Source organism: Solanum lycopersicum, chromosome 7 (assembly GCF_036512215.1).
Source record: "Solanum lycopersicum chromosome 7, SLM_r2.1".
Lineage (NCBI taxonomy): Eukaryota > Viridiplantae > Streptophyta > Magnoliopsida > Solanales > Solanaceae > Solanum > Solanum lycopersicum.
In genome coordinates this window covers 68,352,006-68,405,889 of record NC_090806.1, presented here as the reverse complement: position 1 = coordinate 68,405,889, position 53,884 = coordinate 68,352,006, and the positions used below count along the sequence as shown (strand labels likewise).

Sequence of the window (53,884 nt, the reverse complement as noted above, 5' to 3'; positions counted from 1 at the left end):
TAACAAAAGAGTTTTAATTGAATGCATGTCAGCTATGTGTCAATTTATATATTTCTTTTTTAATTATAACCTCCTCGTAATTTTCAAATATATAAAAATAAGAGTTGAAAACACTTTTAAACTTGATGTGAATTATTGATTTTATTTCCGAATTATTGACAATCTTAAAAATAATTTTTTACTTAACTAACTTAACTTAAACACACCATTGATTTTATAAGAATTTTATAAACACTGTCAAACTGTAGAAAAAATATAAAAATTTCATTAACACCTTCAATTAGAAGCAAAATCTTGCCGAAGAGGTCCCTTGCTCCTAGAGACTTCTATATAGTAGTACAGTAAAGTAATTTCAAATATATAAAAGATTGAAAAATATAAAACAAAGAAAAACAAATTAAAATAGAAAAAGTATAAAAGTTTCATAATATGCTCGACCAGAAACAAATATATCAATGAAAAGGTGCCTACTCCTAGAGTCCTCTATATAGTACTTAATAAATAAGATAAAACAAATTTAAAGCAAAGAAAGTATAAAAATTTCATAAATACCCTCGATTAGAATCAAACACGTCAAAAATAGCTATTATAGATGAATAAATTAAAATTAAGAAAGTAATACCCTCGACTAGAAGCAGATACGTCGATAAAAATACGAAACGTCGTTAAAAAAGGTCGACGCATGCACGGCATTTCCAATCTTTACTTGAAACTTAAAATTTGCTCACAAATTTAGCGTACAAAATCGCTATAAGATATTCTCATACATCTAATTTTATAAATTTTATATAAAATCCATATTGATTCCAATTTATTTTTAAATTATTTAAAAATGTTATTAACCTCCAAACAATTTGAACAAACATGCTCTAAGTCAACTTTAATGTACAAGGACGGTGGAGTCGAGAATGTAGTTCATGTCCGAAGATGTGTTCACGGAGGAAATATAGGCAGGAATCTAGGTTTCTTGAAAAACATATTAGTGTTCTACGTATCCGTTTCAATTTATGCGACACACACATATATACTATTTTAGTCCATTAAGAAACTGAAATACTCTTAATTTTAAAAACGTTAACTTTACACTTTTCGTTTATCAAAACTTTTATAATCACATAAATATTATGATATGTTAAGTGTACAAGTTTCAAAAGTTATATAGCTAGACTAGTTTTCCCGTAACGTGTCATTATAACCAAAACATGAAACGTATAACTTTATAAATTACCAATAACATATTCCGTCAAATCTCAGAAGTGGGGTCTGAGAAAATAGAATGTATCATTATAACCAAAACGCGGAACGTATAACTTTATAAACCAATAATAACAACATGTTATATCAAATCTCAAAAGTGAGGTCTGAGAAGAATAGAATATACTCAGACGTTGAGTACTGTGTTATAAGGCAACTTGTAAATGTATAAAGAAAGATACTTCAACACTCTCTTAAGTCATGTGATTTTGCTTCCAAATCTGCAAGAGAAATTGTCAACTTCCTTTATTATAAAGGATTGCAAGTCCCAAAGCATTGACTAAAGATTACAAATTACTTTTTTAACTACAACTAAGATTGAATGAATAAGAAGCTATAAAATTAGTAGTAGTATTTTACTGGCAAATTGCAGAAAATATAATATGAACTAAAAGATGAATTGAAAAGAATCTCCTTGGATTAACTCTATAAGAGGCCAAGGGAGAAGACAAACTAGGACATATTGAGCTTCATACAGCTTGCGCGGAGAAAATGAGTAACCTAAAAAACAAGTTGTTTTTCGCTATTGTGATACTCTTCCTAGCTGGTCTAACAGAGGTCAATGGAGGAGAGCTAATAACCTGCACCAACCGGAAAAGCAAATGCTTTCTGAAACCATTGTATTGCCCTGCGGAATGCCCATCAAAATCTCCAAGTAACTCGAAGGCTAAAGTTTGCTATATCAACTGTAATTCCCCGGTGTGCAAGCCTGAGTGCAGAAGTAAGAGATTCTCTATGTTCTTAAACATTTTCTGTTTCATGTTTGAACTTCGACTTTCTTGTGCTAGAACTTTATCTCGCTAACACTAAAGTACTGTACACACTTTCTTAAAATGATTGGGCGTCTGCAAGAATGTTTTCAAAACGAACTGATCATGATACTTCACAAAAATCTAAAATTCTTGATCATTGATACTTACAGACAGGAAGGCGAATTGCAATCAACCCGGAGCAGCATGCTTGGATCCTCGCTTCATTGGTGGAGATGGAATTGTGTTTTACTTCCATGGCAAGAGCAATGAACATTTCAGCTTAGTTTCAGATCTTAATCTCCAGATTAATGCCCGTTTCATTGGCTTGCGACCTGCTGGTAGACCCCGAGACTACACATGGATTCAAGCTCTTGGAATACTCTTTGACATGCATGCTTTCTCAGTGGAGGCTACCAAGGCAGAGTCTTGGGACGACGAAGTTGATCATCTGAAATTCTATTATAACGGAAAAGAGTTAGGCTTACCAGAAGGATATCCATCCATATGGGAATCTTCTGAAAGCGGCATCAAGGTAGAAAGAACTGCAAACAAGAACGGTGCTTTTATCACACTACCAGAAGTAGCAGAAATTTCAGTAAATGTAGTACCTATTACCAAGGAAGATGACAGGATCCACAACTATCAGTTACCTTCTGATGACTGCTTCGCTCACCTGGACGTGCAGTTCAGATTCTATGGCCTCTCAACGAAGGTTGAAGGCGTTCTTGGCCGGACTTACCAGCCAGACTTCAAAAATCCAGCAAAACCAGGTGTTGCAGTGCCTGTAGTGGGAGGTGAAAAGATGTACAGAACTTCAACCCTTTTGTCTTCCAAATGTAACTCCTGTATCTTCTCTCCAGCTGGAGTTTCTGAAGAATCCGACCCCCTAGTCATGGATTATGGGACTTTAGATTGTACTGGAGGATCAAGCGGTGGCCATGGAATAATTTGCAGAAAATGAGCACCCAATTGGGATATTATTTCTTATATCAGTTGCAGATAATAAAAAGCATGATTTTCAGTTCTTATTTAGGCTATGTTTCTTTCTTCAAGGGCACATGATAATCTGCAGATGTGTATCAAAGATTTCAAACAAACTTTTCAAGAATGACTAGTGAAAAAGTGCTACAAATGAATACACTAAAGAGTAGCTACGTACTTAATAATTAGGCAAACATAGCATCAAAGGAAATTACAGAAGCATATGATATGAAAGGTCTAACATAACAGATGAATCAGATTTCCCACATACTAATAACTATATGTTTAAGATGTTTAGAAGCCCGCGGCAGAACTTCTATAGAGGATTACTGTATGCAAAACAGAAATATGTGTTCAGCTGAACTGTTTCATAACCATTTAGATGGCAGCTCAGCCTATAATAGTCAAAACAGATTCCCAACATTGAGTTTGTCTCATAACAACGATCAACCTCGGAGAGCATCATTATTGCCTTTATGGCAGCAAAAGCAGCAGTAACAGCATGACAAATTAAGCAAGTATCAGAAGATAATTCAGCAGAAGTGCTGCAACAATTGATTAATATTGTTTCTCTCCGCATCACTGATTACAATGCTTTGACAATTTAAAGTCATGACATCTATGAGTAAAAGAGGCAACTCTATCACCTATGTAATAGTTCATACAAGGTTACAACACTTAGTATTACAAAGACAAATTTCAGTGGATGCCCAGCTCCACTAATCATTTACAGTACATACCCGAGCATTTATTAGGAAAAATTGACTCAAAGACTATGAATGAAAAGATTTTTAAATCACATTAATATTTTGTTGAAGCCACAAAATAAAAATTATGGGATATCACATACACCAGACTGTTCCTTTTCACCTTCCCCGTGGATTTACCAGTTGAGAGAAAACAGCACTAGTGGCAACATCCTCTGCATCATCATCAGTTCCAGAGTTGATCCCATCGATCATACTAACACTATTGTCAAATGGCTCAAGTGGTGTCAAAGGTATGCTGGGTATATGGTTCGTGCTGTTATCATCGGGCTCTGCTAGAGCTGATGAGGTTTCCTCAAGCTGAAGAGCATATTCTAGATTCCACAGAACATCCCCCATGGAAGGTCTATCAACTCCATGGTCAGCCAAACACTTCTCCGCGGTCTCCCCAAACTTCTTGAGGGAGGCTGAATTCACCTTCCCTGTAAGATTTGGGTCCATTATCTGATCCAACATGCCTTTCTTTTGCCAAGTCATGGCCCACTCGGCTATATTGACTTGATCCCGTGGTAGGACAGGATTCAATGCAGGTCTGGTGCAGAGCACTTCCATTAGGACAACACCAAATGAATAAACATCTGATTTCTCAGTAAGCTGCTGTCTTCTAAAGTACTCGGGATCCAGGTAACCAAAGCTACCTTTAACAGCAGTGCTGACATGCGTCTGATCAATAGCTGGTCCAGCTTTAGAAAGACCAAAATCAGCAACTTTAGCTACAAAGTTCTCGTCCAAGAGTATGTTTGTAGTTTTCACATCACGGTGAATGATGCTCTGTGATGCACCAGTGTGGAGGTAATGCAGCCCCCTAGCAGCACCTATACAAATCTCAAGACGCTGCTTCCACGAAAGAGATGGAAGATCCGTTCCATAAAGATGACTTCGGAGAGGCCCATTTGCCATGTATTCATAAACCAAAATCATTTCTGATCTTTCATCACAATAACCAATCAAAGACACAAGATGGCGGTGGCGAAGCTTGGATAACATTTCAATTTCTGTTCGAAATTCAGCTAGACCTTGTTCAGATCTCGGGTTGCCCCTTTTGACAGCAAGCCTTGTCCCATCTTCTAGTGTTCCCTTGTAGACTCTACCAAAACCACCAACACCAAGAAGCAAGTTTTCATCAAACTTGTTAGTAGCATCCATTATTTCTTGGAAACTGAAGAATCGACCAAGATTGGGTGAAGCTAAGGAGATACAGCTTGCCGTTCCACTCTTTTGAGAAACTGTGGACATCTTTGTCAAAGTTAAAGAGTTTCCATATAGGGGAAGAGGAAGCCATGGCTGCCCCTGTTGAGAGCTCTTTGATCTGCGGGCTACCAAGCAGCAATAACACAACCCAATAATTGCTAATGCAGCTGATGCTCCTCCTACAACAGAACCAATTATGATACCTTTATTGTTCTTTTTGTGAGGCCTCACAAATAGAGTCTCAACAGATGAAACCCCACTCAAGCTTCTAGCTCCATTGCTAATCTTCATGATTTCTAATCCATTCATAAGGGCATTGATCCAATCAGCTCCTGTGTCTGGACCAACACTGACTGTCAGAACACCTGAATTTGTTGTGGAGTTGGAGACAAAATCTCTGTAATACGGCATGTCCAACTTACCAACTGAAGACAAATCCAGGTCCAGTAAAGCAGTGTCATCATTTATGTACAGATTAAAAAGTAATGTATTCAAGGACTCGCTCACGATATCACAAAAATGTACGCGGATGAGGTACATGAAGTTTGGATCAACTGGGAACTCCCAGGTGATATTGAAATTCCCATCGACAGTATTAGCATCTCCCATGGTTTCAGCAGTAGCATAAACCCAATTTGGTGCTATTTCAGGAGTAATGGTGGCTGGATATTTTATGCTTGAAGGGGTAACTGAAACATTCACTGCAGAGCTGTTAACATGCAGGTACTTAACATCATTCTCCCACGTTCTTCCTAAAGTATCATTCTGAGCAGTAATCAAAGGACCTCCCATGTTTAACCGATAAACAGTTTCAAGGGCTAGCCCAGAAAGGCCATTGAAAGGTGCTGGTGGAGATGCAGTCACTGCTTGATCAGGAATCAACTCATCAGGAGCTGATACAACTTCAATCGCATTAATAAACGCGACGGAGTTGTTTGAAGGGATTAAAGCAACAGTCAAGCTATCTGAAGTGACATTAATTGAGTATTCCTTAAATAGGTAAGTACCCTTATATCTCTTGAAACTGAAATTGTTCAACAGAACAAAATTCTCTGTGACAACTGTGATTGAGGCAGATGTTAAGTTATAACCAGGGAGAGGATAGAAATAAAGGCGAACCCAATGTCGCCCTTCTCGATGAATATCAAATTCGTAAGATGTTGTAGTGTGGAAAATTCTAGCAGACTGGTAAATTGAAAATGGAGCAGTGGAATTAGATGTTGCAGAAATAGAATTTTCTTCACTTTCCAAAACAACTGAAGAATGGTGTGTATCAGGAACAAAAATCTGGCCAAGAAAGGTCACATTTTTGGAAGATCCACAAGCAATCAAATATTTATCAGCAGGAGTAAAAGCAGCATTAGCCTCCAGAATCAAGAAACAAGACAACATAAAAGCTAGAACCAAATGCACCCATAGCCCCATTTTAACAAACACCTGGTGGCCACTACAAACTCCAAATTCCCCAAAGAGAATTTACACACTAATCTTACAAACCATTAATAGATCTATCTGAACCAATTAAAGAGTAGCAAAGAAGCAATGAATAAATCAAGAAAAAAAATGAATATTTTTCACTACTGTTACCTCATTTTCTAGAGCTAAAAAAAAACTTAAAGATTAGAAATGGGTATTGAGAAAAAAAGAAGAAATAAAGAAAACCCAGAAGGGGAATACCTCAATGCCACCATGAAAACACAATCAAGTAGAGCTTTTTAGTGCAAAGTTTCCAAAACAGCTCTTTACAGGCTGTTGATTAGGCTGTCATTTTACAGAAGATATAGCAAAGGGGAGAAATGGAGGACCCCACAAAAGAACCCCCCACCCCCCACAGTTACACCAGCTGTGTTTCAATGGTCATTGTGGTTTGATTTTGATTCACTCATCAGTATCTCAGAAAGAGCAATGAAGCTTCTGTAACTGATACATTAAATGTAATATTTATCTATCTGTACCAGCCTCTGTTTTGCATGGATTCCTTTTTTTTTATATATATAAATTAATACAACCCTATAATCATTGAATATGGTAATTGTAATACTTTCATTTTTAACTAAAAATTTCGAGTTTGAAGTTAAAAAGCATTATTTTCGTATAAATATTTTAATGTATCAAAAATAATATTTAAGTTTAATTAAACTTTAAAATAAATATCGAATATTAGATGAGTATAGTAAACTTGTGTTACTGTATTGGTGGGGCAGGGAGACCAATTTACCCGCTTCTACGCGGCTTAAAGATACGGAGGAGACAACTAGTAACGCCACAGTTAAGCTGTCGTCACCGTCAGCTGGCCGTTTGAGGTTTTGTCTGCTAACTGTAAATTGTAATTGTCCCTTGCCGGAATCGAAAAATATTTATCGGAATAAGTGTGCAATTAAAATGCGACTTAGTCTAAAAGTATTTAAATTTACTTCTGATATATACGACTTAAAGGATGTTTGAATTGATTTAAAAATTGATTAACTATTTTTTAAGTTAGTTTTTTATTGTGTTTGAAAAATATAAACAATAACTTTAAATATGTTATGAAATGTTTAGAAAGGTCAAAAATCAAAAATAGGTCTCTTTCGGACTTAAAAATCATTCAAGGTTAACTTTTTATTTTTAACTTTAGAGTTACTTTTCTTTTAGTCAATTCAAACGAGTTCTTAGTTTGAAAATATCTAAATTTTACTTTTGACATATATAACATTATAATTTCGACTCAATTTTTATATATGTATTTTAGAATTATGATTGTATTTTAGAATTATGATAATTCCAAAAAAAAAAAAAAGTTATATGATTTAAGAATAGAAATTAAGATTTTTAACTTTTAAAAAATATAAAAACTTAGAAGTTTATATTTCATTTTAAATTTTCAATCAATCTCTAAGTGCTCTTTGTATAGGATTGTGAAAAATTGGAAGTTTTTGCAACTTAAAAAAGTTTAAATGGAATTTCAAGACAAAATTTCATGAAATAATCTGATTTCACATTAAATGTTCAAATATGTCTTAAATAGACGTTTCGATGAGTTTTAAGAATTATATAAGATAAATAAAGTTTTTTTTCTATTAAACATTATGTATAGTTAAAATAATATTACATACTTATAAGAATAATTAAATTAATGAATTAAGGTTTATTCTAGTTTTGGGTCGACTCATCAAATCTTTTTTCTAATAACCGCCGCACCGTAGCACATGGCAACGTCCCCATTTGCTACCTTTTTTTTTTTTTTTTTAATAAAGGGGTACTCTATTATTATTATTCTTTTCCTTAATTTAGAAAAATAGAATATTATTCTTGTTTGTTTTTTAGTGCTAAAAATATTATTCCTCTTCACTATTTTGCAGTTCTCCCACTTAGACGAATACTTTCATCATCTCAATCATAAATTTATGTGTAAAAATTAATTTATAAGAGTTTTTTATTGAATAAAAAATTCATTCTTGCAAGATCATTCATCATAGTTGTGGCACATTTTTTTTCCATCATCTAAGTTTGGTTATTATTGACAAATAATTTTGTGTCGTAAGGATATTGGAATTTTTTTTTTATAATGATAAAATATGTATGTTGTTTGAATTTAATAATAATTCAATAAATTATGATTTTGAAGATGATTTATTCATCATGCATAAATCAAGACAAGAAAGGTAAAATGTTGTTCGTATGATGCATGTATAATTTATTTCCAATTAATAAATATAAGATATGTGTTTTAGATAGAGATTTTTTTTTTTTTTGTATAAGTCTAATAATTAGGCCGTGCAATTATTATCAAATATTGAGTGAGAAACTTAAAAAAAAAAAAAAGGAAAATGTAACCAAAACTTAATTGATAAAACCATGGGATAAGTGGATTTCCTACTATGTTTGATCAAAAATAACGAATTTAAGCATAAACTTAAACATAAAATAAAAACATAAACCTATAAAATTAAATAAATCTTACGCATTGAGTGGATAATCAAAACCCTAATGCATTTACGTGAAAAATAATACAGTAAAAAAATGTACTAAATAAAGTGATTAATAATTTGAAGAAACATTTGGTACAATTTCAAGTCTTTTTGATATTTTAAAAATGTTTTTAGAAAAAAAAGAGGTTGAAAATTCGTATGAAAACCTTTAGGTCAAGGTCTGGTAACGCATTTTCCTTTTTATTTTTGGTGTTCACATGTCTATGAATTCCCACAGAAAAATTGACACTACATAAACCTCTTTATTTGAACCACACTTGATTTTATTTTTTATTTTTATTTATTTATTTATCTGACTTCAATATGCCAAAATATCTTATCTTATAATCTTGATCATGTCACAAAAAATTAAAGAATTTATAGATTGAAGTAAAATAAATAAATTGGGACAGAAAACTTATCACAAGAGTACTTTCATGGTAAAAAGATTATTCACAATCACACAATTACATAAAATAATCAGAATTTAGTGATTTTTAATCAAACAAAAATATATATTAATTAATTAAATTAGTATTTATGTATATATACCTAACTTCCATTCATCCATAATTGTCACGTAAATACTCTAAAATATATAATATTTTTTTAATTTTCTTGCGCAGTATTTTATATAAACATTAAAATTTAATCGAATTTTAATTTGCTTCGAAAAATTTCATATTTAGAGATAAAACATTTCTTAATAAATATTTATATTCAGAATTAACTTAATCTAAAAGCTCTGATCGAGAACGAAAAAGTCTTTTTTTTAATGATAGAAAAGGATGTGTTGCATGTCCCACTAGAAAGACAAATTGGACAAAAAAAATTTTTGATTATTTAACGTATTTGTTGAAGATTTTTGTGTCATTTTTTATTCTTTTGTGTAATTATTATCAATCAACTTCTTAGTATAAGTGAAGTTGTTAGTGCATGAAAATATGCAGCGCCATTTACGGAATAATATATGCCGCACCGCGCGATTACGTCTTTGTCTTAAAATATATAATATCTCACGAAGTCAAATCCAAATAATACGTAAAAGTCAATATAATGTCATGAGTATTTTTGTTAATATAGTACTTTCATTAAAATAAATATCGAGTAATTTGATTTAATAAAACTTGTGTAACTGAGGAAATATGAATTTAGTATATATTTTTTTTTGGTATATTGAAAATTGTACATAGAGATTCATCGATTATTATATAGACTTTGTAATCTTTTATAATTACATTAATCACTAGACTACCGTCTTGGATGCTTATTTGATGAAAGTCATGATTACCTAGATTTGGGAGTATTTGATAAATGCAAACTTGCAAATAATTCAAATAATTACGTGGAGTGAAGTATTGAAAATATACTTAAATTTGACGTGAATTATTAGCTTTATTCTTGAACAATTGATAGCCTTAAAAACGCTCGTTAACTTGACTAACCAATCCTAATTTTGCAACATGAATGAATTACACACTGAGATTGTCGCCAAGTTTAGGGGTGCATTCGACACTTCTCTTAGTTTTTTTTATTAAGAGTCTCATGCTCCTGCAAGATTTTAAGAACTCTTTGTTATGTCATGTGACAAATCGAAGTGAATTTAAATTTAATTAGTCAAATAGAGAGATATTCTTAAGACCGTCGATAGACAAAAGTAATACTTATGCTTCTAATATGAATTGAAATACCTCAACCAGCCTATCTGTTGGACCAATAAACCAATGCAAGACCATAAATGGGCCAAATCCAATGAAGTAAAAGGACTACTAATTTGTCCGGCCCATGTAAATAACTATAAATATTCTCTTGGACCAAATTTTGGATCCAATAAAAGTATCGAACTTTTTGGATAATTTACTAGAATGACTTTGAAAGTAGATAATTTTAAACTATTGACCCCCACTTATTTCATAGACTAAGGGCCCGTTTGGATGGGCTTAATAAAAGCAACTTTAAAAAAGTACTTTTGAAAGTGCTGAAACTTATTTTTAAAATAAGCAGTTATGCGTTTGGATAAAAGTGCTGAAGTTGTTATGCCAAACGTGAAAAGGGAAAAATAGAAGAAAGAGATGTTAGAGTTATATGGGTAATTTGAAGATTGTATAAAAATATTAAGGGAAAAAACATAAAAATGTGGTCAACTTAAAACAGCTTATAAGCTAAAAAAAAAAAAGTACCCCTATCCCAGCTTTTAACTTTTGGCTTAAAATAAGTTTTTTTTAACTTAAAATAAGCTATTTTGAGTATTGCCAAACAGTTAAATAAGTCAAAAATCAGCTTTTAAGTCAGTTTGACCAGCTTTTAAGCTGAGCCAAACTAAGCTTTTAAGTTTAATATACTTTTGACTTTTGAAAGTTTGTCCACCGAATAAAAAGGATTAAAAGTTCACGATCACTCATTTTCTAAGTTGCTAGGTATAATTTTCTCAACTTTTTAAAATGCGTGCTACTTTGATTAAAAATCAACTTTAAATTAATAGTACATGTTTAAAATCACAACTTCTAGATATTATATTTTTAATATATATTAAAAGTTTTTTGCTACTTTCTAAAATGTTCATGCATAATGAAATACTATTCGTTTTAAAGAAAATGAACTAATTTGACTTGACATAGAGTATAAGAAAATAAAGAAATTTTCTTTTAATTTTGTAATATCTAGATTGAAGTTATGTTTAATGTATCAAAATATTCTTTAATCTTATTATCTTAAACATTTTATCTTAAAAATTGAAATTAAAATATCGTCAAAAAAGGAAGAAAAAAAAGTCATTTTTTTAGAGAGAAGAAGTACGATTCAACACATGCAACTTGCAAGAGGTAAAAGGAGTACGAAATCACCTTTGATAGGGAGCCATGAGACTTTTCGACGCGAATTTGAATTTAGTCAGGCTATAATGTGGATACGGGACACCCAATATGGAAAAAAAAAGGAGTTTGAGCTTTGTTCTTTTCTTCCACAGAGTGTACACAACATCATATGTCAATTATGTGAGATGTAACAATTACATTAGTAGTGTGAACAGCAACCCAGAAGGTCTTGGAAAGTTGCATTCAACCATATACTTTTCAACAACAAAAAAAAACATATACAATTCAAACAGTCTCTTTCAAATTCTGTTAGCAGCTAACACAGTGATTATGAATTGATCAGCTAGCTAGATCATCACTCAATTAATTTAATTGATACATTATTCTGATTAACTTGTTTATACATTCAAAGACTTCTTTTTATGTGTATAAGCAATGCATATTTTATTACAAAATCCTTTTTATTTTATTAAATCAACATGATATATCTACTATATATGATATACATCGTCTCTAGTACTCTCTCGAACTGTATTTAACCTAGGTTGTTCAGATTCTTGAAAAAATATTGTTCAACGTAACACGATATAGCAACATCAATTAAAACACAATCATCTCTCTCGAAAATTTATATTAAAACATGATTTATTCAGAATTTCAAACGTTCAAAAATGAAAAAAAAAGAAAAGAAAACTCTTCCTTTAATTATTATCAAAATTATGAACATAAAGGATGTATATATATATGATCCAATTTCGAGATCAATTCGACAATGAAACTCTTTAAGCAATGATCTTATCTATGTCATTTCTCTTGACGCGATACAAAAGACGACTTTATATATATATATATATATATATATATTATTTTCGAGTTTCTATTCTATAGATACTATACATATATATATATATATTCATATATATTATTGTTATTATTATCTGTAAGATTTGAGAACAGCACCACAAAAGGAACAAACAATAGCCTTCCAAGATTTCCAGTAAAATGGAACATAACAAAATCTGGTAGCGGTACGCATATCAGCAACTTGAGCTCCGTGGCCGCAACGTGAACACGAACCGGCCACGGGCTTACTCTGCCTCATCATCTTCTTCTGATCCACCAAAAAGCAAAAACAAACCATTATATCGTATCGTATTATATTATATCAATCGATCAATTCAGAGAAATAGAGAATTTAGCAACTTTTTCCAACAGGAAATATTATTGTTGTTTGAAATTTGAATGATCCAAAAAAATAATTTCATATGTGGTATATATAGTGATACATAAAATTATTTATGATGGGTCCACGTTAACCGGCTTAGATATGGGCTTGAGCGTGGAAGCCGCAGGCTGAGTTATTAATTAGACAGGCTTTGTGATCAGGTCAATGTCCAAATTCAGTTTCCAACTTAATGGATCATTGCCACGTGTACGTAGGAACTCTCCAATACTGTTGGGGTTTAGTACTACGTACATTGTCATTGTCGTGGTAAAGCACTCTCTAATAACAAAGGTTGATTCATTATCGAAGGGGGCTCGAATTCGCGATCTATTGATAAAGGATGAAGGATTACTTATCACTCCATCACAATACTTGTTGGTAGAAAAGGTTGTGTTAAGATCTCATGTAAGTACTATAGTAGTACTATTTTGAAAAACATATTTTCTGTGTCTCAATTTATGTGACACTTTCGTTTTGGAGAGTCAAATGGTTTAAATTTGACCGAGAATTTGTGAATGAAATCTTTAATTTTTTTGAAATAAAATTTATATATTTGTAAACCACGTAAAAGAAACTATAAGTCACAATAATTGATTATTCGAAATATTTAAAAGATCTATCAAAAAATTACTGTAAAAATAAACTTATTTAAATCTTAAAATTCGAAAAGTATCACAGAAAAGAGTCTAACGAGATTATAAGTCAATTTACATTATTATGTTAAATTGACATGTTATAACTATATTTTTAATGTGACCCTATTGGATTTAACATGAAAAATTACTTGTTGTAAGTTGAATAAATGTTATAGAAATTATATAAGTTGAAAAATTCAATTTTTTTTATACGGTTCATGTACTTGAATCATGGAGGTATAGTTAAGTGCCGTGTGTCCATTTTACAGTTGGGATGCTTTTATTCTTGTGATTTAATGCAGGTCCTTTTTTTCTACTTAAAACTCCAATGAAACACCTCCAAGTTCAAGTTATCTTTTACATTCTACGTTATACAAATTAAAAAATGTGAGGTCCATCCCTTTTAAAAATATTTATATCATAATAATAATAATAATAATATTACACGTCGTATACAATAGCGACAAGAGCATGCATAATGATTTTTCGAAAATTATTTAACAGTAATAATATAATATATGTATTTATAACCAATATTTTATGTAAATGTTATTAAAGATTTTAACGAAATCTGACGTAATACTTAACATTATACTAAGGATGTGGAATCAATAATATTTCCTATGGGCTTAATTCAATACTTGTACGATAAATACTATGTTTTAATTTCAAATAAGTTAAACTAGTCGAGATCGAAGTTAAGAATCCAGTTACACAAAATTGAGAAGGCCCAAAGTTTATTCAGAGATTTGGGCTATCTTTTTCTTATTGAGCCATTATTGTTTAAGTCCAGTGTCTTTGTAAAGAACAGTTAGCATTTGCACATGTACATATTTTGTCTATTTTTCCAACTTTTTTTTCTCTATATATAAATAGTTTGAATAGGAATTTCTACCAATTTCAATTTCATGTTTCCGAGTTATAGAAGACAATTAAAACTAAGACAATTTTTTCGAATTCGTCTTCCTAACAACTTTGCTTCCTGTTGTAATTGTCATTAATATATGTAGCCAGAAATAATAAATCGAAGCGCGAGTACAAACAAACTTGAAGGATGGGATTAGAATCAAATTTGGACGATCAACTTACCCACCCCAATTCCAACACGGACTCAACTAGGAGCGAGTTCGTATATTTAGTAAATAAAAAGAGAAAATCTTTCTTTTAACTCGATTTATCATGATGAATCAAATATAAGCACTAACAAAATTTAAATGCTCTTCGATAGAAATTAAATATATAATATGGAATTAACATGTAAATGAGGTTAATTCCATTTTGTCCCTAGCTATTATTATGAAAATTTTGTAAACACAATCAATAATCATTAAGAACTTTATTTTTGGACCAAAAATTTCAAGCAAAGGTGGAATACAAAATTTGTGTGTTTTCAAAATATTGACTTTTAATGACTAGTGGGTAGAGAAAGAAAAAATTTGATGTTTTTAAGTTTTATGTGAGTTTTGAAATTTTGATTTAACGATAAAAACATAACAAGTGATATATAAATTAAACGTACGTCACATATTTAATTTTTATTGCAAAATAAAAGTCTAATAGTTAAACAGAAACATATACACATGAATATCAAAAACAAGTACATCATTTATCAAATTATAATTCATACACCACTAAACCTCGAGAAATTCTCTATTATATATAGAAAAAATATATTCTCTTTATGTGTCATATAAGTTACCTAATTAATTACACAGACTATAAAATTCATGAGCTTTGATTGTTTTTTCTGATTGCTTTTACCTCAATAAAACAAAAGGGTATTATATATTGCATGTGCTGTCCCAATACAGTTGTTAAATATAAACATGAACATGTGCTATGAGGTAATCATGCCATGTAATTTTTGGTTCCACTACTACATTTTTTGTCACACATTTAATTTTGGCTTTAATTTGGCTTCTCATGCAATACAACTTTTCTTTTTTATCATACAAAAAAATAAATAAATAGAAGTGTAGAGATATATAATATGAAAGTTACTTTAATTTGTACTTTAAGTTGTAACTCTCACATTTGTTGTCAAATAAATTAAGAGAGTGTTAATATTTCTTTTGAAAAGAATCATCATTACGTATATTGTCTTCTCAATATGTTTAATGAAGGTTCGTTTGAGTGTGAAGAAAGTAAAACAAATGAAGTGTTACATATAAGACTCACGAAGGTACCATAATATTTCGGAATTAATGAGAAGTAGTTTTAAGATTTTAATTTTATAAGTTTGAAATATCGTTGAATTCACTTACTATTTAAATTATTGATTTAAAATTTAATATGCACATATTTATCATATTTTTAACATGTACATACGAAATTTGAATAAAAAAATATTAAGTTCGATTCGTAATTAATATTGTGCATTAGTCCACGGAATCAAATGACTTTTTTTAAATGCTTATGCTTTTAGTATTAAATGGATTAACCGTATATTTCGGGATTTTACAGTAAAAATTGTATTATGTCCTTTATATAAAGAATTTTTTATCATATGGATTATTCATCACTTGGTAAAATTAGTAATTAATCTACTTTCATAGGCTAAAGAATATTTTTGGGTCGGTCAAATCTATATCTGGTAAAAGTGATAGTCTGATTATCCGTTACCTTCCTCATTATCATGTGTGTATATATGTGGGTTCGTAGGAGCAATTTGCGGTAATATTTTGACATTATTTTATAATTTTTCAATTTTTGTATCAGGATATCTTTTAAGGATCAATATTCGAATATATCTATTTCAATTTAGGTGTGAATTGAGATTCACCTATAAATTCTATAGAATCAGAATTAGATATCTTGATGCACAAACATATTATAGAAATGCTTATATTATAAAAAATTTCTATATTATCAATGTATATAACTTAAATCAGATTTAACGATGACCTTATTATTTGACTTTAACATGTTTAACATCAAATACATACTATATATGTATCATATTGATGCAAACAAATTTTATATTTTTGTTGAAATTCAAAACTTGTAAGTACAAGGAAACCCTCCCTAGATACTAGGTATTTTTTTGAGGGTCTATCTAATATTTGACTATATTGTATTTGAATAATGGATTTGGTCATCATATGGAGACCTAGCACATGCAAAATCTGACCTAGCTACACATCACTAATTTTTGCCCATTTCTAAAGCATAATATATGGACTTTGCTTATATATCTCAATTTCTATATTAACTATATTGTATATTTTAGATCACACATCTTCTTTTGATTACCTCTATATATTATTTTGCCTATTATAATTCATTATGAGGATTTATCATGTTCATTGTTTAGTATTTTGTTTGGAGGGAAAATATAGTAAATATTAGATTATCGTAAAATATATTATTTACTAATTTTAGTTCATAATCTATTTTTAAAAATAATATTTTCAGTTTGTTTTACGAGACCGTGAAATTCTTTATATATACGACTATTGCCTAGGGACGACCAACGAAAATATTATAAACTTTATTTTTTCATATTTTACGTATTCAGAAATTAAATTACTATTGTCTATTGAGATATTTACTTAATTTTTATAACAAAATGTTATTACAAAAAACATGTAATATATCGCATAATTTAGAAGATTAATTTCATAATTTTTTTTACTCATTATAGAGAATAGTAATTATTACTTTCTCTATTTAATAAAATTTATCTCTTATACTAAAAATAGATGTCGAACAATACGTGTCTATTTTATAATATCGCAGGATAATTTCACTCTTTCCTAATTTACCTTCTTAATTAATTATATTTATTTTTCTATTATTCTATCCGTCCGATGTTATTTGTCATGGTTTCTATTTTTAGATGTGGTCTAATTTAACTTTAAAAATTAGTCAAATTGACTTTCGAAAAACGCAATATAACAAATAATAACGGACGAAAGGAATATATTTTTTAAGATATTATATTTATTATGTTTTTCAAAACATTATATTCAAAGATTAATATGATAAAACTATAATTTTATTTATTATTTTTTAGATGTATATCGAACCAATAATGGACAACTATTATAGACCTATTAGTATAAGAAGGTTTGACGGTATTGAATATATAACCTCCCAAATTTTGACACGTTTGTCATTTGACACAAGAAGACAAGCGAGAAATTAAATGCTCATTAAGTTAGTTTCATCTTGAGCTTTGCACCTAAATAGAAAAAATTGATATTGTAATTAATGTAGTTAAGATAATTTATTATTATTGTTGTTGCTAATGTGATCTTAATTGAACAACTGGATGCATAATATTAAATCTAGAACTTATTTTCTATATAATTATTATCATTTCTTTAATTGATGAAAGATGTTTCATGGCTTATTGCCGACCTTATTATTTTGGGCAAATTTTTTCTTCTAATATAAATATTTTTTTATCACTCTAATTAATGACTTCTTACCGTGAGTGGATCGACAGAGTTAAAAAAAATATGTATCTTAGGCCTTCAAATTTAAGGGGCCTTATTTTTTTTTATAATAATAGGTTATAAGTTTTTGTTTTTTAACAAATATTAAATACTATTTGTAGAAAAAATAAATATTTCATGAAAAATGAAGAGATTATTAAAACAAATTTGACATATTTTGAATACTATATCTTATGAAAAATAATTTAAAATAAGAATGGTTATATTATAAGGTAAAAACTAAAAAAGATAAACTATATAAAAGTATTAACAATTTAAATTTAAAACCTCATTTAATTTTTGATTTAGGTCCCTAATACGCTTGAGCCGCTCCTGCTTCTTACTTACTGGCACTTCCCTAAATATTTAATAATAAAAAAAAGTAACGTTAGTATCATTATATTAATTGGTGTGTTTTCTCGTTAGGTTTTTCGAGGAGATTAACGTTACGAAAATCGTACCAATTTAATTTAATATAAATTAATCATATTTTTAAATTATTTTTTTAATATAATAATATTTCAGTCTATAGTTAGTAGTGAAATGAGTATGGGATTGATAGTATAATAAATATAATTTGATTTTCTATTGATAGAAAAAACATGTTAACATTTAATAGGTAATGACCTTATATTTAATGAAATATTCCACTTTTATAACGTGAGTGAATTTTTCATATGAACTAGCACATGTAAATAGTCAATATTTAATTTAGTGAAATTTTCCCTTTTCGACCAAAAATATATGAGTAGATTTATTGTTTAGTAAATTTTCTCTTTGGCATCATATGTCATTTCAAAATTTCTACCTACTGTTCGTTAAACTTCAATATTTTAAAATGTCGGTGAAATATTTAAAAGCTACTATCGTTTAAGAAGTATTTAATGTGAAATAGTGATTTTCACTTCATAATTTCAAATTTCACAGAAAGATATATTTATTAAAATTAATACCAAAGAAAAATTTTCTTAACTTTTATATTAGTCTTTTGGTGTAATATATATATATATATATATATATATATATATATATATATATAAAAGTTAGAAAAAATTTCTTTGGTATTAGTTTTAATAAATATATCTTTTTGTGAAATTTGAAATTATGAAGTGAAAATCATTATTTCACATTGAATATATATATATATATATATATATATATATATATATATATATATATATATATATATATATATATCATTAGTTTTAATAAATATATCTTTTTGTGAAATTTGAAATTATGAAGCGAAAATCATTATTTCACATTGAATATATATATATATATATATATATATATATATATATATATATATATATATATACATATTATTGTGTTCTTTAATTTGATTTTAAGTGATATTTATATTCTTTTAACTTTCACTACATCAGAAATGATAATGGATTAATTGCCGCTAAATATATATTTTTAGCGGCAATTAATTCTCTTTGTCTATATTCCTAAAGTTTTTAATGACAGTGGTTCTAATGACACTTAAATAATGATAGTAGTAGAGATTTTAATACTCTTTATTACTATAAATATTTTTTGCCGCTAAAAATTATTTTTGTTATAGTATTTGGATATGCACAAAGTGTATACTCATGAGTATTATCATGAAATTAAAACAAGTGACACACATATTAAACTGATAAATTGTGTGATATGCATACGTCCTATATGACAAATTGCATGAGATGCATGCGTTAAATTACGTAAATACATGCATTTTATATGATAAATCACCTGAGATGTATACAAATTACGTGAAATGCGTCCATTTTACATAATAAATTATTTAAAGTAAATACATTTTATATAGTAAATCATGTAAGATATTATCCATCCTACGTGATATCGAGTGCAATTTACTTTTTTATAAGTAAATCGCTAAAGATATATTCGTGACAAATCGAGTGCAACATGCTCTTTTATCCTGGTTTTTTGCCTCTTCATATTTCAACTAAAGATAATATCTCATTAGTTGATGATTGGGCATTTACTATTACTGGGATACAGCGAGGCATTTCTTGTCTTTTTACGTGTGTTTTTGGATAGAATCGCGTATTTAACTTTGGACTTTTTATCATCACCTTCCCAGTACATAAATTTAAAAAGTGGAAATAAAAATTTTAATTTATAAAATATGAATAATTATATTTTGTACGTAAATATCAAAATTAAAATTAAAATTATTAAATTCTATTGAATATGCAATCAATAAGGGGTCGTTTGGTATAAACATTAATAGTGCAGGAATTAGTAGTGCAGGAATTAGTATGCAGAGATTATTTTTTGTCAAGTCTTTGGTTCACTACTTTCCACTTAATTTTGTTGTTAATTTATGATTCTACAAAAAGTTCTTTTCTATTATACCCTTGTGTTATTATGAGTGCTTATTTCATGTAACTAAGTCAAGGTAGATAACTATCGGATCGGATAATTTTTTTAAAGAATTATTTATTTCATTTAATTAGTTAAATCAATTATATATATAAAATTGTTATTAATTTTAAGGTATGATATACCACTAAGATGATCAGTGATGGCACAATGTATTTCTAATTTTTTGTGGGTTAAGTATATATCTTAAACTTAACATAGATTTAAGACTACTTAAATTGTTAATGCCTAAATTTTATTTTTATTTTTAAAACAATAGTTCAAGTGGGTAATTGACAGATTATCTTGAATATAAAAAAAATCAAGAAAAAAATATTAGTAAAATCATTAAATTACACCAAACAAATTTTGAGAATTAAAAAAGAACATTTATAATCACTCTAATATAAATAAAAAGGAAATTAAATTACAAAAGAAATTAAAAAAAAAAAAGAATAAAGGGTCAAGTTTAATCATTTAGGGATCTTATTCAAGGTTTAACAAATCTTGGATTACCTATTCCTCCCTTTCTTAGGGACAAAATAAGACCTTGTATGAGGTATAACTAATCTATGAATTAAATTAAATAAAATAATCAAATAATATTTTTTTTATACTAAATTTTAATCTATCGATTTTTTTAATTAATATCTCCTATCAAACGTTCCTAAAAGTGATGTATATTCATTGCACCAAAAAGAAGAGGTATTGGAAAAACTTTTCCATTGTGATTATAACAAGAGCTGAAAAAGGAAAAAAAAAAGATTAATTTTATGCATAATAATAAATATTCTACTGGGAAATTAAAGCACCGTCAAATATTATATAAAAAGAAAAAAATAGACCTATTCTAAACAATATCCACATCAATACTTTATGTCAATTTTTAGCCATTCCCGCGTTCTTACACCTTTAGAATCCATTATCTCTATTTTAAATTCTTACTATATAATACTCTATCCGTCCGTACGTCCATATTTTACGAAATATTTAATTGTAACATAAAGTTTTAAATAGGTTTATATTTTATAACTTGTATACTCTCCAACAAGTTATAAATATTATGTGACTTTGCTTTGTTTTCTAATTCAACGTTCAGTATTTGATATTCGAATAAGAGCTCATAATAACCACTAAATGGATAACTGATTTTCAGTAGAGCCTTTTTTTCATTTCCAAGATCGAACCAAAGTTTATATTATAATTTTACATTGTTAAAAGTTAAAGAAATATATTGCAAAATTTAAATCAATACTTATTTATTTGCGATAGACTAAAAAATACATATCATAAATTGTCTGAAACGATAGCAGAATTAAAATTTTATTGAGAAAATTTAAAATTTTAAAAAATAAATTCACGAACTAGCAAATTTTTTTAAACATATATTAATAATTTTAATTATTTATATATATATAACTAGGGGTGTGCATCGGTCGGTTCGGTTCGGTTTTACATATAATCGGTTCGGTTTATCGGTTTTCGGTTTTAAAATATTCTAACCCAATAACAAACCAATAAGAAATTTTTTATCGGTTTATCGGTTTATCGGTTTTTGATGTTATCGGTTCGGTTTCGGTTAACCCAATAAGAAAATGTCGATCAAATAATATACAATAGTATGTATGTTATAATTACATGTTACCAACTTACCGTCAAAACATAATAGAAAACTTTGAATGTTGATCAAATTACTAACATTCACAAACTTGCAAAAGCTATCGCCTACAATTACGAACTAGAATTAAAACTAAAATAAAATATTTCAATGAGACAATTTTGAACAGTTGCTTGATCCACCAGATAATCAACAAAGTTCTCACAAATTTCCTAACCAAAAAATCACATAGCCTGAAAAGCTAATATTGAATCTATTTATGTATTAAATTATGTATATTTAATATTGAGGAAGGGTAAAGTAGTAAATAACTATAGTCTTATTGGGTTATCGGTTTACCCAATAACCCAATAGGAAAAATCGAAACCGACCCAATAACCCAATAATTATTTTTTCTAAACCCATTAAAAACCCAATAATCCAATAACCCAATAATAATAACCCAATAATATTTTATCGGTTCGGTTTATTGGTCGGTTCGGTTTTTGCACACCCCTATATATAACATAATTTTTTATCGATAGAAATTTAAATGAACAATAGCTTCAAGCTAGATCCGCTCCCCACTCCGAGTGATAAACATTGAAGGAAAAAGAATAAATCAAATGTACAAATTCCTCTGAATGACGAAAAAACCCTTGTATGAGCTCCTTAATATAATGCACGAATCATGCAAAGAAGGGTGAATTTGTCTTATGGCGCAAGGCGTGTTGAAAAAAGTGGCATCTTATAATAAAAAAAATTATCTTATAAATAATAAATTAAATCTAACGGAGAAGAAAAGTAACAAAGAAATAGAAACCGAGTGATACTAAAGATACATTACAGGATATATTATTTTTTAAAAGTAATGAAAAGAATTTGAGGAATATTTTGAAGTTTGAATAAGTTATATTAATAATTAATTCAACCTATTTTGATTCGTTTAATCTAATAAATTTAAAATTAGATTGATCGTATTCTAAATTAACTCATGAATTTTTTGCATTTTCTTGTTATTTTTTGATATGTTACATAAAGTTATAGATAAAATTATATTGAGCAGTAATTCATTGTCTAGCCCATTTTGACAATAAAATTACACAATTTTTCTTTTGAATTGCACGCCTTAAAGCAGTGAGATCATGCATAATATAACTCGTGAAATATTATAATATAAACATATAAGTTTATATCTTATAAAAATAGAAAAAAAGAAGTTAAAGAACACAAAATAGAAATAATAGCACAAATGACCCCATTTGACCATCGCATTTCAATATTTTGAATAATTTTTATTTAAAATATAATTTATCTATTTATTATTTTAATTCATTCAAATTCAATCGAGTTTGTACTTTTTAAAACCTTGCTTGAAACTTTTTTTAAAAAAAAATTATAATGAAGAAGCAAGTTATGACTTGGCTCCTAAAGTATATTTTGTTAAAGAAGCTTGCAATAATAAGATACAATAATTTTGTTTATTCTTGTTTCCTATTGACTAAACAATCCCTTGATTAGCGCAAGTCCCACAATCTTATTTTTCCCACAAAATACTTTTAAAATCCTCAATGGAATTTCATCATCTCTTATTGATTTTGACTAATTGCTAACAACATTAAATTAGTAAAATAATAATAATATAATACATAACATGACAAAATATTGACTCATATCAATGTAATATAAGTTTATAACTTTGTTAGGTATCGATAAAATTGTTTCTCTCTTAATTAGAAGTTTTAGATTCAAATTTTGAGTGAATGAGATTTCATGCAATATAAATTTAAATTAGTCAGACTTCAATATAAACATCAATGCCTTATACTATAAAGATAAATTGATTATTTCTGATGAACCCTGAATTCAACTAAAATTTTAAATTATATGAGAATTAAAATTTAAAATTATATATATTACTTTGAATTAGGTTTTCATTACCCCTAATTATTACGTGGACAGATGTCTTTACTCTTTTTTTTTTCCTTTTATATTTATAGCAGTTGAGCATTGAAACTTTACCTACATTTAAATATAATTACTCTTTCTTCTTTTTAAAGAAAAAAAAAATTAGTACATGATTTGTAGTACATGGGTCCCATAAACCTAATTATCAGTGTGAATTTGGACGTTGATATTTTACTTTTTTTTAAAAAAGTAAAAATTGACTGATAACTACATAAATTCTACAAATTTATATTTTTATAGTAAAAAGAGAACATTATATATTTTAATATGGATATTATATATGATTTACTGATTCGTGACAAATTCTCACAATATAAATTAATTCCTTATCGTCAAAAATTCTTATGATATTAACGTCCACTAAGCATAAGGAGTGATCTTTTTGTACACAAAATACTAGCCGTTTAGGTCTAATTAATAGACATACAAGTTAACTAGCGGTAATTTCGATTCAATAATATTTTTTTAAAATAAAGTTACATTTGATATATATATATATATATATCAAATCCAACACCTCCATTTGGACTACTCTTGTTAAGACTATGGAGTTAGCCACTTAATTTGTCTAATTTTTTCAATATTCTTGCCCCACCATATTTTGATTAATATGAAATTTATTATTTAATTCATTTTAATTATCAAGTTTGTAATTTGATTATTTATATAAATATGTATTACGATTAGATTTCTCAATAGTGACAATAAAGCTAAAGTCTTTGTATATATTTGGTGAAATTCAATAATTTTAATTAAAAAATTTATATTGTTTTAAAATCTGCTCAAGATATTTGTATAAATATGTATTATCACTAGATTTTTCAATAGTGGTGATGGAGCTAAAATCATTCTATATATTTGGCGAAATTTAATAATTATAACTGACATTTTATATTTATGTCTTTAAATCTACTACTTGCATGCAATAATAATTGTTCTCTATATATTTGGCAAAAACTCAATAATTAATTAAAATTTAGATTTTGTATTTATGTTTTTAAGTATAGTGAAATGTAATAGTAATTGTTTTCTACATGTTTGACTAAACTCAATAATATTTGAACATCAATAATTTTAACTGACATTTTATATTAATGATTTTAGATCTATAATAACAATTACTCCATATATTCAGCAAAAATCAATAATTATAAATAACATTTTGTATTTATGTTTTTAACTCTGTTAATTGTTTTCTACATATTTGACTAAATTCAATAATTTTGTGAGATTTTATATTTATGTTTTAAATCTACTTAAATGTACTAATAATTATTTTGATCCTCCCTTCATTTTAATTTAATTATTCTAATCTTACATTAAAGATACATTATTGCATATATTTTATTTTCATGGTGTTAAATACATCAAATTAAAAAATTAAGCTTAAATAGTTGTCAAAAAGTCAAAACAGGAAAAAATATTAATTTTCTAAACTATAAAAAGAAATAACACAAATAAATTAAATTAATGAAATATATTTCTATTTTTTTTTTAAACATATAAATTTAAAATCTTAACTCCGCCTATTTTATGGTATTAAATGCTAGATCTAAGCAAATACTTAGGCTAATTCACAGTAAATACATATAAGATCTAAGCAAAAAATTATATTAAATTCATATTTAATATTATAACTCCGCCCATATTCGACCCGATCCATACCCAACAACTCTCTTTGCGTTTTTTTCATATATAAATACAGTATGGATTAGAACAAACCCCACTCAGCACTGGGCAGTGGTAACAACTTGTTCATCAAAAAGAGTAGTCTCCATTATCTGACGAATCAAACTAACAAACGCGGCATTTACATCAGCATTCGATTTTTTTTCAATCCATTATATGAACAGTTTGTTTAATTGCTCTAGGATCTGTTAAAATCACTGTAAGTTGCTGTTGATTTGTTCGTTTTTTATTCTTTTTTGATTTTGTAGATTAATGGTTTCGTGTTTTTTTTTTTTTGTTTGTTGCAGATTTTTGAAGTTTCTATGACGAATTGTTGATTGAGTTTAAGAATGGGGAAAGCTGGTAGAGATTGGGGACAGATCTATTCAATTTACGGTGTTGATGATTGGCAAACACCGATGTTTCTGCTAATTCATGCTATTTTCTTCTCTGTACTGTCTGTGATTTTTCTAGTTTATTTTGAACCTATCTGCTATTTCTTCCACCATTTTTTACCTGGACCAAGTTCAGCTCGTTTCGCCGCTGGATTCACCGGTTCCGTCACAGCACTCTCTGCGGTTTGCCTTTTCTACGCCGCCGGCAACATTTTTTACTCCTCCGTTTCGCTTCACTGGGAAATGGCACAGAGGATGGTGAACGCCGTCGGTGATTGGTCTTCCGTTAAGCATGCGCTTGACCTTGGCTGTGGCAGAGGGATCCTCCTCAACGCCGTCGCTCTACAGCTGAAGAAATCCGGGTCATCCGGTCGGGTCGTCGGGTTACATCCAACACCGAATTGTTCTCTGTCTACTCTACGAACTGCAGGGATTGAAGGTGTTCAGGAGTATGTAACGTGCCGGTCAGGTGACCCGAGGAAACTTCCGTTCAGTGATAACTACTTCGACGTGGTGGCGTCGGCGGCGTTTGTGCACACGGTGGGGAAGGAGTTTGGTCAGAAAACAGCGGTAGCGGCGGCGGAGAGGATGAGGGTGTTGGGTGAGGTGGTGAGGGTGCTGAAACCCGGCGGCGTTGGGGTGGTGTGGGATCTGATGCACGCGCCGGAGTACGTGAAGAGACTGCAGGAATTGAAGATGGAAGATATTCGGGTTTCGGAGCGGGTCACGGCGTTTATGGTAAACAGCCACGTCATCGTATTCAACAAGCCATGTCAGCATATTGTGGGACCCAATGAAGTTAGATTGGATTGGAGACTCAACAATCTTTGTTGATAAAATTGCAAAATATATTATATTATATAAAGATATGAATATGAAAGTTATAATAGCAAAAGTTATGGGTACTATTTTCTAGATTTTAAATTTTGTAGGGGCCTATATTACAATCTGGAGAAGCAAAGTGGACCCAGATGCAATAAATGATAATAGTACTAGATTAGTTCAAATTTGGAAAATTAAGAAAATGACTGTAATTTTCCCCATTTTGATGAGGGAATTTAAATTTTATGATGATTGATATATGATAATCTATCGTAATTTATACATTAACATTTTTGATACATGAATGTAATTAATATTTCTAAATTAATTTACTATACGTGAGAACAAATATTTCATACAAACATGACAAACAAATTTGATTAAAAACATATTAAATACTTTGATCGAGAAAAATATCTGTCTTGTTCAAACAACTAAATCGAGTAGAGCAATTATTATAAACCACATGAGTATAGTAAGTTACAAAGTTAACCAGATTTAATTTTGTCATTTATTATAATTAGTTAATTGTAACCTTTCTCATACCTCTATTCGTAAAATGGACATACAAAAACCTATTTGCATCTATATTAACCTGGATGAATAGAGTTATTTATATATATTGCTGATAAGTTAGTAGTATATGAAAATTGACTCAAACACAACGATCAGAACTAAATAGACGCACTAGATATTACTTTATTTCCTTAGAAAGATGTTAGACATAATGATTTAAAGTATCAAATATCTAGTTGAAATCTAAACTTTATTTTATTTTGAAGTCATATTATTAGGATGAAGATTTTAATTTTTTATTTTTTTGGGTAAATAAGTGAGGGATGGAGTTGTTGGGGGGTCATTATCATATGTATAGTAGAAAAAGAAATGACTTCAATAAAAATTTTGAAATAATTTGTGGACCTGAAAATCATTAGTGGTAAGTTTAGATTTTAGAAGTGTACGTGGAAATAAGTTAGTTAGCAAATATTAAATTCTACCAGTCCTTCTGTCTACCAGCATTTGAAAAATTCTATAGTTCAGACTTTTATGACTTTTTTTCATTTATGTGACAAGATATAATATAAAATAATAATATATTTAATATAATTTATAAATAAGATTTGAAAAAAATAACGTGTTTTAAATCTTCTATGGTAAAACACAGAGAGAATGTTTTTAATCGAATTTTGACACAAAAGATGAGCAGGAGATATATATGTGTATGTGATTATATATTATAACGTTAAGAAAAAATTAAATATTTTAAAGTTAAATTGATATTATATATAAGAAATATTGTAAATTTTTTGGAAGTAAAAGAAAAAAGTGATAAAATCTGATAGGAGAGAGTATAAGATGTGGATAAATACACCAAAAAAAATTAAAATTTAAAGCTGAAAATTATATACAATAATTTTCATTCTCTCTATTATTAAATAAGCATTACTTTCTGTTTTTTAAAATTTGAGTGGACTATTTATAGAAAAGAAAACGAACATGATTAGAATATATTTTATTTTTATAATTTAAATTAGAAATTTATGATTAAAAACGAAAGAATACTAACACAGTAACGCTACATCACAACTTGTAAATGTAGCTGAAATTTGCCATCAACTAATTATCCTCAAACGTGATCAAATTAAGTACAAATTATTTTAATAAGAAATTTATGTAATGGTCATGGTAGTCAATTTAACACATATTTCTTCAAACAAACTCTCTCCACACCTACTAATGATGTTTATCTTGTTTGTATTAAGATTTAAAACTGTCTTATTCTTTCAGAATTTGCTTAAATGCCTCTAACCTAATATAATTATTCTCTTAATAATTCAATCTATTTATTATAACTAGACAACTCAATAATTGTAACTGTGTTGACAAATTTGTGCATAGGCTAGTTAATTTTGTCAAACACAAAAGAAAAGAAAAAACAATTGTCAACAAAATTGACAAAATTTCATTTACTAGGAATACTATATGAATGGTGAAAAATGAGTTATATAATTTATATAGGCCATAGTATAGAATTGGGACCTCTTTTTAATAATAATAATAATAATAACATGTGGTTAGGTATTTGAATAATTGGATAATAAAGGTTGAAAAAAAGCTAATAGATATAGCAATTGAGATCCTTGTCAAGTCTTTATCCTACACATATTAGATATTATAAAGAACATTATTTTAGTTCAAAAGTCTTTTATTCATTTACTCCTTTAATTCGTAGAATGAAATTTTATTTGGTAGAAAAAATCACTTTTTTTTTTCAAAAAATAAATGATTTTCTTATTTAGTTTCTGATATTTTGTGAATAAGTGAAAATTATTATTTTACGAGTATTTATATATAATGTAGACAAATACTATGAAGGTTTGGGATGACAAGGGAATAATCAACATATAATGTCACTTGTGGAACTTATTATTCTTATCAGAAAATTATTTTTCTTATACTTAAGAATTTTTTTTCTTTAAAAAAAAATTAAAATTGACCAATTAAATATGAAAAAGATTTAAAATATTTTGCAATAAATGTATTGTTGGAAAGACTTTGCTTAACCTAATGGTTGATAGCACATATATGTATATATCTACACCGTTTATTTAAGTGGCATGCACGTAGGTTTGCACAATATAATGTTATATAATTAATATAAAAATGAAGAATATCAAATAATGAAATACATGTCCTTAGAAACAAATAATATAACAAAAGATTATCATTTTTTTTTAAATAAAATAAAATATAAACCACATAAAATTTTGACTCCATGTGAAAGCAAGAGAAACTAATGACTAATGCATACAAATATATAGGTCCTACACAACAAACTGATATTGAAATTGACCATATATGTATCTTTTCCTCCATGAGAAAAGTTCAAAGCAATGATTTTGATTTTTCACGTGGTATTCATTATTCGTTTTGAAAATTTAATAAATTTAAATTTGTATTGAAAAATTCCGTTTTAAAATAAAGGAATATCTAGCATATGCGACTCTCTATTTAATATAAATTGTTTGATTAAAAATGAAAGAATATTAGGTTCTACTTGCTATTCCATTATAACTTCTGGTAGTTCAATAATATTATGGGCATAACATAAAGTAGAAGGTAAGTTCAATATTACTATTTCCCTTATTAACCTCTTACCATTTGTATCGTGCTATGTATGTGTGCTATCAAAGAAAGTAATAAATTGCAATAATAGAAAAATTTAGATGCAATTTGAATTTTTCAAGTCTTTATGTAATATAAAATCAACCTAATTATTGTATTTAAAATATACATCACTCATGACGCTTCGTGATAAATCAAAATCATGAGTAGGACAATAATTTTGTTTGATAGATGTGTATATAAAAGTTAAATTTGATTTTGATAATGGTAGAATAATAACTTCACACGTTAATAATTTGATTTTTACATTTTATATATATTTAGTAAAATATACATATAAGATTCAAATAAAATTTATAAAATTTTATTATATTCGCCCGTATCAGTAATGACAAAATATACCAACTAAAACAACAAAAATGATGTTGATAGTAGGTTTGGTAGGATTACAAGGATTTGCTAACAAAAGTATTTCATGATTTAGGTGTTTCAACTACATTTCAATGTTTGTGCTTGCCATTGATGTTTGAAGCTATCATTATAAACAGATTTGGTTACTATAAATTGGAATATTAAATGGCCACCTAAATAATAAATATGTTGATTAAGATTTAAGACCAAACAATTTATGATATTTCTTTCTCTCCTAATTTTGTATCGTCCATTAATCAAATTGCCTATTTAATTCTAAACTATAATATCCAAAAGTTTAAACACTCTAATCTAGCAATTAAATAGGCATGTGCTACGAATGACTTATTCAGTCCTATGTCTTTTTAGGTGATAGAATATAAAAAAATAAAATGTGAGATTTTCGCAAACGTTATAAGAAAGATAAATATCAATATGAAAGTAAGTATATTTTTACAACGTTTCAACTATAGAGGTTTAGTACGTGGAAGAGTTGATGGAGACCACATACCTTAATTTATTCCTTCTCTCCTGATTTGTGTGATTTACATTAACACTTGCCAGAATATTTGGGTCCTTAAAACATGGTTAATGTTGGATTAGCAAACCTCTTTTGCTTTTAAAGTTCTCCCTGCCTTTCTCTTTCGAGTTTTCCTTTACGACAATAATAACAACGACTTATCCAGGGTAATCACGTAAAAATTGTCTAGAGAGTGCATATCCAGGGCAGTGGTGGATCCACCTTAGAACCCTCTTCGATAAATAATTTTTTATGTATATATAATAGATGTTGAACCCCCTTCGATTACTTCGTAGATCTACTTCTATAGATTTTGGATCCCCTTATTTAAAATTCTTACTCCGTCATTGATTCAGGGTAATCACATAAAAATTATCTAGAGAGAGTGCATATCCAAGTTAATCACATGAAAAATCTCTAAAGAGAGTGCGTATCCAGAGTAATCACATAAAAAATCTCTAAAGAGAGTGCATATCCAAGGTAACCACATAAAAACTCTCCAAAGAGTGTGCATATCTAGGGTAATCTCATGAAAAATCTGTAGAGAGAGCGTCGTAATCACATAAAATCTCTCTAGAGATTGCATATCTAAAGTAATCGCGCAAGTGTGTATGTATACTACCTTACCTTTACAATGTTTCGTTCAAGAAGAAAATAATAAACTTTTATGACATGATAAATTCTAGATATACTTAATTTATGGTGTAAATCATACTTCTTGGTAGGGTTACTACTTTTTAATTAGATTTATAAATATTGTTTATCTTAAATTTACAACAAGGTCCCATGGTCTAGTGGTCAGGACATTGGACTCTGAATCCAGTAACCCGAGTTCAAATCTCGGTGGGACCTATTCTTTTTTCAAATTTTTATATAAATAACAGAATGACCACTCAATAGTATTATTATTATTATTATTTTTTTTTGAAGAAATATGATTCTTTATATTAATCGTGTAAACAATATCTAAGAGCCTATAAAAAGTTTCTCCAGTAAAAATTTAATTACGGTACATCAATCGATAATATACTACTAATTGAAATCATTTACAAATCTGGAAGACACAAGCATTTTAACAGGTTATTTACACAATAGACAAAAAATTTATAGTATTGCTGGGATGTTTTGAAACTTCAACTTATATTTGATTCTTATACAATGAAGTTGTGAAAGTAAAACATTACTCGATTAGAGATCTTTCGTACGCGAAAAGTGTTAAATACATGATGAAGTTCCTCCTAACTCTATAACCTTTCTACTCTCCCTGTCCTACTTGTCGATCAGTTGAAGAAAACTAACGACAAAGCACAGGTAGAGAGCTCTTGAAAATCAGACTCTGAGTCACTAGGTTCCTCAGCATTGGGGTCATGGCACCAGCAGCTCTATCTCCCAAAATACCAGATCTAATATTTACGATGCACTCAGGGAACTGGATCTAAGTTTCTTCTAAGTAAACCACAGAAGGAAAAGGCTAGAGTGAAAACTAGTGTCATGAAATATCATAAGTTGCTTCTTAAAATAGTTCGATATGTTTCAAGAATTAGAAAAAAATATGTAGCATGCATTTTCCTTCTCCATGTAATTAAAATTAATCCCTATCACACGAAGGAATATCCTTAGTGAACTCCAGTAGATATTTCCTCTTATTTTCTGTTTTTGGTCGATGACTAATCACAAGCATGCAGGGAAAAAATGCTGTCCAAGATTTCCCCAGTATTGCAGAAAGTGTAGTGGATGATATGCAGTAGTTGGGCTCCCTACTATTGGTATCAGTACATAAAAGAGGACGAGAACTATTAACTGTCGAGTCTGTGACTAAGAGGGAAAGTAACAGGGCATACCTTCTATTGGTGCACTTGCCAGGCATACACTGAAGAGAATCCCAGCTCTAGATTTAGGAGAGATCACTAAGGGGAAGAAGCCAGAGATTGGCTTTTTATCACCATTTCTAGTGGGAGCAAAGTCATCTTGAAGATCAAGCCAAGAGTCATAGATGGTCAATGTAGCTTGGACTTGTGATTGCAGTATCACCTAGACAAAGCAGGAAACAGTATCCATGCGAGAGTTACCATTAATGAAAGTCATGCAATTTCTCGACTCTGAAATGATGCAATTCCATAAAACACAGAACTACAGACATCAGAGACAATTGTCTGCATTTCTGGCAACAGCGATCCCAACACAAAGGATGCAAATTCAGAGGAGTCAGTGAAGTGGCAGAAAAGATTACCTGCAAAAGCAATTTTTTATCAGTGCTTTTGTCCGTAACTCGTATACTTACAGAGAAGGGGTCAGTAAAGTGCACAGCAATTGTCCTGCAAAGAAGTTAGATTCCAGACTAGTCTTACTAACAAGAATATGCATAAAACTGTACCAAAAATTACAAGTATGAAACAAAAAAGTGAGGAAGGTTAACCTTTCAAATATTTGGTTCTGCGACACCCCAAATTCAAGTTTCAAAGCTATTGTTCTCAGTCCCTCCACTAGATTCTATCTCTGTGGAACAACTGCACCTGATAGGTAAAACAGGTGTTTAGGAAGTGGAAAATCAGATTCATAGAGCTGCGACTATGCTGTTTGAACCACCACTAGTTTATTAATTATCACCTGCAGGAGCGCCTTTAAGAAGTTCATCAGAGGTAGCACGCACAGGAATCCACAAAACAGAAGTTATGTTGCTTGCCCAATCAGGCAGCTCAATATTTCCATGAAAAGACATCTGCTTAACTTCGGGAGTAGCTGCAGAAGTGTAATCATCTTTAGAACCTTCAGAATGGTCAAACTCATCTGTGTGCCCATTCATGTGCCTCTCAATTTCAATATTATGCGATTTTTTAATAGTCAACCCAGGACCAGTGTCTATGTGCAGAATTGCACCCTTAAGAGAGTAACTAATTGGCTTCAAAATTATTCCAACCCACTAAGGTTCATTCATCAATAAAGTAGATTAAACAGCAGCAGTAAGATCAACCAGAGACCTTACCAACAGCATAAAGTAGGAAGGTCTGAAACTACCAAACCAGATGCGAATTGCGTGTTCCTCAATATATACCCGCGAGCAACATAATACAATATGTTGAAGAAGCTTAGCTTATATATACTCAAGGTAACTGACTATTACTGTTGCCTGCCTTATGCTTGGCAGTACAGCTTCGACTCCTTTTTCTACCTTTTCGCGCATTAACAATTTTCGCAGACAAAGAATGGCCTTGAACTCCGAGTCCATTTGCTCCCACTAACTTCAACCCAAGTCCTTTAAGCAAATCCGACAATTTGCAATGGTTTCCCTCCTTCACCAACTGCAGTTCACGTGCTTGCTCACGAGACACAACTGTATAAAGCTGCAGTGATGGATTTAATAAATGTTGAGGCATATTATCGGCCTCCTCTGTATTAAATTCATTGTTGGATTTTCCAAAAGTAACTCTCATGAGTCCTAAAGATTTAGAATCACAAGTAAGGGGATCAAATACAAATAAGAACTTCCCGAATGCTAGATCTGGGTTTTTGAACAACTCTTCCAATACATCATTGCTTGGTCGAACATTCTTTGATACAGTTTTCCTTGGATTATTTAGCCTCGCTTTCATGGATCGGTAAATATGAGAAGCTTCTCTTAAGCCACTCAAATAGGCTCCATGCATGGTGGCTGGATGTTGTCGAATCGTAGCCTCTCCAGCAAAAAACAACCGACCTCCAAGATTTTCTGCAAGTATGTCATAATCACTGCCAGATGACTGAACACGAACATGTGAATATGAGCCAAATGAAAAGGGATCACTTCCCCATTTTGTACATATGGATTGTATAGGATCAGGCACGCTTATTCCCTTTGGCTCATATATGCCTGTCAAAGTAGCCAGATGAAAATCAAAACCAGATTTCAGGTTCTTCCTTAAAGAACAAAAACAGGGAAAAAGAAAATTAAAAATCTATCTAGTCTTGTATAAATATGGATGATATGTCCCCAGGGAGACTGCCTAGTGGTTGAATCATGGGAATAAAGTTGGAATCCCTACTACAACAAACGGTGTGAACCCATTTTCTCCAGCCTTAATGAGCAGGATCACATGGGAAGCGTGTCAAGCTGGACAGGCTGATTGGTAGATTACTCGAGGTGCGTGTAAGTTGACCTGGACACCACCCTAGAAAAAATATAAAGATACAAAAATAAAGATGGATGATACCTTTGAGAATGTTCATAACTCGATTAACTAGAGTGGACGGCTCTGTGCTTTCAAAAAGTTGAGCAGCATCACCAGCAACAAGTGCAATAAGTACTGGACCCCCAGAAACAGTATGGTAACTGTAAAATAAGAAGTACTCTCCTCGTCTATGGCTATAATTGTTGAGGCATCCGAAGGTATCCAAGTCTTCGCCCCAAAAAACATGAGGGAATACCATAGCAACCTTATTCAGCAACCCAAATCCTAGCCTATCAATAGCTTCAAGCTTCTTCTCAGGTAACTCTGGTTCAAATCTAATTAATCGTCTTTTCAGTACCCCAAGAGGAACGGTACATAGGACCATGTCTGCCTGAAAAAGTTGGTCCCCAGCAATGACCTCAACTCCTTCATTTCCATACTTTATTGTCTCAACAGTCTTTCCATAGAATATAGGAACTCCTTTACATAATGCTCTGATCATACCCCAATTTCCACCAGCAAGAAAACAATGATCACCATCCATTTCATAAGGATCATCCTGATCCCAATAGGCAGCAGAGAGTTCCGAGAGGCATCCAGCATTTGCATACTCCAAGTTTGCAAAATGCCAATGCAGAAGTTGCTTCTCCTCTTTAGTTTTAGCCACAGTATATATTCGTCTAAGTTTCTCCAAAACGGAGCCTAACGAGACATCATTAGCCAAACCACTTACGATTTTTCTCAGCTCAGTAACTTTGTCTAGTAGCTTATTGAAAATGAGCTCAACTCTGGAATCAACTACTGCATCAACAGGAGCTCCATCAGGTTTATATAAAGGACACTTATCTCTAACCTTGTGAAGCGGAATGGAAAGTTGTCTAGCCAAAACACCCAAAGGATTCGCATGGATACCAGTTATAACACTGCCACCAAGATCCACAGCAGCAAACTTTCCCTTCCATCCCATTTTCTCAGTATAAACTCTCCCTCCAGGTCGGTTCCTACCTTCAAGGATACTTACCTTGAATCCAAACGACATCAGTTGCCTCGCTGCAGCCAAACCAGCGAGTCCAGCACCAACAATAATTACAGACCCTTCACTAGGTTCCTCAGGAAGATTAGATACAAATGACGGTGAAACCCCGAAATTTATATACCCATTACTCAAAAGAAAATCATATGCTATGGCCACCAAATGTTCATACTCAACACTTACAGTTTCCCTTATCCTTCCTTTGTTCAGCCAAATATGCACATTCTCCCTCCATTTTGCAAGAATATGGTTTCTCACAACGATGTAATCGTTTTGCTCCTTCCCATCGAGTTCACTTACAACTCCAGCTTTTTTTTCTTCTTCAAGAAGGTCATCGATTGGGAAGCCCAAAGAAAGAGCAATCAAGGCCTCCTTTTCAGTTTCTTTCTCCAAATCTTTTTTCGTTCTGATCTTCTTACCCACCGGACCACCCAACTGCTCATCTATGAAATTATCCATCAAATTTTCATCATAATTCCTAGAAGCTATCCTCTTTCTCACAGGTCTCTCTGAGATTAAACCCCCTGAATTTTGGTTTTCCATTTTTCTTTTCATTTTCTCTCCAAATTGGTATTTCTACAATGATGTTACACTGAACTCGCCCTAATTATAGCCTGAATTCACTTAAAAATTCCAAGTCTCGGCAATATGGTTAACAATTCAATCTGCATAAAGTAAAACAAAATTATTTTCCAGATAAACTGAAACTTGATATTGAAATTGATCACAGAAAGCTAGAAAAAAATATAACATTCAGATTAGAATTTCGATTTTTAACGTAAAAGGAGTGACAAAATACTTCTACTCAATTTCAAATTTCGAATAATATCACGGGAATTGGGAATTAGGGTTTATAATACATGAGAAAGAAAACTTACAATTTCAGGCCAGTGGAATCTGAAAGTGTTCCGGGAAGCAAAGAATTCACGGTGGAAAGGTTTACTCCGGCCACATTTGAAAAATCAATTCAGGGGAATTAGGGTCCGAAATTCGAATTGGGCTGGACTGCTTAAAATCTGTTGGGCCGAAGCTGGGTAAAGGTATCGCATGTATATACTCCATATATCACTTCGTAAGTTTAGAGAAGTTGCCTAAAAACGTCCTTCTATTATTTAACATTTTCTTGGTCATATGCAATTCATTTTTATATTTTAAATAATTTTCCATGAGTTTTTCAAAGATCCAGGCCTGCGCCTGCTAAAGGTAAAGTTTCGAGAGACGAAGATCACCTAGATATACGAAATTAGACTATTATATTTGATTCTCGTACGATGAAGTTGTGAAAGTTTGGTCAATTAGTGATCTTCAATATGATGATGACTGGAAAATCATCTAAGCTCAACCAAAAGGATCAACAAGGAGCACAAAAATAACCAACAAAATATATGCCAATAATCACTTAAAACTCTTTAATTCATTTATCTCCCCCGACTACTAATGTTCCGTTTACAAATAATTTCTCTCTCAGAATCTCATCTATTGTACAAGCAAAACTGTTCTCTGTACATTAGGTCTACATCTTTGACACTAAAAAAAACTCGCTTCCTTTAGAAAAGAGAATACATATTGTACAAGCACTGGCAAGACCCAAGTTAAACCATCCATGTGAAGCTCATCATGCTTTTAATGAGAAAGGAGGAAAGGATGACCAAAGGTTTCAGGGTGGTATGCAGAAAGAAGAACTTAAAGCTGGAGGGAAGACGCACACCAAATGTGGACTAGGAGGATTGCAACAAATATTGGCCTTATCAACATTTGGCAATCCCAATTGAGGAGGACGAACGTATCCAGCAACTAGCGGCAAGCATAATACTGAAATAGTTATTCTCGATCCTGTCACAGTACACAACAAGTATGAGTACCTGCAGAGCACACAGTAATACAAGTTGAAAGTCAAAACAATGAAACAAAATGACTTGAAGAAACCTTGTTCTGTAGAGAGTATGACATGTCCCCTTTTCCTCCCAGCAATCATCCAGTGATCTGAATTTGCATGGACCTCGTATAGAACATCATCCTTGAAAGAGAAACAAAAAAGTAGGCACTTGTCATCTAAAGGAAGTCTTTTGTCCCATTTTGACATATATGGTATCACAAGTTAGTTTTACATGATGTGAGAAATTTACAAGAATAACCAGATCAAAAAGATATACATGTGCAGCAGCAGCAGCCAAGATTCGATTATGAATTTTACATGACTTCCTATGTTTCACAATTTCAATAGAAAATAATAAGATTCCTGACGGGTCTAAAGTAGATGACGAGAAACTCGAATCCAGTAAGTTACCCAGATGATTGATTAGAAGGAAAAAGGAAAATTCAACAGTAAAAACAGCTCCGCACTAATGAAAAGTTGAGAAAGGATCGATAAACTTTGTTACAGAAATTGCCAAAGAGGATTGCAGATCATCAGTACTTACATTGTTTTCAGAAGCTGCATTTTCCTCCAAACTCTTTAACCTTTCAACTCTCCATCTCATGCTAACAAGCTGTCCTACTTGAAGATCAGTTGAAGAAAGAGGTAGAAAACCGACTGCAAAGCAAGGGTCAAGCACAGGTCTCTGTAAAAGAAGAGAGCTCTTGAAAATCAGACTCTGAGTCGATCCATCATGTCCACTTGGTTCCTCAGCATTGGGGTCATGGGCACCAGCAGCTCTATTTCCCAAAATACCAAATCTAATATTTAAAATGCTCTCAGGACACTGGATCTCAGCTTCTTCTAAGCAAACAACAAAAGGAAAAGGCAAGAGTGAAACCTAGTGTCTTGAAATATCATAAGTTGCTACTTAAAATAGTTCGATATGTTTCAAGACTTCGAAAAAGGTATGTAGCATGCATTTTCCTCCCCCGTGTAATTCAATTTAATCCCTATCAACTGTCCACAAAGAAATATCCTTAGTAGACTCCAGAAGATATTTCCTCTTATTTTCTGCTTTTGGTCGATAGCTAATCAGAAGCATGCAGGGAAAAAAATGCTGTCCAAGATTTCCCCAGTATTGCAGAAAGTGTAGTGGATGATATGCAATAATTAGGCTCCCTACAATCGGTATCAGTACATAACAGAGGACAAAAACTATTGACTGTCGAGTCTGTGACTAAGAGGGAAAATATAACAGGGCATACCTTCTATTGGTGCACTTGCCAGGCATACACTGAAGAGAATCCCAGCTCTAGATTTCGGAGAGATCACTAAGGGGAAGAATCCAGATATTGGCTTTTTATCACCATTTCCAGTGTGAGCAAAGCCTTCTTGAAGATCAAGCCAAGAGTCATAGATGGTCAATGTAGCTTGGACTTGTGATTGCAGTATCACCTAGACAAAGCAGGAAACAGTAACAATGAGAGTTAGCATTAATGAAAGTCATCAATTTCTCGATTCTGAAATGACGCAATTCCGTAAAACACAGAACTACAGACATCAGAGACAACCGTCTGCATTTCTGGCAACAGCGATCCCGACACAAAGGATGCAAATTCAGATGGCTTCTTGCATCTCCTATGACTTTTCTTCTCTTTGTCACTTATTTTTCTTCTCTATTTCTATTACATACTCCTGACATCCAAAATACTTATAAATAACCAACTGATCAACAGAGAAAATGACTTCTCTAGCCTGTAACTGCTCACCCCCACGCCCCATCCACCCAAAAAGTCACCACCAAACATTAGTGGCAGAAAAAGATTACCTGCAAAAGCAATTTTCCATCAGCGCTTTTGTCCGTAACTCGTGTACTTACAGAGAAGGGGTCAGTGAAGTGCACAGCAATTGTCCTGCAAAGAAGTTAGATTCCAGACTAGTCTTACTGACAAGAATATGCATAAAAATGTGCCAAAAATTAGAAGTAGGAAATGAAAAGTGGGGAAGGTTAACCTTTCAAATATTTGGTTCCGTGACACCCCAAATTCAAGTTTCAAAGCTATTGTTCTCAGTCCCTCCACTAGGTTCTGTCTCTGCGGAGCAACTGCACCTGATAGGTAAAACAGGTGTTTAGGAAGTGAAAAAACAGATTTATGGAGCTGTGACTATGCTGTTTAAACCACCACTAGTTTATTAATCATCACCTGCAGGAGCACCTTTAGGAAGTTCATCACTGGTTGCACGCACAGGAATCCACAAAACAGAAGTTATGTTGCTTGCCCAATCAGGCAGCTCAATATTTCCATCATGAAGAGACATTTGTTTAACTTCGGGAGTAGCTGCGGAACTGTCATCATCTTTAAAACCTTCAGAATGGTCTAACTCATCTGTGCGCCCAATTACGTGCCTCTCAATTTCAATATTATGAGATTTTTCAATAGTCAACCCAGGACCAGTGTCTATGTGCAGAATTGCACCCTTGAGAGAGTAACTAATTGGCTTCACAATTATTCCAACCCACTGAGGTTCATTCATCAATAAAGCAGATGAAACAGCAGCAGTAAGATCAACCAGAGACCTTGGCTTGAACACCTTTCAAAAAAGTTCAAGAAATATAGAAGGCCTTTCAGATAATCATTTTGAGAAAGATCATTTTTCTTTTTGAGAAAGATTTCAGATAATCAGTCTGTATAATAAATTGTAGAGCATTAGCATACAAAAGAATCAATAAGAATATTTGAGGATAGAAACGAAGGATGGCACTCTTCCTTGTGGAATACACATCCCAGCCTTCACAATTCATTTTTTCGTCTCTCCACTTATATAAAAGATCCTTTACCTTTAAGATTGGCCTTGTTGGCTTCTCATAACTCATAAAATCATCACTATCTGCAGGAGCACCCTTTGAAAAGCTGTGAGATCTAAAACTTAGTAAACCAATTTTCCCTGTAAGAACCCCCAAAACATAAGAACCGGGTCTCTGCGGAGGTAAATTGATCATGATTGTATTCCTTCCAGGCTTTAATATCGTCTCACCGGATCTTTTTATTGCCTGAGAAAAAGCTCATAAAAGCTTATTGCACTAGAAGATGCAGTTTCTAAAAACTACTTGAGGAGATGCTATAGAGAGTAAACAGAATACCTTAATACCCTCATCGGTATTAGTTGTGGCTGTGAGAGTTAGACTAAGTGATTCTAGAGTAATGTCATCAGGAAATCCACTCCATACAACGACGGAGAGCGTACCAGGATCTCCATCACAAAGCTGCAGTGGTGGTCCAGGATTGCCAGAAAATGTTATCAGTGAGGACACATCTAGAGGCACGGTGTTCTCCATCTCACTATGAGCAAGACGAACCACTTCAGACTGAAATGCTTGACGTTCCTTGCTGGAGAACAATCCTTTATCCAATGAGAGCAATCTTACACATGAAGATAGATAGCCAGCTTGATCACCAAGTTCCTTTTGGCACTCAGCTAAATTGGGAAGGACCTCAGCTAAAAGATTCTGCCATCCTTCACCAGAATAAAGAGCACAAACCTTTTCATACAATTTTGCAGCAAGATCATAATTTCTGTTTTTATGGAACACAGCTGCAATTTCACCATCAAGTACAACTCCATGCCTCTTCCACCATGAACGATGATAGTTGTTGGCAGCTCCTTTTGACAGCTCCAGGTATTTTTGCTGAGATTAAAACTGATTAGAATTGCATAAAGAATGAAGAATATAAAACAAAACATGACTCTACATAAATACAAAGGATTATCTGCTGCTGAATAATGCATGTCAAGGTGTCCAATTCACAAGCAATTAAATAAAATATATGCAGAACTCCAATTAGTGGTATCATGCCTATTCACAAGTAGTATACAGAACTGTATTCCAAGAACCATTACTATTCAAAGGTACGCATATAGCCCTGAGAGAAGATAGGAACCTCAAATTCCTGGACAGAAGACAATGATTTCCACAGTTCTGCATCAGAAATTGTACTCCGCAAAGCATGTTCAGCAGCAACACAAATTTCTGAAAGCCTCAAAGGTCGGCTCATTGAGCTCTCAAAGTTTCCAGGAGAAGAGTTAGTTCTTGACATTGATATCGACTGTGATTTTGCTGGTGAAGACGTTGAACCTGAGCTGTCACCAGATGACGACAAAGTAAGATCTCAGCCTTTGAGGTTACAACAGAACATATGAAAATGTGAAGTCTCTTAGGGAAACTAACACCAATGTTCTAATCTAATTTTAGATTTTTTACTATATGGCTTCAGGAAAACATCCTTTAGTCAAAAGAGTTGTAAGAAATAGATGAAAATGACACGAGACATCCCTTTTTATGTACCCTGCTTTCTCTTAATGATTTTCTAAGGAGATAATTCTTGGACTAAAAGAATATTTTACACTCATGTAAGCCATAGTCTTTGTCCATGCATCCATCTAATTACACCTTGAAGGGGGCCTTGAACAATCAACTAAAACAGTCTATCCAGCTTTATAACCTCCAGTAATTCACTTAAATTGGCACAGGCATGTTTATAAGTAGCATTATTGTTCACCTTACTGATTGTTCCAACAATATGTTGTTGTTTATGAAAAAAGAGCAACTTTCAATTGCACAATAGTGATAAGTGAAGCCGAAACGTATTGAGTCAAGAATGTAAATAGGAGTTGTAAGCTTGTCGCTCCCTATACAAGTAATATAGGAAATCATCGAACTTCTTACACGAGAAAGTATCGAACTTCTAAAATTCCCAAAACATGGCAACTGATAATCTAAAAACAGCCCAATCACCCAACCTTTGCCTTGTTAAGTATGGATGCACTTAATTAAAAAATACAAATAAAGCATTCATCTTAATCAATCTTCATTACCCATCAATTGCATTTGGATGTCCATCAAACATTTCAAACACATTCCCAGCTGAAATAGAAGCTCTTTTGCGATTTGCTTCTCGCAAAAGTACAGATGGTTCTAGAGGCAAAGGCTTCCTCTGAATACCAAAATGCTTAACCCGCAGACTTTCTTCAAACATCATCTGCAAAGAAAATGTGGCCAATGGTTTCAAAAGGCATTTCAATTGTAAACATAAATGCAAATAATGTCAAAGCGGATATTGGGCCCATTATTGCTGGCTTAAGCAGACCTTTAAATTTGAAACGTGCCAAGGATGGCATGATTAATATGGGGCGCAGGTATGCAAGAGAAACTCAAATGTTAGTCAGTCTATTGTAAAAGTATTCACCTTGCCAATGGCACCATTAACTTATATTGGAGGTCAGAACATGGAAATTTTATCTCTTCTACTTGCAGCTCAAGTAATATTAGCTATTTGGGTACATCAACGATTTGCCAAACCTCTGCTTTTTTAGTTGTTTAATATTCAGTTTGCATATGTCAGTGGGTTGCCTATATGCTACATATTCCTTCGTAAGTTTTTCTCTTACCCAACAGGATAATTCCTAACTGATCTTTCAAAAGTCTGAAGGTTGATGAGAAAGGAAGAATTTTACTTTACAAACCACAAGCCCTTTCATACGCATCTACTCATTAACTTTAGCAATCACCAATCTTAAAATTTTCAGCTAGGTAATTGCTCTAGGAGAAAATCAGTTCTTCTCGTGCATTCTCCACACCCCAAAAGAATGGTATACTTTTAGATGGGCATGTCTTTCTGGTTTATCTTCAATGACCAGGAGTAAAAACACACCTTTTCTTTCACAAGCACCTCAGATGAAGCATCGGAAGGAAGAGAAGGCCAAACCCCTGGCTTAGGCCAAGGCAGCATGCTAAGTGAAGCACTGCAAAAACAAATGAAATATACATGAGCTTTCAGTAAATTAAACAGCCTTTATAGTATGACTTGGATTACTCTCCTGTAAGATAGTTGGTTCAGAAAAATGCCCCAATACAAGAAAAGGGTGTTGTCAAGAGCAAACAGTGTGAGTACCTGTTCACAGGACTTCTTTCAATATGTAATCCATAACCAATTAAATATGCCAGCCGCATGAACTGCCAGAACCATAACAAGCTTCAACGGAAGGCAGAGAGTAATTTTTTATAAATAAAAGCTAAAGGAACAAAAATGGAATCCAGAATCAAAATTATTTGAAAATTTGAGCAAAATGACAGCCCTATAAGCTAAATACACGTGAGCAGCATTCCAAAACTCATCAGAAAACAAATTACTCTGAACAACAGAAGCATTTCAAAATCATCAGAACAACAAATTACTTTTAAGGTTAGTCTTCAGAGAACATCAGACGATACTTCTTAGTATAGATTAGTTTACCTTAGTACGACATAAAGAATAAAGGTCCCCCTGAACCCGGTAAAACTCTTTTTCAATGTCAGAAGCCACTTGTCCATCTTTGTATTGAGAAGCAGTTGCAGTGATTAAAGCCAAGGAAGCGGTTATAACCCATACTTCACGCGTACAGAAGGGCAATTTACTCTGAACAACAGAAGCACATATGAAAAATCAATTTATCAACTACACCTCAATCCCACTAGATAGACCAATAAGAATCATTAAAATAAACATTCCACTCCATTTGGATAAGTTGCCTTTTAGAGCAAATGATTGAATGAAAACTAAAAAAAGAGAATATAAAATAATAAAAAAGGATTCAATCCTCACAGACGATAGAAATGATGAAGCAGGTAAAAGAGAACTCATTACCTCATGAAGGGCCAATGCCTTTGAAAAGCTAATAATAAATGAATGCCCCCTTGATGCTACTTCAAATGGTCGAGTCAGCTTAAAGAGAAGCTGCAGGTATTAATGGAAAAATAAATCTTGAGTAACCATCATCAGAAAAATGCTTGAGATCAATTAAGTGCTCCAATGGTCGGAACAGCTTAAAGAGAAGCTGCAGGTATTAATGGAAAAATAAATCTTGAGTAAACATCATCAAAATAATGCTTTAGATAATTTAAGTGCTAGGAGAAGTGATCATCTATATTATTCCCTTTCAATTTTTTTTTATTGTTTGTAAGGGTGGAGGTGGATGTGTGGGCATACTAGGAGACTATGTTGGTCGGACTCCTCAAAAATGTCACTGGGTGCGCATCGGATCCTCCAAAAGTAGTGCATCTTTTAAGGAACCGATATTGGTGCAGCTGCAAATTTGAAGAGTCTGAGTAACATATCTAGGAGAGATAAAATTAGGAAGGAAGATATCTAGGACAACGTAGGAATGACCTCTGTGGCAGATAAAATAAGAGAAGTGACACTAAGATGATTTAGGCGAGTGAAGAGGAACAGTGTAGATGCCTCAGTGAGGAGGTGTGAGAGGTTGGCAAGGGCGGGCATCATGAGAGGTAGAGGCAGGCTGAAGAAGTGTTTGGGGGAGGTGATTAGACAGGATATGACGCATCTTTAGCTTCCAGAGGACGTGATCTTAGATAAGAGGGTTTGAAGATCACGCATTAGAGTAGAAGGTCAGTTGGCAGTCTAGTGTTCTTTCACTTTTCTGTGGAATAGGATTAGTGGTAGAACTTGGACCTTCTGCATTTAAACAGAACTTGGACCATCTTTTCAAAGGTACAGATGAAAAATGACGACATCCAAGAATTGATGGTACCTCATATTCAGAACTTATTCTCATCAGATATCTGAGAAGTCCTATATTTTTCGAGCTACACATTTAATAAATTAATACCAGGATCATGGCATTATTTTTTGAGAAAGTTAACATTCAGGATCATGGCATTATGCTGCACATGAAAGTAGAACGAGGTAGCTACAGCAACAGAAACAACCAGTACTACAAAAATGAGATAGTACGGTGTACATAGAATGATGTAGCTTACTAAGGAGACCTTAGATAGGAGAGGGAAGAGGTTGCGGACTAGGATAGAAGGTTAGTAGGCAGTTGAGCGGTGTCTCGCTCTTCAGTGGGAATAGGCTTGGTGGTAGCCTAGAGCACCGTGTATGTTATCGTATTAACTTCTTCATGTAGTTTCTTGTTTTTTGATATTTGTTACCATATGATGGTACTATTCTTTTGTGTATTTTTTGTATTGCTTTCCATAGTAGTTACCATGTTTTTTTCTTCATCGTCATATTTCCTCGATAATAACTATTTTGATTGATGCACTTGAGCCAAGGTTCTTCGAAAACAATCTCTCTACCTCCATGACTTAGGGGAAAGGTTTGCATACACTAGACCCTCCCTAGACCCCACTTGTGAGATTACACTGGGCTTGTTGTTGTTTTCAACCACAAATAATCTGAATCTTTTCAGCAATACAAACAGCAACATACACGTAGACTCTCGAAAAAACTAATTACTAGAAGAGGTTGCGAAAAAGAACTTGTTGTACTCATCCAGTTAAAAGCCATTAAGGATCCTCAATATTACGATAGTTCTCATAGATCGTAGAGGAGAGCATTATATGGGTGGCACAAGGTAGACCATTGAAGTAACAAAAGATCTTATAACAGATAAATCTATCCAAGATTGAAGTGATAAATTCCCTAGCAAGTTAATCAACTGAACTTCCTCCTCATTTTTAATGATCATCTTTGAGAATGCACATTATGCTAGAGTTACGAATGCAACTATCACAGTGCCAAAAAGACCTATATGTTGGAGCATTACTAGAAATTACACTTGAGTTCCTTTCACCTTTTGCTGTGGGCAACTTTTTTGGCATGTCCCATAAGAGAAAGAAGGATGATGAATGCAAAGGAGCAGTGCAGTAATTTTCCTCCGACTGAATAAGAAAAGATTTATATCTTATCCAAAACTAGCCTAAATTAATCATAGGTCTTGTCATACTCACATTTGATTGGCAGGCAAATAGATACTGCCTGAAGTCAAATTCCCTAAAAGAATCATCTTGAACAATCTGGTTAAGTGCTTTTTTTCCTGGGTTAAGCAATGCAGCCTGATCGTCGCCGCTGTCCATTCCTCCAAAGTCCCTCTGTTTCCCAGTCATATTCACTAATCAATAGTGACATATAAAGATCGGGTCAGTTATCAGGTTTAGCATCTTCATAACCAGAACACAACAGACAATTTGAGCAAATCAAGTTAGCCTAAATAGTACACTGCAAAGCATAATAGATATCATCACAGAATTCACAGTGGTTTCTCATGTTACAATCAAGAAAGAAAAGCCATCAATGATCTCACGCCATCAAATTATATGGATTTAGCAATGTATTTTCACGCCAAATTTTATAGTACAAAGTACTACTATAAATCAGAATGCTCATCAATCAAAATAGTATTTACTGTCAAAAGAAGTGCTGGAATGGAATTGATTGTGATATATTAAGGTTTAGCTGCAAGCATCTTGGGTCCAATGACTTATGAAGAGCATTAGGAGTGTAGAAGATGATGCAAATTCACATATACGTAGGTTTGACAAATGCCATAGCCATAGAAATATAGAAAACCCTAAAGAGATATTTGAGGATTCCTAAATTATGGTATTTCTTATGGAAATAGAATCTCTTGATCAGGCAGCACTGGCGACGTCTCCGGCATAAATGCAAGGAGGATGTATAGCTAAAATAGGATCTTGTGGAACAGGATTTTATTCCGCAAGCGGTTCAATGCAAACTAAGAAATTTCTAACAAAAGGTTGAAACTCGCTGATAGGGAAGGAGAGAAAAACAAAGCAATGCCAAGAGCTCCGTCAATCTGTTGTTCATTGATAGACAAAGCTCTCTCTTTATCATCTATTGCCAGATGCAACATCCTTTTTCCTTCTCGCGAACCACAGGAGCAAAGCTCATTTTCCTTTCAGGGTAAAGCAGCGCATAAAAAGGGGCTGGCCCGTCAGTCCGGTTCCTTCTATTTCAGACTTTTATGGAAAAAAGTATCTCTTTATGACTTCCCTATTGGAAGTAGGGGAAACAAGTCCCATCAGTGGTATATCAAGCTCATTGTCTACTCCCGGCCCTCCTCCCTCCACCCCTGTCCATTCCACCTACCGGCCCCACCACCGCTCCCCACCCCACCTCATCCCACCCACATAATGTTTTTCTGGATTCCATATAAATGCTCTTGCACAATATTTCTTTGCTTACCAAACACTAGAAAATAAGTAAGAAAATCCATTCATTTTCCACAAAGTATTTTCTAGGAGAACATTTTCCTTCATACCAAGAAACCTGGTAGCATGACAAGAAAGGAGGAAAACTAGTAAAGATGGCTAAGTAAAGAGGTCAACAGCAAACAAGAAAAGTGAGTATGTTTTCAGCAATAAATTTAAACAATTAACATTAATCCATCATGAAGATGAAGAGGAAAATAAAAAGAGTCAACCATTAAGCACCTGTTTCCAAGTAGCAGAGTTCTAGCTCGTCATATTCACGTAATGCATCTTCATGGAGATGAGCAATCTCAAACATAAAAGCCAGACTCTCCTGTTAAATGATAAAAAAAATGTTAGTGAAAGTCCAGAACATGGATCCTCTCGATAAAATCTAACTCTAAGCAAATAATGCAAATAGTTTGAGGCAACTCTACATAAGCATAATATAATCGCTTGGATATCTAAAGCTAACCTACTAACTGATGTAAAGCATAAAGCAAACTCATTACTACCAAGACGATCAAATGATCTTCTATAGATAATATATCACACTAAAATGCCTTTCCAAACTGGAGTTATTATTTACTAATCTCTGAAATCACGTGCAGATTGTTAAACAAAGGAACTTTTCTATATTCGTGAATCCAGGCACAAGCATGATAGCATCTGACAATCCTGCTTATGATGAAGAAAAAATTTAGGATCACACTGAAAATATTGTTGTTGCGGTAGTATTACCTTCAAAATGAAGAAGTTACAGAAGTTCCACACAGGCATGAAACGCTGTTCACTGAGCTTTCGTATTTCTTCTTCATAAAACTGAATGCGCCTATCAAGTGTATTTCTGATGCATTCCATGATCTTGGCTTCCAAGTCGTCCCAGAAATTTGTATCAGGCCCATGAAAGTCTAATTTGCAACATCTATACAAAGCATATATCCAAATAGGTTAGAGAGGGAACTTATTTGGGGAGTTGAGATCCAGGTTATTTGTAAAAGGAAGAACAAAAATATTGGCTGGGTAACACTTCTGTCTCCTCTCAAGGCAATTCAATCTCTCTGACTTCACGTAATTTTAACATGTTATTTAACCAGATGCTTTAACTGGATGACTACCATAGAGATGTGAAGAAAATACTAATGTAACTCAAGACAGATAACCGAAAAGACCACAAGCAGTGAAAGTTGACTGTATGGCAACCTGTTAAAGGAAAGGTAGCTTAGTGACAAAATCCATGAGAGGAAGAATGGCAATTATCTATTAGCCTTTTCATTAGAAACACTACATAACCGTCCTTCATGATGATTTTTAGAAAGTAGATGCACTAATGGTTTTTATTGACTGGAAGAAGTAAGAACTAAGATTGAGATGTGGAGTACATTTCTATACCTCTCACAAGATGCACTAATGGTTTCTGTAAGTATATAAAATATTTTTCTGATATTTCCCATTTAGTCAACTTATTTGTAAAGAGAGAAAATTCAGGACTTGCAAAACAATTTTTGAGATGCATGGGTGGCACTGAATCAGCACACTTGTTAATTGCATCAGAACTCATACAATTTGTAGCAGGGGAACACCTTTCTCTCTTCTTGGAGCTAAAATCAACTTCAAGTTTAGCATATACTTTTTTTGCCATCTTGGTGGACTGATCATTGTGAGCTGCTGCTTTAGACACAAACACGATGAACCATTCCCGTTCATCATTTTGAACTATTAACTTTAGGCGTGGCTTGAGAATAGTTTTGAACTCATCAAGATCCTAAAAAGGAAAAAGAATCATCAAGTTCTACAGTATACAAACAAAAAACTATCTTCAAAAGCAAAAGTAAAAATAAATATTGGATGTTAATTAAGCAGTTTAAGCTAGAAGAGGCTGTCAAAGAAACTTGAGTTATCAAAAATAAAACTCAAAGGACCATCAAAAGTTGGAAGCACCAAGGTGAAAGCATGTCAGGGGTGTTCCTTAACTGCCAATTATTACCTCACTGAAGAGGCCAAAGATTTTTAGCAAAACTGGAACTTCTTGTCTACTTCAATTCCTTTTACAACAGATGAGTGCTGAAATATAAGCAGCAACCTTAAATGTAAGATCATGTTATCTGCCACCACTGGAGAAATATCCAAGAAAATGAGTTTGAATGGGTCACTACACTAACTCAGTTCATGGGTATAACCAAGTAGAGGCCTCCTCCTTACTAACTACACATATAATTTGTCTGATTCTATTATTTCCCTTGATATGCCCTACTTTCTTTGTTTTCTCCATACAGATGCAACTTGGCAAAAAATACCTCCATTTCAGCCACCAACCATATATGAGTTAAGTCCTCTCGAAACAGAATATAAGCTAACAACGGTAGCTCCACTTGCCCCTTTAAGTTTTAATCATAATATTCCTAATTCCACTATTCAGTCTCTTGGTTCAAAGAATAAGTCCACGTAAATATGACAAGGGATACTTTTTTTTTTTGATGAAGTAAATATGACAAGGGATACTTGAAAGTACTGAAAAGATATTGGGACAACTCTATTCATGAAGATTTATGCCGATGGGATGAAATAATGTAGTGTTTTTTGTCTCCGTTATGATATGAACCTAAAGACCTCATGGTTCTCCCCTGATCATTATTTCACACCATTGGATGCATTATCATTTAAAATACTTGAAATGTATAATACAATTGCACAGATTAAGCTAAGTACATATTTTCTTTACTTGTCCTTTTTTATAGGAAAGATAAGTCATGTTATTTTCTCTATAAACATCTTTCACTGTTCAGTTGCAATACACACCATCATCTCTCCAAATTCTAAACAACTGCATCTTTTATAGTAACAACAACAACCCACTCAAGGCTATTATATATTGAACAACAATGCCAAGATAGAAAATTCAACTTTAAAAAGTCAAGTATGCTTTCTACCTCACAAGAGACAAGAACCACAGTGGCGTATGGCTCTCGGAACCAAAATAATGATTGCTCTTGAGGAAATCGACTACGAAGTCTTGAATCTGTGGTCAATATGTATTCAGCTGGCAGTTCATCCACAAGCACAGGATTGCGGGTCTTGTTATTTAGAAAAGCTCTCTTGAATGGCAAATGGTCTTCAAACCCTTTCTTTACAAGAGGCCATAAATCACTGACATCTTCAACTGCAAAGTAATTTATTGGAAAAATGAAGTGGAGCAACTTACAAGATGATGCACAAAAAACAAAAAAAATTTACAAGACTCACAAGTCATAGAAGCTCACGGAGCTCCAAATTAAGGTTTATACTCTAGAAGACTAGTAGAAGCAAAAAAGGGCACAAGATATTAGTAGTAACATATCTCCCCTTCAAAAGAAAAGGAGAGAGGTGACTTATTCAAGTACAGGTACCATATTTTGATAGTGTACAGACTTACGACCCATAGCTGTATCACATCATTCATATACATGCATTTCCAATCAACTACCACTCAATCACAAGCTTATTCCATTCTGCTATATAAATTCTCTTAATCCATTTAGCCAATTTCATTTCGATATTAAATAACTTGTGTTTTAAGGTAAACTGGGAGTTGTCTAAGACTAGATGTTCCCTAAATCTCACTCAACATGGAGTCTACCCTAAAAAACACTGGACCTAATATTAACTGTAACTACAAAACAATGCAGTAATCCAAAACTACTTAGTATCACCAATTTAGATCCTTCCAATCCATTGTGTTCCGCTATTATTTAAGTTTATATTAATTTCAATAGATTAATCAAGTTCTGCAATATTGGCTATCTATATCTGACATATAACTAACTAGTAAGCATTTCAAAATGATCCAAAACTAGGAGACACTGATCCATCACGTTGCTGATATAGTTGAAACGGCAGTAGCCGGTGCTACCGCCAGTCATTGCAAAACAACAATTCAAATTACTACTACTACGATTAAGCTAGGGTTTGTATGAAATAGAAATGAGTGATGAGATTTGTTTACCGGCAATGACGACGTGATCGCAAGTAGTTTTAATACTTTGAAACTGAGCTAAGAAGTTCGCCATTACCGATCTGCAGAAAACATGTGTTGAACTGAGATCGGCAATTCCCGGAGACGAAGATCCTCTTTACGATTCGTTTCTGATTGATAATTCAGGCGAACGGAACAAAAAAAACTAAAAAAGGGGCTAAAGTTGAGATTTCTGTGTATCAGTGAAAATTTTAACTGCTCACTGAACACTGATTTGCTCTCCATCTTCCATTTCCACTCTGTTTTTACCTTGTTTGGATAATGTGGCTATTGTTTAAACTTTTTCCTCTACTCTTTTGGACAATGTGGCTATTCTTTAAACTTTTTCCTCCACTCTTTTTGTCCATTTGGTTATTGTTTAAACTTTTTCTTATTTACTCTTTTGGACAATTTGGCTATTCTTTAAACTTTTTTCCTCCACTCTTCTTTTGTATCCAATTTGGGTCATTTGGCTAATAGTATAATTGGCTAAAATATGTGATGAATTTGAATGGCCTTTGATTTTCTAGTAATTAATAATGAATTGGATGAGTGTTCATTGTAATTTTGAATGAACTAGGTTAAATGCTTTTATTGGATTACTAAGCTAGTAAAAACCAATTGCGTGTTTTTGATACGAAGAAAAATATTTTTCCAATTTTTGTTTGATTGGATTAATTTTTCTTAAATTTAAGGAAAATAGTTTTTCTACATAAAGTATGAGAAAATATTTTTTAGAACTTTCTTTCGGCGTCACCAGTCACCACTCAACTCAAATTTCAGATCCAATCTTGACCCATGACTCAACTCCCAAGTCCTAATTCTAAATAGGACCTACGACCTAAAACCCGACTCTTGCTTAATGTTCGCTAATTAAGATTTGACTCGCGACGTTGATCTTGAACTTGACCCAACCCGAGATCGACTCGAGATCCGACTTTTATTCTTGGCATTCTTGGCCTATGATCCAATTTTGACTCTAGCCTAAGACCCAACTCTGACCTGACTTGAGACTCTGAGTCTTGACTCTCGCCATTGATTCCTGGTTTTGACCCTAATCTAGGACTCAATTTTCAAGCCCTATTTTCTACTGTCGACCCTCAATCCATGACTAACTACATAATTTATAACTCTAGTCTCGACCTCAACTCTGACCCCAACTCATTTAACCTGACCTTGACTCCCGACTCATGGTCAAGGTTAGGTTTGTGTTGGAAATCGGTTACAATCTTTGTTCGAGATCAAGGTCGAGGTTAGATCTTAATTTAGTCTTGAAATTTGGGTTGTGGTTAGGGTCGATTGCTTGGTTTGATTATAGTATGTCCAGGGTCAAGACGAGGAACAAGTTTTGAGATGGGATCGAGGTAAGGTTTAGGTCAGGTCTTGAGTGAGGTTGGATTTTATGTCTCGAAGTTAATGTTGTAATCAAATAAAATCTTGGGTCACAGACGGGACGAGGATTCAAATCCGTGTTAAAGGGTCGAGATTCAATTTCGGTGTTATAATATTTGCCTAGGTTATCGATATTTCCTTTTAACGGACTAAACGCTAGAAACTAATTACTACTATGAATCATAATTCAATCTCGAGCAACTTGAACCTAAACTCATTTAGCTAGAAAAAATTTTCAACTTAGAAACTTAAACCATATTATATTACATAACTTGTGAAAACAATCAACAAGTCCATCCAAGTCTTAAATAACAAACAATGCAATAACATGGAATTTAATTTCATAAGAAAAACTGATGAATTATAGTTGGATAATATATGAAGAAGATTTCTAAAAATCCTTTGCCTCAAGAATTTTCCAATGAAAACAACTTGGAATATAGTTATTTTATATTATTTTATGACTAGGATATAATATTATATTTTATATATACTAGAAGACTTTATTTGCATGGTTTAAA

General features: G+C 32.2%; 6 protein-coding genes, 1 non-coding gene and 1 pseudogene across 22 annotated transcripts; 4 read left to right on the top strand and 4 right to left on the bottom strand.

The window, feature by feature from the left end:
• Positions 1-1,532: 1,532 nt before the first annotated feature.
• On the top strand, positions 1,533-3,034 carry LOC101245970 (uncharacterized). Its single transcript, XM_004244149.4, has 2 exons — positions 1,533-1,975; positions 2,177-3,034. The coding sequence occupies exons 1-2, from the start codon at positions 1,747-1,749 to the stop codon at positions 2,965-2,967; spliced, it is 1,020 nt and encodes a 339-aa protein (XP_004244197.1). The 5' UTR covers positions 1,533-1,746; the 3' UTR covers positions 2,968-3,034.
• A 472-nt stretch (positions 3,035-3,506) lies between these two features.
• LOC104648561 (receptor-like protein kinase THESEUS 1) lies at positions 3,507-6,631 on the bottom strand. Its single transcript, XM_026032151.2, has one exon. It carries the CDS (start codon positions 6,368-6,370, stop codon positions 3,854-3,856), a length of 2,517 nt encoding a protein of 838 aa, XP_025887936.2. The 5' UTR covers positions 6,371-6,631; the 3' UTR covers positions 3,507-3,853.
• A 5,761-nt stretch (positions 6,632-12,392) lies between these two features.
• LOC101246267 (uncharacterized) lies at positions 12,393-12,976 on the bottom strand. Its single transcript, XM_004244150.5, has one exon. It carries the CDS (start codon positions 12,847-12,849, stop codon positions 12,643-12,645), a length of 207 nt encoding a protein of 68 aa, XP_004244198.2. The 5' UTR covers positions 12,850-12,976; the 3' UTR covers positions 12,393-12,642.
• Positions 12,977-25,607: 12,631 nt separating this feature from the next.
• On the top strand, positions 25,608-27,124 carry LOC101246550 (sterol 24-C-methyltransferase erg6). Its single transcript, XM_004244151.5, has 2 exons — positions 25,608-25,839; positions 25,928-27,124. The coding sequence occupies exon 2, from the start codon at positions 25,970-25,972 to the stop codon at positions 26,846-26,848; it is 879 nt and encodes a 292-aa protein (XP_004244199.1). The 5' UTR covers positions 25,608-25,839; positions 25,928-25,969; the 3' UTR covers positions 26,849-27,124.
• Positions 27,125-31,673: 4,549 nt separating this feature from the next.
• On the top strand, positions 31,674-31,745 carry TRNAQ-CUG (transfer RNA glutamine (anticodon CUG)). The gene has a single exon. It is a non-coding gene; the product is annotated as a tRNA-Gln (tRNA).
• Positions 31,746-31,973: 228 nt separating this feature from the next.
• On the bottom strand, positions 31,974-37,107 carry LOC101245565 (lysine-specific histone demethylase 1 homolog 2-like). 15 transcript variants are annotated; one of them, XM_069287544.1, is made up of 8 exons: positions 36,950-37,107; positions 35,081-36,736; positions 33,877-34,740; positions 33,501-33,752; positions 33,310-33,406; positions 33,124-33,208; positions 32,735-32,924; positions 31,974-32,339 (listed from the first exon to the last, which is right to left on the bottom strand). In XM_069287544.1, the coding sequence occupies exons 2-3, from the start codon at positions 36,624-36,626 to the stop codon at positions 33,995-33,997; spliced, it is 2,292 nt and encodes a 763-aa protein (XP_069143645.1). In that variant the 5' UTR covers positions 36,627-36,736; positions 36,950-37,107; the 3' UTR covers positions 31,974-32,339; positions 32,735-32,924; positions 33,124-33,208; positions 33,310-33,406; positions 33,501-33,752; positions 33,877-33,994. The 15 variants fall into 15 exon arrangements, with proteins under 15 accessions (XP_069143645.1, XP_069143649.1, XP_069143641.1 ...); XM_069287548.1 differs by having other exon boundaries at positions 33,501-33,632; XM_069287540.1 differs by having other exon boundaries at positions 33,501-34,740.
• A 334-nt stretch (positions 37,108-37,441) lies between these two features.
• LOC101247141 (trafficking protein particle complex II-specific subunit 130 homolog) lies at positions 37,442-52,228 on the bottom strand. Of its 2 annotated transcripts, none has more exons than XM_004244152.5 (21): positions 51,963-52,228; positions 50,911-51,140; positions 49,564-49,745; positions 48,722-48,905; positions 48,224-48,314; positions 46,721-46,881; positions 44,613-44,702; positions 44,223-44,384; positions 43,881-43,942; positions 43,641-43,731; positions 42,805-42,968; positions 41,871-42,069; positions 41,072-41,617; positions 40,769-40,981; positions 40,134-40,521; positions 39,943-40,039; positions 39,758-39,842; positions 39,195-39,384; positions 38,492-38,790; positions 37,998-38,088; positions 37,442-37,904 (listed from the first exon to the last, which is right to left on the bottom strand). In XM_004244152.5, exons 1-21 carry the CDS (start codon positions 52,024-52,026, stop codon positions 37,729-37,731), a joined length of 3,765 nt encoding a protein of 1,254 aa, XP_004244200.2. In that variant the 5' UTR covers positions 52,027-52,228; the 3' UTR covers positions 37,442-37,728. The 2 variants fall into 2 exon arrangements, with proteins under 2 accessions (XP_004244200.2, XP_010324353.2); XM_010326051.4 differs by having other exon boundaries at positions 38,492-38,787.
• LOC112941904 (uncharacterized) lies at positions 47,038-47,992 on the top strand (annotated as a pseudogene).
• Positions 52,229-53,884: the final 1,656 nt, after the last annotated feature.

What these genes read in the sequence shown, in the direction of transcription:
- LOC101245970 (XM_004244149.4), top strand. Translation starts at nt 1,747, where the DNA reads ATGAGTAACCTAAAAAACAAGTTGTTTTTCGCTATTGTGATACTCTTC. An exon ending in GTGCAAGCCTGAGTGCAGAA is followed by an intron (nt 1,976 to 2,176) that starts GTAAGAGATTCT and finishes TGATACTTACAG; the next exon opens with ACAGGAAGGCGAATTGCAAT.
- LOC104648561 (XM_026032151.2), bottom strand. Translation starts at nt 6,370, where the DNA reads ATGGGGCTATGGGTGCATTTGGTTCTAGCTTTTATGTTGTCTTGTTTC.
- LOC101246267 (XM_004244150.5), bottom strand. Translation starts at nt 12,849, where the DNA reads ATGGTTTGTTTTTGCTTTTTGGTGGATCAGAAGAAGATGATGAGGCAG.
- LOC101246550 (XM_004244151.5), top strand. Translation starts at nt 25,970, where the DNA reads ATGGGGAAAGCTGGTAGAGATTGGGGACAGATCTATTCAATTTACGGT.
- LOC101245565 (XM_069287540.1), bottom strand. Translation starts at nt 36,626, where the DNA reads ATGAAAAGAAAAATGGAAAACCAAAATTCAGGGGGTTTAATCTCAGAG. An exon ending in AGTTATGAACATTCTCAAAG is followed by an intron (nt 34,741 to 35,080) that starts GTATCATCCATC and finishes CTACTTTGACAG; the next exon opens with GCATATATGAGCCAAAGGGA.
- LOC101247141 (XM_004244152.5), bottom strand. Translation starts at nt 52,026, where the DNA reads ATGGCGAACTTCTTAGCTCAGTTTCAAAGTATTAAAACTACTTGCGAT. An exon ending in CGATCACGTCGTCATTGCCG is followed by an intron (nt 51,141 to 51,962) that starts GTAAACAAATCT and finishes ATTACTTTGCAG; the next exon opens with TTGAAGATGTCAGTGATTTA. An exon ending in GTAACTTCTTCATTTTGAAG is followed by an intron (nt 48,315 to 48,721) that starts GTAATACTACCG and finishes ATCATTTAACAG; the next exon opens with GAGAGTCTGGCTTTTATGTT.